Genomic DNA, 70905 nt, shown 5'->3' on the forward strand with positions numbered 1-70905 from the left:
ATTATAACGAAAAAAAGCAAGGAATACACGACCTGTTAATAACAACGTAATATCTACACAGCGCTTCTCTTGAAAACGGAATAAAATGTACAAGGGACTATGAATTCCAAGTCTATTTCAATCCCGCCTTTACTTTACAGAATATCATCAAAAATGAGCCAGGATTATAAACAAATTAAGCATACTAAAGAGTAAAGATGACATGGCCAGTGATATAAGAGGAATATGAATTTTATAATATCAGACCAGAATCCAGACAAGAAACTGCATCGTAATAATTATGTGAAAACAAATTCAAATAAATGGGAGTAAAAATTATTTCAATTTGAACTCAAATCAAGAAAGGTGATCATTTGATGCTGAGTTTAATAACGAAAAAGCAAGTTATGAAATATTTCATTCTAAAACTAGTAATGAATCAAAACGTTTCTAGAAGAAAAATTTGGAATTTTGGGCTTGACATAAGGTTAATCTCTCTCAAAAGTTTCTGTCTCTGGAATCCCCAGTTTAAACCTAAGAATTGTCTTTCTTAGGCAAAATTACTTACATATATGCAATGGAATCCGTCAATAGCTTCATAGAATACAGGAAGTACGATTTTCAATTTAGTTCCTAAAACGATTTCATTGTAAAACCTTACCTTGAACGATCGCCTGCGCCGCTTCCATATAAACTTTTTCTTGAGTTGAGGTTGGCTTGAAAACTCGATCAAACGTAAATGTACGACCCTGAACAAAAAATACGAGATGTAAACTGTCTTGAGACAGCTAAGGACCGAGAATTTTCCACAATCATTAAAAGAATTAGTTGTATTTTAGACGTATTCTTTACCGAATGTATCACTGTGTCGGTTGTCGGGAACTTGACGATCATTTCTCCTCCAACCCTTGTTTCAGCTTCGGATTGGGGTCGAAAACGACTGAATACCTTTATGGTACATTCTGATGGCTCTGGTTGCTGTTGCTGCGTTTTATCGCCCATTATATACCACGTAGAAATTACCAACCGAAGAAGAATAAAAGGCCTTTATCGAGTACAGTTCAAGTCTTATATCGGAATTATTCACTACATCGCCTTCCAAATTTTAAGCCGGTTCGGATTCCATTCGCCCAAAATTCTTAATGAAAAGTCTAACTTGGTGTTGCTAAAGGGCCTTCCTTTCCTTTGTGAGTCTATTTTGTTGTGATGACTTGAAAAAGTGCTATTTTTTGGCCATTTTTCTTTCAACGGAGGCAAGATCTTCACATCACGTTGAACTCCCAGTCGGCCATTATCACACCGCCTTGCCGCAATGCATCTTGGTTCGGAATGTTGGCAACGTTGCACTCGTCAGAAAAAAATGATTGTTTCTTTTACCGAAACCTGTCAATCAAAACACACCAAAACTAAATATCAACAAGTAAACATTCGGGACTAAAGCACCATTTTTGGACATCTCTTTGATCCGGATAATGTTTCATTTATGTGAGAGGTTTTCTTTTCTGTGAATTATTTTAGCATAAATTGCGTATTGGATAAGTGCTATTTCTGCTTTATTGTAATATATCGAAAAATATTGATTCGCCAGTTGATCATGAATGCTTTAGTGACGTACGGTAAATCAAATCCAGGTTTTCTCGGCTGGCTAAAAATAACGTAGATTTATATTTTGCCTGCTCAGCTCATCTGGGAATATAAGCACGGGGTGTTCCAAATACTACGGATCTTAGTTTTGCCCATTGAGAAATGAACTTACACCCTTCAGTGTTCAAATGATCAATATTGGGTGCTGCAATTGTCTTCAAAATAGCTTTGTTCAAAAAAGAAAACGGAATTTCGTGACAATAGCTTGTTGAGACTGCAGTTATAATTACTTACTACTTCTGCCAATAATCTCATCAAGCCACACAAAAAAAGTTATTTGCATATGTAGATGAGTGAAGTATGATATTCAAATTATAGATGTATATATTCTAGAAGATTCATTTATTGCAGGGTCATAACCCTGTATAAACTATCAAAACAAGAAAAGGAAAGGAAATGGTGCTGGATAAAAAGGGAATGCATAAGTTAAGTATTGCTTTTTTTCCCAGTGGGAGATCACGTTCCCAGGGGTACGAAACGCGAAGTCAAGAATCTTGTCTTAGTCATGGAAACCACTTGAGTTGGGAAATCATCGGCGTATATTAACTACTTTCGATATAATGATTTTTATCAACTGACTAGCTATACTTTTTATCCCACTTTTTAAGTTGGATTCGAGACGATCGAGTTTCCGTTAAAAAAAGATTAACATTCGGTTATTCGCGGATGACAGGTGATATGTACATATTTAGCGCAGCGACCAAGCATTCATCTTTGGATGGTTACGTTTTATCCAAATATCATGCTGCTTAGATGAGGCTTTAATTATAACCTATTTTGTTTTCACATTTCGATTGTCCTTCTCGCCTGATCATATGACCTCTGTAGGACTCTTGCAATCATTGTTAATGGTGAACAGTTTATAATTGTTGTTTGTGATCAACTGGTACCAGTAGATTTATAGTGTTTTATATAAAGAAGGACATCCCAAATTAATTTTTAATTGTGCGACAATGAAAAGTACTTAACTAAGGTTGCAAACCGGCGTCATTGGACTTGCTGTGCTGGTGGGCAATGAACTGACCGGGTACGAAGTCACCGGGTACAAGTTTCCCGGCATTATTTGTGAACAACAAGTGTCAAATATCATATGCTGTTGCGATATTTAGAAAAAATAATAAGTTAGTATATGTTAGTCCACTATACGCACCTTACGAGGAAAAAATAATAATCGGATAAACACGCGGCACGCACAACAATAAATAAAAGACTTAAGAAAAAAGAAAAAGAAAGAAAGAAAAGAAATGTAAAAAGAGAAAGTATATTTTATTGCATTTTGATCGTTTTCCCCTCTCTCGTTTGCGTTATGGATACCACTATATATCTTGACCTTTTAAAATTTTCACCAGTTTCCCTTTGTGATCTAAATTAAATTGGGCTCCCTGTGATGGCTCAAGGTATTAGGGGCTAGGTTTTTTCAAAGGGGCTTGTCATTGACACCAGTTTTAGTGAAAGGCAGTTTAAATCATTTTGGATACAACTGCGCAAATATCAGTAAATTAAACATAATCAACCAGTTTAATAAAGAATATGAAATCTGACCAAACGAAACGAAATTCTAAATTTTTGTATCAGTCAATTTGAATTGAATATTAGTCTGCGCTTACATATTAATTAATGTTCTTGGGTTCACAAGGGAAGGAAGCATGTACACTTCTATATCGATCCGCTTCTGCGTAGCATTCAACGACTCTGGCTCCTGTTACAAAACTTTTGTAATCACAGTTAAGTCTAATCAGGGTACGATGGATTGTCACATTGGCTAGGAATCATCGGCACCTTAGTCAAGTTGCAGGTCGCGTGCAGTTCACGCTAAAACTTCTTGTGTACAGGAATGCAGGAGTTGCCTCTCGGGTCTACTTTTACAATATGTACTACTGGCAACACAGTTACATTGCAGGGGCGGATCCAGGGGGGGAGGGGGATTTGGTGAATTTTCACCCTCCTTTTCTGAGCAGTTATGTCTTCAAATTTCATAATTAAGTTGTTATCTGTTATGTTTGGGGGTGGGGTGTGTGCAAAAGGGAAATGATTGATGAGAAATAATAATTTTCAAAATTGCATTTCTGTGGGCGTCAACTGATAATTATCATAAACAGCCCTAACCAAATGCAATGTTATACACGCTGATTTGTCATGCGCATGTTTACGCGGTGAAAAAGTATACGATCTAGTGGGAATCAAGTGTTGTGAAGGATTAAGCTGGATGTATACGAACTTGAATATCAAAAAATAAATAAATAAAAATAGAACAAGAAAAAAACCCAGCAAAAATTATTTTAAAAAAGCCCCGAAAACAACAAAAAGACAAGTGCTTGAGGAAATAAATCCATGAAATCAATTACAGCATTTTACAACACCTGCTGGTGCTCACTTTTAATCACGTGAGCATGCACCCAGAGCAGTAGCGTGGAACTCGTACATATTTTCCCATTTTAGTTCACGTTTCAATTCCTTCAGGATTAACACTTGTTTTAAAATGGTAAAGTTGCGCATTTATAACGGGCGGTACGTAAAACCACGACCATTTGTCTCACTCCACTTTTAAGGTACAAAGCTCCTTTAACTTGAACAGTATGAAAGAGAGACATTATTTTATCTGTTTTCTTGGAATAACTGTACTGCCTGTCCAGGGTGGAAGTTGAGTAGTCAACCACTACACTCAACCATTTGTAAAATTAATAGACCTTTCTCAAATTCTCTTGATTAGACAAAAGTAGTGGTGATTAACTTGAAAGATAAACACAATAAAATTTAAGTCTAAGACTAGAAAACAGAGGCTCCAAGCCGAGGTTAAAGTTGGACTTGGTGTGTTCACAAAGGTGGGTCCAGGGGGTTCCTGCAGTGCTCCAGACACCCCCCTAATACCGTAACACTTTCATGCTTTATTGAAGCGTGACTCGTGAAAGGTCTATTAAAAGAAACATTATTTTACAATGCATTTTATCTCTAAGTACATTTATTTTATTTGGGACACCACCCTCTGCCCCTGGTTCATACATGGATTTTATCAAGGTCAACTTAAGTTGACTTGGTGCAATTGTTTCATGTGAATTCAGGTCTGTATGAGCAACATTTACAAGGTGTAGGTACCCAACTCTGCCATTCTTATTTGGACCTTTAGCTTTTGCATCCAAAATAACAGTACTAAAATTCAAATGAATTATTAAAACAAGTTTAATGCAATGTCTTAAAAATGAAATAAAGTTAGGTTGAAGTTCATGGTTTTGTTATTTCATTCCATGGGCTTTCTTTAACTCCTCAACTTTTTCTATATACAGTTTTTCAGCTTCTTCCTTGGCCAATCCTTAAAGTAAATAAATTAAAATAAATTCAACAATTTTAAATACAAATAAATTATTGGAATGATGTACTTGGTGCACTACAAAAACAAATGACACTTGTATTACACTGTATTCCAATTACTAGAATTTAAAAAAGTTCAATCATTTTTCCATGTTTGGAAAGAGCACCTCCATATTAGAAATGCAGAACAGTGAATTTCTCCATTTAGCAAGGACTGCAGAATGGAGCACCTTAAAATGTTTGTGTGCATCTGTGTTAGGGGGGGTGCGGTGGGGGAAGAGGGGGTAAAATAGGACATTTGCATGATGGCATCCCACTACCACAATGCTTTGCAAATTTCTTTCTCATTTAAATTTGTATTCCCTTATGTAAATTTGTATTCCCTCAATAGTAAGGCAATTGGTGCTAATATTTATTGCAATTGAACAAAAGAAAGTGTGCAAGGGAGTCTGGTAGTAGAGGTTAATGATGCCATCATGCAAACGTCCTAAGGCTCATAAATTGAAAAAATAGAGTAGAATACATAAGATTAAAATTTGAGGGGGAGGGGGATGAACTCTACTAGTATACATTATTATGTATTAGATCAGGGCCTAATAACAGCTGATAAGTCACTGGTCATAATCATAGGCCAAATTAGTTTTAGCTTAGTCATACCTCATTTCTGGCTAAACAATACTGGTCAAAATAGGCGGCAAGCCAATATTTGACCAAACAAGTCCAAGTTCTGGCCGGACATTGTCCGATGTCCAGCTATTAATTTAAGCTCTGTTACTAAGATTGAGAACATGATTCCTGGAAGAGCCTTAGGCATTCTACCTTATTTCTATATCATTTTACAATTATACCGTGAAGTGATGAAAGTGTAAAAGTAAAAAGGGCACAACATAGTGACCATAGAATTCAATGTTTTTTAGTACCTTTCTTGGCATTCCATGCATCCCATTTGGCTTTGCCAGTAAAGTCTATCATTCCAGGACGTTCTAAAACAAACAGCAAACAATAAAAACAATTTCATTCTAATATATAGTATATCTATCATTAAAACAATAGCATTTGTTGGGGTTAAATGTCTGTAACAAACATGGAATAACCTATAGAGCTTTTGAGTTTTCTGCTGCTTAGGGATGACCTCAACTTTGACTCAATATTTATGAAAGTTGATGAAATTTCAAAGTGTTTGTATTGCTAAAGTTGTGGATACTCTAGTTTACTGTTGGTATTTGTGAATATTCTAGATCTGAAATTTAAATGTGGCTATGCCTGAATAAATGAGTCTATAATAAAGGCACACAGAGGTATTGTACAAATTTGAAAACTGTCTATATTCAAGAAAGATTTTTTATGATCAAACAGTAATTGACTCATTGATCAATTGTTGTGTCAGAAATTCTGACTTGGACTTTAGGTCTCGGGCTTATTCAGGTCAGATCAAATTGTCATATAGCATGATGGATTTTGTAGAGGAAAGGAAAAGCAGATAATGCAAGCCAGAGAAAACCCTTTTGACTCAAAGGAGAAGCTTACACTCCTCATATGTCACAGTCCAGGAATTGAACCAAATATAAGGCTAGCTTCCAGTGTTACATGCAATGAATGAACATGCATTACTGCAGCTATATCCTTGCAAGCATTAGCCAGAACAATCTTGAACTGGAATGATGGCTTGATTTACAGCTATATGTATTTGTGTGTGTGTGTTATGGGAGGGGTGGGGGGTATGATTTTCTACTATCTAAATAATCATGGACTGTAAGGTGACTGCCTAATTTTGAATGTGATATCTATTTGAGCCCACGATGTGTAGGCACACAAAAACTGCCCAATAACTTTCAAAATTTTATTGAGGAACCATGCATGTTTTGAACTTCAAGGGGCCAAAACTCTCAAATTTTTGAGAGAAAAAATCTTTAAAAAAGGTTATTTTTAGTAGCCTGTCTTCCTGAAAAAACTATAGAAATATCAAAGCATAGTTAATATTAACTATTATTTTTGCTGATGCATTTATGTTCCAGTTTAATATACACAGCCGTGATTTCATAACTCCATACCCAAGCGCGTAAAAACTTGATTGTGTAAGAACAAAAGAGTACAAGGTACATGCATTTTTTATAGACTATAAAATCACATGCACAACAGCTGAATTAATCCTATACACCCACCAAATTAGAATATTATCCTTAGCATAGTAAAAAAGGTATTTTTTACTGAATTAACACTTAACTATATATATAAGCTTACCTGTATTACAGTCCCCTACAGTTACTTGCTTATAAAGAGCATAGATTTCTAGCATATCGGCATCGCTGGGTTTGGTAGCCAAGTTTTTGACTTCAGTCGCAGCTTTTTGGAATAACTGTTCAAATCAAAACAGAAATGCTTTCAGCATTAAAGTAAGAACTCATGTAGCTCGATCTTAAGTCAAACTTACCTCAGACATCTTTGAATGGGATGGAAATATCGCAATAAACTCACTAAACGGTGTTCTGCAATGGTTGAGGGCGTTTAGGTGTCAAGAACTTTGAATCCAGCTGACAGTGTGTACCAGTCTCCTCGATAAAAGTCTCATTTGACGGCAAAAGACGACAACCTTCGACAACCTTCCTATCAAGGACCTCAGGCTAAGATTGGAAAAATAAGAGACTAGTATAGGAAAAAATGGGGGTTTAGCATTGAAAAACATAAATGAATTATGAAAATGAATTTTCCTATATAATTTCTCTAAAATTTATGTGTATTTCTCTGCTCGCACACTGTCTATATCTTTGGTGGGTTCCCTGTGGGAATTTAGCCACTACCCGCAGCGCAGGGCAACGCGATGTCCCGCAGCGCATGGATCGTGGATCGGTTATTATGCTTAATCAACGACTCATTTGAAGTATACTTTGTAGGAGGAAGATTTAGATCTTTCAAATATACCTCCCCCCCTTCCTCCTTATTCCCATCGGTGCGCCAAGGTCCTGTCCCGCAGCTAGATCCCGCGCGCATCTTCCTTGCGATAGAAGACCGAAATGCTTTGCAGGCATCCCTGTAGGCTTTGCGTGCTTGTAGCAGGCAAGGTCGCCTAGCTGAAGGAAGGTTCGTAGAATATCATTTAGCGATGATGAAGAAGTAAAGCATAGGAATCTGTGTTTACTTTGAAGTTTCTTCTATTCCCACGCGTGCTGCTATGATGAAAGATGTCACTGAAGCCTCGAGTGGTGGATTTCAACTCGACTTGGAACAAGATATTGGAGACGCTTAAGGCTGTTCTGACGTTGGACAAGATACCTCGGCCTGTTTGGAATGACAGATTTTCGTATCCTTTCTGTACACTCTCATCAATTAATTTACACTTCTTTATCTAATTTTATCAGCTTGTGATATCCAAATAGTCCATATATATCCTTCCATTAAGATATATAGTTTATTATTTACATATGGTAAACTATTTTAATATCCAATTGAATTTTTAGTGTCAGTCTGTTCAATTTCATTCAGAACTGAACATTACGTCACCGCCACCAGTTATAAAACATCATTTAGGAAGTTGAAATTGTTTTATCACCTTTATCTTTATTTAACGGTAGCTTTATTGAACTGGGGATTTAATTCCTAAGGTCGCTCATTAAGTTCTTTTGTGGATGCACCATATAATGACAAGCTTCTAAAGTCATACTTTATATGAGACATGAAATTTTTAAAAGCTGTCATTTCTAACCTTGGACTACCATTATTCCTCAGTAGTTTTCTTTGAGAAGAGTTTTGGATATCCCAAACACTCCATCTCTCCACCCTTTAACTGTGGTTTTGTTACTGTTTTACATAATGTATTATATCGACTAGTTAATGTTATTGCTCTATAATGTAAGAAGACTTTCATAGTCTTATGAAGTTTCTCAGCTTAATAAATTTTCATGAATGCAAGCTTAAAGTTCAAAGCTTTGATTATAATTGATTATAATTTGATTATAATTGTACTTTCTGTACTTTTAAGAAAATTTCCAGAAATCTTTCCCTTTCGAGTACCTGTTAGAGCTAAACTTGGAAAAACCAAGACAAACCAGACAGTATATACCTTATTGTGTTAGAAATAGTACGATATGTAGCAAAATACACTAATTACAAGTCTTTTGTTAAATTCAAACGAGATGGCAGCTATGAAAAACCAGCCATACTACTGTGAGAATGAAATATAGTCTTCTTAGTTTTCTATTTTTTAACAGTGGTTGGATACTAAAAAATAAATAAACTTATTGTCTTTTTCATTGGTTTTTTTATTTATACTGAATAAACCAGCTGTTTAGTATAAATGCTGCATAATACAATAATGGAGTAAATTCGGGCACCATAGTTTCCACTTTGTGTTGATAACCTGGAATCTAAAAATCTAAATTTATTTTACATGATATTTATTATTATGATAAAGAGTAATTTTCCTTCACCAGTGAAAGAATAGTCATCATATTGTAACAGAGTAGTAGAAACTAATTCCATTGTTTTCTTTTGTTCTGCTTTGACTGTTAATCACTAGTTATACAACTTTGTTTCATGGGCCAAGTAAAATCACTCTAACTTATTATTATAATGAGTGGTCCCAGAAAATTTCCATACCCCCACCATGGAGCAGGAATTTGTAAAAGAACCCTACTACCCCTAGGAACTTACAATTTTCTTCCATACAAACTCTGCAATTTTGTTCTTTCTCTGACCCCCCTCCCCTCCCCTCCAGAATTTCCAATTTCCTCCTTGGGTTGGGTATGTAGATATTTTCTGGAACTATACAATAGGCATTTTCCAATTTTTCTTGAGTGACCAGGAAACAATGACTCAAAGCCTACGTGTAGGTTGGACTTGATGTGTTTATTGCATTCACTGTATTTTATCAATTCCAATCTCAAATTGGTGCTATATTTATTTTTCAACAATATTTACACAAGAGGACACCTCTTTTCATAAGCACTATATCTATATTTGAAAAAAATTGAAATATTAAATAAGCACTGATTGGCCTGCCACTGTGTTTGTATTGGCTGCACCTCGTGTTCCAACAATGTATGTGAATTCCTTAACAGCTAAAAAGTGATGTGTATGCATTATGTGTAGCATTTCCAGAACCTCTAGGTGAAAGACTATATGGTGAAGTAAAAACATTCTTAGAAGAACATGTTAAAAATCTTTATGAGGTATGATGTATATCAATGTCTCATGGCTGTCAATGTATATTATTAACTTTTTGTTGCTATGTTTATATCAGTAGTACATGAAAAGCAACCATTGAATTTAACAAAAACTAACATTTGTACTGTATATCATTTATTAGGAAGTCAGCAGCCCTAATGTGGACCTATTGCGAGAATATCACCATCACTGGATGCAGTATAGTCAAGGGTCAGCCTACATGAATCTTTTGTTTGGGTAAGGAAGACAGAGACAAGTTATCTTTGTATTGTAAACATATCTCTAATTAAATCTCTGTATGTCTTCACCTGGGTTGCACTTTATCGATAATGGTAGTGAATGTTTAGTTAATACTATAAATATATTTTAAATGGCACAATATAGTTAGAGAGTTTGACATACAGTACATGTACAGCTGTAGATCAATGGATGATTGTTACAAAAGGCTAAAAAAATTGAATTTTTTTTGCATTTTAGTGAATAAGATATGATAATGTGTTCATTATATATTGATTTTTCTTCAATGTGTTATCCTAGGTATTTGAACCAGCATCTGAAGAAGCAAAAACAGGACTATGTGGAGATTTCTCCCTACACTGTCCCACCTTATAATCATGAAGCTATCAATATTGGGCCTGTAAGTACCATGTTAAGACATACTTCATATGGGGAAAAGAATGTACCATGATGATGGTTGCTGACTTACTTGGTTGTGATATAATTAGAAAATTAATTTATATCTTATTCATCATCTCAGTTCTAATTGTATGGCTGAAGACAAAATGTTACACTGTTATTTTCAGTTGCAAGTTTTTAAACTTGATATATATTAAGAGTAAATGGTTTGAACCCAGGTGTTGAAGTTTGTTGTGAAATGTGATCATCTGGGTGAGTGTAGTCTTCAGAAAGACTGTCGTCACCACCAACAACGGTCTTTCTCAAGACTACACTCACCCAGATCACGTTTCACGACAAAAACTTGACATATATCAGTACACAGTGTGTCATTTTCAAAATTTTAGATATAAAAAACATGTAACTATGGTGAACCCATGAACAATAAACACCTTGAATGTCTGCTTGTAGTTTCAGTAATTTTTAATGCTCTGGTCTTGATCTTTTTAGCTTGCTCTGAACATATGGAAATCAACTATGATTGAACCACTAAAAGTTACTATTGTACACCATTTACTGATTGAGATGAAGAAGTGAGTGGATACACAAAATCATGGTCTTTTATTTGTTTGTATGACTTTGTTCAGTATATTTATTGCTCATGTTTTTTTTATTTTTCAGAGACAGAGATGGGGAAGGGACAAACCAGAACATTGTCCATGACACTATCAAGTCATTCGGTAAGCACTTCAAATTCAGAAATTCTACTTTAAACTTTTGATTTCACTCAGAAATGTTAGGACCAGCTTAATTAGGGACATCTTATGTTTCAAAATTTTAGACTATTTATTAGTTTAGTTTGACTAAATTTCTGTAATTCCCCCATTGAAACTTAAATCATAAGGCTTGATGTGATGTTAGTTGTTCTCTAAAAGTAGGCATAGGTAGCCCAGTGAATGGCTATAGGCTTTTCTGTTTTTCTTTTTAAATGTTTCTGCCGTCACAGTTTAACTAATATTTTTATTCCTATAGTATAAAGATATGGATTTTTATGTGGATATGAGTGCAACAAGTTAATTGTCTTTCATCTTATAGTTGGGGTGCAAGAGTATCAAACAAAAGGAGCACTTGGTGTAAGTAAATGATGTAATACCATACTTCTAGCATTCCAGTTAAGTGGATAAAAATCCAGGATAGTCATCTAATATTTGTCATAAAAATTATTTCATTTTTTTAATAGCTTTATGAAAAGGTGTTTGAAAGAGAGATGCTCAAAGAGACCGGAGAATACTACAGAAGAGAAGCAGCTGAACTCATGGCTGAGAATGTTTGCTCTGTATATATTCAAAAGGTGAGTGCTAAACTAATAGTCAATCAATTGCGAGAGCAGCTTTATCATATTGTAAATTCTTTGTAAAATTTTACATTAGAAATATATAAACAAAGGACTTACATATACCGAGAACTGGGAATAGCAATAAATGATAAGATTTGGTAGAAATAAGGCGGGCATCTGAGATCTCGACCGAAGTCAAATGATGATGATGAAACCATGATGATGATGATGGATAAGAATGGCACGTATGTGTATGTTGGGAGCTGTAGAGTAATAGAGAAGTCATGGTACATGTAGATCTTATTTTTCATGAGGGTAAAGATCACTCATTCATTGCATGAACAGATAACTAGATACAATTTGAGATGTCTAGTTTTTTTCTTCAGCATTCAGAGTTAGTAATTTTCAAGTAGTAGAAGCTAAAACTCCAGACCTTTTGGGGTGTATTGGCCACGTAATTTTCTAAATTCACACAGTTTTGAGATCCCTTAAATATTCACACACTTAAGGTTCATTGTTTTCCTTCTTTTAACAGGTTGATCTAAGAATACAGGAAGAAGACTTGCGAGCTAGAAAATTCCTTCATCCTGTGTCCTACAGTAGGGTAATCAGAGAGTGTGAAGCTAAAATGGTGGAAGATTACATACCTTATTTACAAGCTGAGTGCCGGCAAATGGTCAGAGAAGAGAAAACCACAGGTTAGGAAAAGTTTTATATTTTCAAGGATCCCACTGCTTAAGTACTTCCTTCACTTGCCCCTAAACTTTTTCATAAACTTTAATATCCATTTTTGTATCAAAACTTATAGTGTACATGCTGTTTAGGCTTGTTATAGCTTGGGCACAATGTTTTGCCATTTCAGACCACTTTCATTCTCTTCAGAATTTGATTCTGTTTAGGTTGTGTATGCATACCTATTCATGTAATGCCTTCTCATGTAAACCATTAAACAAAGAATTATACTCAAGGGAATGTGATATTCTGAAATGGGGAAACATGGCAAGCTAAAAGGGTCAATACTGTACATGTACATGCCTCATAATAATGATGTCATGTGTTAAGTAAAATGCAATAACAGCACCCCAGATCATCTTGTCGACCATTTGTTGGTCTATATCTAATGGTTGCTCCATCAAAAGTTTACCATCACCCTGCCATTGTCTGGGTACTATGTATAAAATGTTCAGTACACATCTACATGTACACATAAGAACTATGCTTACAGCTATTACCAGTATTCAAGGTGTGTACATTATTTTTTCAGATTTGTCTAGGATGTACAAACTATTAAAACATATCCCAAGAGGTCTCATGGTCATGGTAACAGAACTAGAACAGCATGTTACAGAGACAGGTAAGTGTATATGTTATATATCACATCATATTATTTCTGCAAGTACAGTAGTTACTTCACCTCACAATGGTTCTCAATAGTATGCATTTTACTGTGATTCCCAGTCACACATGACTAATCACAAAAGAAAAATTGAATTTTGGAGGACAACAATCAAAAGGGTTTCTTAAACATGTCTAAGGATTCCAACTCCAAATTTCAAACGCTTAACTGCAAAGCTATCAGTACTGACTAACTTTTCTGATCTCCATGGCAATAGCTTTGCAGTCAAGCGTTTGAGATTCTGAGCCAGAATCCTGTGACTTTTTTGAGAAAATATATCCAGAGCGAGAAATTCACAGCGACAAGAAGCATGAGATAAAGGCAACAGGTTTTGCAAAGTCATGTTCATGTGAGTATTCATGCCAGTCCTGGTGTAGGAACCAATAGAAATGATAGAAACCCTTTTGGTTGACGTCCACCCAAACTCAATTTTTCGTTTGTGATGGTCTAGTTGGTCTCGTGTGACTGGGAATTGCAGTAAACACTTTCAGTAGTGGTTGATGTCTTTCATGACCCTTTCTTGTCCTGGTGACAAATTGTATGATTCAATGTTTGCCATTGAAAAAAACTGTAAGTCTCTAAAAACACAATCCCAAACTTCTTGTAACCTATCAGATTCTTTCTCTTCACAGGTCTTGGGAAAATCAAATCTGTCAACTTTGAAAGTGTAAGAATTGGTGCTTTGATTTCCTTCCAAAATCCATGTGTACTAAATCACTAAATCAATAAAAGTTTTTAGTGCATACTATCTAATATAATATACACTGTAGAGGTTATTAACCAGCCAGGAGGTCTGCATAGGGAAAACTGTTCCCAAGGTCTTGAACATAGGGAGCAAGGCAGTTAGGCCGAGGTTGGTTTTCAAGGCAAAGGTTAAAGTTTTCCCTCACTGGACCGACTTAAGGCCAGTAGTAACTTTTTCCCCTATTTACTTTTCCTGTTGTTTTGCAATCTTTTTTGTTGTTTAGAAATCTGTTACCCCAGGATAATGGACTGCAGTCAGAGATAGAAAATACCGCATGTTGGACAGCACATCAGAACACATGACTTTTAGGATACCTGAGCAGAAAAAAAATAATTGAATTTGATATTAACCTTGAACTTTTTGTTATTTTTAGGGGCCTTTTCAGTATGTTGACATAATGCTCGATGTTCATAATAAATTTACAAAATTGATAAATACAACTTTCCAAGGGGATTCAGCTTTCCATGCAGCCCTGGATAAGGTTGGTGTTATGATGGTTATCAACTGAGTCAATGTACTGCAACATGTGAAATTGAATGAAATTATTCAGTATTACAGGATTCTCAATTCAATGCTATTTAAACATCAAACATCACTTTATTTTTTCAGGCTTGCACTACAGTAGTTAACTACAGACATGACCCTAGAAGGTCATCAAAGTCTCCAGAGCTTGTAAGTCAAGAGATATATTAGCCATTCTGAGATAATTAAAGAGCTGGTTCAAGCTGGCACTGCAGTGCATTGAGGGACTGTTTCAGGGGACAAAATGGACGGCATCTTGGGATTATGTCCAGATTTTTCCTCAACCTCGGAATGGAACAATAGTGAGGCCATTTCAGGTTCATGGACTTCCAGAACACTTGAGAAGTGTCAAGAAGCACTCTGCTGCATGTTCTTATGTTCTGCCAACCTCCGCGTGCTTTGCGACTGCACACAGCGACAATTCTTACCTTTTTTTAATCTGCAAAGATTGTCAAACTATTCTCATAAGATAACAAAAATATTACTAAAAGAGAAGATAATACCCTCATGCATTATTCTTATTAATAAGAGATGGAAAGTTCAGCTGTGACATTTCTTTATCAGTAATTCTCATGCAATTTTCTCTTTCATTTTGTTTTAGTTGGCAAAATACTGTGACATAGTTCTCAAGAAAAGCACCAAGAACTTAACAGATGTTGAGTTAGATGAGAAACTAAGTGAAGTAGTAAGTCCAATTAGAGGCAACATTTACTGATATTAACACTACATTTATTGCTACTTGCTAATCGAGACAACTGTTGCAATAGACTTCTTTCAATCAGAACATGTAAAGGTATAGAACGATGTATTTGATTGACAGTCATCTATTTCCTGATTTCCGTGTTACGGCTGCTGTCTCAATCAGCATGAAGCAAATAAAAAATAAGCATGTCATGTACAATTTTAACACTATTATTTGAACTTGATTCATTTCACCAGATAATTATATTCAAGTACATTGATGATAAAGATATTTTTCAGAAGGTACATATGAACAGGTTGCTCATTTCAGTAGACATGGACGTCATTGCCCCTTCTTGCCTTTTAGTTTTGAACACTTAAACTTTGGGATTTTTGGGGGGGGGGGGGGGGTCGGGTCACTGGTTCGAGCCCTGCAGTTGTCACATGTGCATTGAGTTTGTTTGATGTATTGTTCTCTCCTGTGCTACGAGGGTTTTCTCCAGGTCCCCGGTTTTCTCCCTCCATAAAAATCAACATCTGAGTTGAGCGTTGTGTGCATAGAATATTGAATGTAGTGGTTAGTGTGTGTGAGCGAAGTGTCCCCAATCAGTGTGAAAGCCCTAGAACGAACAGACACTGATATTGCATGATGAACCTAAGAACATTAGCATAGGAGGTTATAATTTAGTACCCATAGTGTGCATTAGTTAGAGCTAGTAATTGTCAGTCCACGTACATACAATTAATTTTTATAGTCTTATATATCGCAGTTAATGGTATGGGTGACAGATATTTTTGTTGTGTTTGCAGTTTTATTCTAAAATGTTGGCCAAGAGACTTATTCATAACTTATCTGTGTCTATGGATGCTGAAGAGGCCATGATAAGTAGATTGAAGGTAAATAATGGGCAATTTCAGGAAATCTTACAAGCATGGTGGTGTGTGCCGCCTTTCATCAATGCAACCCATGCAACCCATGAATCCTGGCTCAGTGTCATATGTCAGTAGGTTTGTTTGTGCTTCTGTCAAAACGTATCCAGCGAATACGGGCACCAAAAACGGAACTTTTTAAAAACACTCTGTGTGGAATTTTTTAAAAACGCTGTTTATCCTTGTTCATGTGAACGGGGGAAAACGCAACTTTTCGAAAACGCTGATGTCACAGATTGGAGCTAGTCTCAGAATATTTATGATAAGCGCATGCTCTATGAAGGCTAATGTTTCACTAGTATTTTGTGGATACGTGATGATGAGTGCATGCTCTATGAAGGCTAATGTTTCTCTAGTCATAATTTGTGGATACGTTATGATGAGCGCATGCTCTATGAAGGCTAATGTTTCTCTAGTCATAATTTGTGGATACGTGCTGATGAGCGCATGCTCTATGAAGACTAATGTTTCCCTAGTCGTATTTTGTGGATACGTGCTGATGAGCGCATGCTAAAAATGATCTAAAAAAGTTAATGTGGACGAGGAAAATTTTAAAAATGGTTTAAAAAGTTTGCGTTTAAATGCAAAATCGGATACGTGTGGACAAGGTCTAAAGTAACTAATTAACAGGGCCCTGGCCAAATAAGGAAATTTGGCTAGACAAATGCCAATTTCAGCCTGAGTTGTCTGTTGATATGGCCTTTTTTTAGCTGGGTTCAAATGAAAAAAAGTCTCAAAATGTTCTTGATTATTTGCTTAGCCTTGCTTGTGTAGTTGTCACTCTGCATGACGGAAGTCAAAGGAGAAATTAAAATTTAAACTGAAAAGAGTTGACAGAGACTGAGGAAATAGTGAAGAATGGGTATGTGTACCCCTTCAGTAGTTATTGGTAGGTTGTAGGATGTTGCAGCCTGGTTGACTCTGATATCATACTAATACCATACTAATATTATACTATATTGTACTGATATTCCTGTTTTCTTCGTATATTTCAGCATGCATGTGGGTATGAGTACACCAACAAACTGCACAGAATGTTTACTGATATGAGCATCAGTTTAGACTTGAACTCAAGTTTTAGTGATTTTTTATCTAATTCCTCGGTAGATCTTGGAATAAGCTTCTCTTTACTTGTATTACAGGTAAGATCTAAAAACAATGTTAATAGTTATCTGTAATGTATATCAATATATGTCACAATACCGTAGTCCATGGTATTTTTTTTAAACGCCTTGAAATCTACTGTAAGTCGTAATCCACTTGAAATGCCTTTGGAAAGGTAAAGAAATAGTTCCTAACGTTGAAAATGTCCTTCATTACTCCTTAAAATGGCAAATGTGGGTGTGACATGGTAGTGATAAAGTAATCAATTACATAATCCATGAGTATGAGAAAGTAACAATATTCAAGCATAATGTAGAATGCCATTGATTACCCTTGTTGCCAAGGTTGTGAAAGAATGAGAGAAGGAAAAAGGGTGTCAGGGGGAGAAAGGGTAGGGAATCCTTGGAAATTAACCCATGGTAGTCATTGATCCAATATTTTGTAATAGTTGTTTTACCGCTTAAAAAGTAGGTGATGGTTGTCTTTTCTATTGTAGTCAGGTGCATGGCCACTTGGACAAACCTCTATCTCTCCCATCAACATACCACAAGAATTAATAAAGCCTGTTCAGATGGTAAGATAATCAAGAAGATTTGACTTTTAATTTGACATTAAAATGCAAATAGAGTTGTAATGGCATTAAATTAAGGGTCGTATAGTGGTCGTTCTCTCAATCAATCAATTTTTATTCACACACAATATTTACAATTTACATTACTAGTTTAGAAAATTTATTGGACAAAGTTAAAAAACGTAATGACATATATATTATGGAAAATAATAAATAAATAATAATGTGTGTGTGTGTGGTTGTTGAAGTAGTTAAGAACTTTCGAGTCAACAACCACACAACCACAGTCTCCACTCACCTCTGGAGTGTCTCCCTTGATTCTTGAGTTTTTTCTCTGGGTTGTCCAGTTTTTCCTCTCTTTACAAAACCTAACATGCTAAATTTTAATTCAATCTGTGAATTACCTGTGTTCTGACTTTGATCAGCCTAGAAGTTGTTTTTTTGTTTTTGTTTTTTGTTTTGGTAAGGGAGGTGAAACCAGAGAAAGCCTCTCAAATAAATCAAGACAGAGATTGACTAAAAAATGTTTACCCACATTTGATGGTGAATCCAGGAATCCAACACCCCAGGGGAGTGGTGAGTGCACTATCTCTAACTCATCCATAATTGATTTTTTATTTGGCCACTTGTTTATGCTTATTTATAGTTTGAACAGTTCTACAATGGGAAGTTCAATGGCCGTAAGCTCAATTGGCTACAACACTTGTCGAATGGTAAGGCAACAAACACTATATCATGGGCCACTTTGCATGGATTAAAAAAAATATTTTATACATATCTCTCATGGATCAATTCCCAAACAAAGTGCAGGCAGTTTGAAAAAGAAGCCTTGTGAGAACACTAGCCTGGAAATCGAATTATACATTACTGTAGATGTGATTTAAGTCACTGTTGTTTTTCTAGGTGAAGTCAAAGTGAACTACTTCAAACGTCCTTTGATACTGACTGTATCAACATATCAAATGGTAGTACTGTTATTGTTCAATGAAAGAACTCGACTCACATATAGGTAAGTATCTCTAGTCGTGCCTTGATATCCCTTGCTTATCAAGACACTGAATTGTGTACTGTGGCATCTGTGTTCTCCCTTCTTAGGGAGAATAAATAGGGTCAATAATGACCCCTCCAAGGAAGGAAAAGAGGAAGAGTGAATACCAAATACTGCAAGAGTAAAGATATTATTCTACAGAGCTTGCTTGCTCAGTGTAACGACTTTGAAGAAAACTAAACCGCGTAATATAATTAAATAGGGAAAAATTGGAGAGCTGAATTTTATTTCTTTCTGTATGTTTGTTTCGTTTTAGTGAGATCGAAGTCCAAACACAGCTGATTGATAAAGAGCTTGTCAGAATAATACAATCACTTATTGATGTCAAGCTTCTAGAAAAGTCTGAAGTGAGTAAATGATATATACTGTAACAATGTGTATAATACACGTGCAAATAGAATGAAGAACGGACAACATTGGATAGAGAGAAAGAGGATGCTAGAAAATAAAGATAATAAATTAATATAAATAATAAATTAATATAAATAATAAATTAATATAAATAATAAATTAATATAATTAATTAAGTAATAAATGAATATAACAGATCTATCTCAACAGTTTTGTCCACGATTGTAACAAATGTTGTAAGTATTTCAATAGTATAATGCTTTGGATGTATTGATTTATGCGTCGACTTTCACGTGCAGGACGAAGAGATGGCCAATTCTACATTCTGGATTAATGCGAACTTTACAAGTAAAAGAACGAAACTAAAGATCACTTCTGCAGTGCAGAGGGAAGCACCACAAGTTAGTGTCTGTCTGTCTGTCTTCTGTCCTCTCCGTCAATCTAACTGCCTGTCTGTATGTCTGGCTGCCTATTTTTATGTCTTTCTGTATGGCTGCTTGTCTGCTGTCTTTCTGGTCTGAGTGTCTGCCTGTCTTTCTGGTCTGTCTGCTGTGTTTGCCTGCATTCCTCCTTGTCCGTCCGTCCTTCTAACTGCTTGTCTGTATATCTAAATGGCCATCTTTATGTCTGACTGTCTTTCTGCTGTCTGTCTGTCTTAGTGGTTTGTCTATCTATTTGCTGTCAGTTTGCATGTCTATCAGTCCTTTCGTCACTTATTGTCATGTTATTGCCATACTTTAATGATCTCATGCTGCTCTTGTGTTGGTATATTGTCTTCTTTTTGTTACCATGTGTGTTGTTGTTGCTTTTAAACCCTTTTCCTCCTTTATTTCACATGATAGTTGCCTCCTCTGCAATGTTATCATTGTCGTTACTTTTGTCATTATTGATCTCAAAGCCCTTACTTTTTTAACAGGAATCTGAACAAACTCTTGTGTCAGTTGATGAAGACAGAAAAATGTATCTTCAGGTAAACTATTAGTACAAACATTGAGAGGCACTTCAGTAACTCCTTTTACTCGACCCATAATCGTGCTTTGGTTCCTTTTTCTTCTTCCTGGTATTGGTGTTTATGTTTGTTTAATATTTTTCTTAAAGGCTGCAATTGTTAGGATAATGAAATCAAGAAAAGTTTTAAAACACAATTCTTTAATACAAGAGGTAATGTCAAAGTCTTTTTGAAATCCTTGGAAATTTAACTGTAAGTTTTCGTTTCCCTGTCGATTATTTTAAGGCAATTGCGTCTTTTTTGCACTATTCTCTTTTTAGGTTATCAGCCAGTCTCGTGCTCGATTTACACCCAATATACCAATGATTAAGGTAGGAAAAATGAATGAACCAGTATGAAAATGTGAAAACCAACAAACAAGTGGACAGATGAATGGTTATATAAATAAATAAACAGAGGGAGGGAGGGAGGGAGGGAAAGAAAGAAAGAGGGATGGATGGATGAATGGATAGATGAATGAATGAATAAAAAATATTAATGCGTCTTCATCTAAATAAATATTGTTGCTATTTCTCGTTTCCAAGAAATGTATAGAAGCACTGATCGAGAAGCAGTACCTTGAGAGAAAAGAAGGAACAAAGGAAGAATACACATACGTTGCTTGACCTGTCCAACACATCGAGTAACAACTAACTAAAACGACTCTAAAAGCCACAGCAGACAGCACTCACAGTTAACTTTTGAAGAGTCTCTTAACCACTCTTCATAAAAAATTCCCGGAAAAACCGAAACACCATGGACAGCTATAGTATGTTGGCATATCAAGTGAACTGGACCGCAAGAAGAACGTTTGCATCGCTTGATGCCAAAGTAGGAAAAGCCACAGCATTATTTGATGACTACGCCAAGTATTGAATTACTGACACCATTTTCATAATAGCACGACAAAGTAGTTTTGAAACGAAAAACAGCGCAGTTTAACCCATCACCTCCCTCCCTGCTACGCAGCTTAAAATTGAGACTTTCAATGCGTGACTTGAAAAAGGGTACAAAATTGCACCATTGTAGGCTAGCCTCCGTACCCTCAAATCTTCCCCTCCTTTTTCCCTTTTTCCCATTCTACCTCATCCAGAATGCCCCTATGCAGGCTAAACTCTAGCCACAGCTTCCTGCGGTTTTTGTTTCCATTGATCAAAATGTCAAAGATATAAGTGATTCGAATTTTTGAGTCGCGCAATTTTACACCTCAACTCGTCTGGGTCAGATGATTATGGCAATGGATATAACTTGAAAGGGTTGTATCGTAAGGACAAAAGAATTTTTAAACGACTGAACTTGTAAACTTAGGCTTATTTACTATCATGTATATTAAATACCTTGCATTTTGCGTGTACTTTCTAGATGCTTCGGTTCATATGGTATCACCTGGGGCTGGTTGTACGAAAGCTGGATAGCGCTATCCATCGTATAACTCCTTGTACAGTGGATTTAAGTCGATGCTGTTATCGAATAAATTTATCCACTGGATAAGATTTATCACGCTTCGTACAACTGGGTCCAGAATCGGTAGAGTAAATAACGGTTACTACCTTTTATCCTGTTTTCTTGTTTCCATGGTTATCATGAACATGATTAACACTCTTAAAAAGTTCGCAGTTTCCAAAGTTTGAACTTAGCATAGTCAAATGAACATATGAATATATTAATGGGGCCTTTTCTAGTACTACTGGAAAAAGAGCGCCTAAAATATCAGGTTTAGTATAGAATCCGAATCAGTATCGACAAATGACATTACTGTATTTGAAATATCAAAGCTGCGCTTTTGGCAAGGGGCAGCAAAACTAACCTTCTCAATAATTGGCTTTTACCCATACCCCAAGTATGTTTATTCGAAACTTCCCATCAGTGTTACGGTCCACCTGGGTGAGTATTTTAACTGGATTCTCTAACTTCACCTACAAAACCCCCATTTTGCCTGGCAGAGAAAATGGCGTTTTTCTTAGAATTTCATTGCCTCCGGCGTGCAGTGCATTATAGTTGACTAGGATTCTTTAACCAAGAAACTTGTGCAAGATATCGATAATCAGGATTGTCTTTTTTTCCTTTTGGTAGTCATTTCCATTTGAGAAGCAGACCAATCTCATTCCCGCCCCCTTAAAAAAGAAAAAGCAGAGATGCCTTTTTTTCTCTGTTTGTAAGAGGAATAATAATAGCCTCGTGATTGCGAAAAGAAACTTGAGTGACAACAGCTAGACCATTAGTTTCGTAGGACAGGTAACGCGATATTTTGTTAATTTGTCTGAAGATCTGTTAGTGATATTAGCAGTGTTTTTATCAGATTTTTAGTTTCCTGATCAAAAAAGACATTTAGAATACAATCTATTTTACAAAGTGAACATCGCAGAACCAGAATTTAAGGGAAAAAACTATTAAATAGGTGACAGAAGTAGTTCCGAAATCACTCGCTTCACTAAATTATCCAGTCAAAACAAACGTGACAACAAACTCGTCTTCCTTATTTGAATCAGTTGAATGTGGTATGAAAGGGATTCAAAAATGTATCCCTATATATGATAAGGACATTTTAGAGAAAAAAAATTTTTCAACGATATCTGGGAGATCGCAGGAGATCTATAGAGGGAGACTAGTACTTGTAGGTCAACTATACACCTCTATTTTGGTGCCGTTTACTATTTAGGACTGTTTTCATAACTAATGCAGAATTCAAAACTGTCAAAAGTGATCCAGTTCATCACCATTCATTATTACTCCCAATTTCAGATCGCTTTTGTTATTATCAGGCTTTAAATTTGTTGGCTTCTGACTCACAGGCATTGAGAAAACCTGGTCGCGTGCGACGATTGAATACTAATGTGTCTATAATGTCACCATTCAGTTACATGTTCTGTCTTCGTAATCACTACGCCCCGCCTACAGTGATTTAGAAGTTCCATTAGCTTTACATACATTTTATTAGTGTAAGCATCTGATACTGGAGTAGAACCGCGCTTTTCATGTGAAAGCAACTGACTCTTTTTGCAACAAGCTGCAGCGAAGTCCACCATCTAGACGTCCAGGCCAGCCAATCTAGGTAAGACTATTGCTTAAAAAAGACACCCATCTATGCATGGGAATATAGCTTAACATGTTTAAACAGTAATTTATTCGCATCAGTGAGTGTGAAAGTATAAGGGTAAAGAACATGCCTTTCTCCTTTTACCTATTCGTTTCCACCGTCTTCATACTTTTTCCTATCAAACTTGACAATGACTAAATCAAAATACAGTCGAGCAAGCGACTGACTGCACCATTCGGGTGCGCCGGCTACAGCGATCATTTTTCTATGGATCTTTCGACTTTTGACAAATATCGTTTCATAATATATCGTTTGTCCGGCCCGGCTTCATATCTAAAACTAGCCAGTAAAGTAAGAAAAGCGCTAAATATTACTATATGTATAAACTCATTTTGTGTATTCATTAAAACCTCGATCAGAACGTAGTTAATATTAACTATGATCAGAAATCCTGAAGAAGGCACCACTGACACGTCGAACCGTCCTACATAGCTAAACCTATCCATGTTTCTTTGCTATATACAAATGTAGGATGAGAATTCTTAGCGGAAAATGGTACTTAGGTCGACAGTGCGACCTATTAAGGTAATGGTAATGGTTCTATTAAGGTAATTATTAGCTACAACCAAAGGACAAAATGGAACCTCACGCGCCTATGGTATTGTAGACATAACAAACCACATTAAAACGAATATCAATTAGTTTTTAATATGACTGCAAATTCTTTAGAATTTGAGCTAAGAAGTGGGGAAAAGCTAGAACGTCAATCAAGACTGTGCAAGTGCTACGCAATGTTATTAACGAGGGTCGATGACACCATACGTGTCAACATTTTATGAAGTCGGCAGGATAAAGTTAGGAAAAGGAGTGGAATGTATGAGTATTTTGTCACGAAGTTCAAGATAAAGAACCTTAGAGCTGACGAAAAATGGTCTGGGGGCCTGGATTGGCCAATGATCGGCTGACAACACAACTTGCGTGACTTATCGTTGAGTTTAAATTTTGATCAGTCGATATCCCCTTCCACTGAGTTATCTGGAGTAAGCGTGACAAACCATATCATCACGCGATATCTCGCGCGTTCTTTGGCCATACAATGATCCCAGTAAAATCTGAGCTGCATAATTCTAAATACTCTTTTACTTATCTACTTGATCGTTATGGATTTCACTTAAGCTTGTTGCCTGTGGAAGCCCAGTCTAAAAATGCATGCGTTGCGTGTCTTCAAAATTGCGCAATAGTAACCAGGGGTCTTCACGGCACTACCCAAGAGTCCTTTGCAGACATATGATACAGAGATCCCGTGTAAAGTCTGATTTATATTCAGGTGACAGTTTCAAATCAATTTATCAGTCTAATTTATCAAAGTGATTGATTGGGTGTGGGGCTGCAAATCACGTGTCGCAAAGTAATGTCTACGCATATTCGTTTTTCGCTAGTTACTGAAATTCAAGGCTCAGTGCAGGTTTAGAAATTTAATAGGGTTTATAAACTGACCAAAAAAGTTAAAGATGCTGTGAAAATATCTTTTTTTATTTATTTGTCTACTCAAATTTTTAATTTAGCTTCTGACAGCAGTATTCTATACAGAAAGAGCCTAAGGTTAATAGCTCAGTTTGGCCGGCAGTTTCTTTTATTTCCCCAAGAATCTTGGATTTTCCTCTGCTAGCTATACTAGATTTCAATTTGACGGATTTGGGTAGACAGGAATAGGTTACTCAAAAATCTATTATTTTGAGAATCAAAAAAGAAAAACGGAAAAAAGGAGCAAAACCATGAGCAGGTCAGTATAACGTCACCCATCCAAGTGCTAACCCTCCCCAGACGAGCTTGACTTAGCATTTCGAACGATCACGACGATTTATCCACTGGACCACGGTTCCAGGTGAATCAGCATAACAATAGCCGTGAAAACAATGCCCCGAATAGACTAGACTTTTTAACATGATTTTTTCAACCGATTCCGTGCGTGGCAGAGATGCAAGGGATTAGCCGATATGGTCTGGGGGCCGGCTGGTCTCTCCCCTGATGCTTTGGCTAGAACATTTTCTTGCATAATTCGTACACCCAAGGGCAGAAGGATTTAATCGCCGTCAGGTCCGAAGTCCATACGCCGCCTCAGCTCTGCGGATGTCTCGGGGGTATGGCACAGTGGAATCGTTTTTTGTTTTTTTTTTAATTTCTTTTGGTGGGTTCGAATCGCGTCTTATCCACATAATTTTTTTCTTCACTTAAATCCATAGTTTTAAATATTCAATTATAAGGAAATCTTTTAAGTGAAAAATATTTATTCCTATTCGGTTGCCGTATAAGCCTGTATAAGTTGGATCAGTCGTTATCAGTCATATAAGCAATATCGATCCGCGATAAGTAGACCTATACTTTCCTATCTTTACTGGCAAAGTTTACGGACAAGAACAAACATTTAATGCACTTGAATCATCATATGCCCGCAAAGGACTATTGGGTGGTACCGTGAAGACCTCTGGGTACTATTGCGAAATTTCTACATAATATTATAACAAAGGATGGTAAAAAGATAAGAAAATTAATTGGTGATTCTGACTGAGAACATTGGGATATTTGATCTAGCTTTTTGCGTTATGGCGCAAGACCAAATTCACAAGTAGTAAGACATGCATAACGCAAAACTGTTTATTTTGTGGCCTAAAAACGGGGCAAAACCTGCGATTATTTTAAATGTAGAGAACACTACCTTAAAGGAGAAGATCGTCTTAGACGAGTTAAACGAAATCTGATTCTTTTATGTGAAACATTCCGTTATCTTTTTGCTAAATTTGCAAACTTCTTCAACTGTACATGGCTTGCATGATACAGGCAACCCAGTGAACGCCTATAAGGCATCTTGTTTTTAATGCAAATAGAAGAAAGGAAATTAAGTTTTGTCTATATGCACATAACCAGGGAAAGAAACCTTACCGCAGGTGTGCGCTTGACGTTTTCCCCCGTTTTCAATCGACTTGTCACTTTATTCCTTTTCGTTGATTTTTTTTTTTTTTTTTTTTTTTGAACTTCTTGTGAGAATGACACTATTTTAAAATAATGACGTTACTGTAGGGCAGGTTATTTCTTTTTAATGCTTTAACTAAGTAAATATGTGCTGACCAGGAGAAACTCAGGCTCTGGGGACGAGATTGAATCAAGGCTCCTAGTTATTTCGTCGAGCTTGCGCAGTAAGAAATGAGTGCTCCTGGGTCCTGGGACGAAAACAGTTAAACTTCCTTTCTATCTAGTGGCCAATCTCTAGTCTGATTTCAGGCCTTTCTTCTGATACCTCGGCTGCGTTTGTTTCCAGTAGCATTTTTACTGCATTCCCACTAACTCGATCAAAGATTGTGGTGACCTTGATCGTTTCAACGAAAATGTGAAGCATTTAAAGCATTCAGATTAAGCTTTCCGCGCATTCATTCAGTAGAGGAAGTTGTGGTTTACCGGTTATATTTTTTCAATTAAACCACAGCACAATAATTGCTTTATATGATCGGTATATGAAAAGATTTCAAAAAAGCTATAACCTTAACTATAACTATATCTGACAGGTTAATTGTGGTCTTACAGAACCTGAAGCTTTGACAATAAATTGGGACAAAAAATGGGATATATACACTAATTTAGGCTAACATCATAGTTAAAGGGGAAAGGGTCCTGTCTACGTTGGTCAATTTTCTACAGAAATGGAAATGTCTGCTGTATGTTTGTTTTGAAAAAGACTTTCATATAGTAATCAGTCTGTAAACATAAATAAATATATACATATATATAAATAGATGATAGATAAAGTTCACCGGATGCATTTCGCTGGTTGTTAGTGTTAACTCCCCAAAATATGTGACCTTCTCAAAAGCCGGATTTAAGTCCCGCAACGAGGAATTTGTGTTTCATTTTACTCGACTACTTCTGCGCGGATATTATCTGGTGGTCTGTCGACTGATTGTAAAGTTCTGTTGATCTTACGTTCGTGGGCTGTGAATAAACAAGGCACTTTTATTTCACAAGGTATGTGGTTCTACCTGTGATATTTAGTAGAATTATCACTGGGGTCTTTTTACATCGTTTTCTCACCATTGACCATTTATGAACATGATCAGACCAAGATAAAAAGCCATAACTACAGCCATATTTTAAAAGGTTGTTTTTCATATGAATCACTTACTTTGTTGATTAATACATTATACTATACATTATATTACCGTATATATTGAAACGCTCCGAACGGAAAATACGAGGAAAGTGTCACGGTTCTGTATGTTTACACTAAAAGAGAGACATTCTGCATGATGATATTCTGTAGTTATCAGCTTCAAAAATGATTTAAAAGATATTAACTTGAGTTTAATAAATTTAACACTTGTTTTAGATAAGAAGACTCAAGATATGTAATTCCTTTCTTACTATCGTGCCCTTCACAAAACGTTTGGGCATACCGTACAGATCACAGTGTTCGGCTGTATAGTAGTAGTGATGATTGTTTTTGAAATGGCTTTTTATATCAGTAATTTTTGTATAGATTACCAGGCATCATTCAGAAAAGCATCGAGTGTCTGCAGTTGATCTTTCATTAAAGTTATGCCTCAAAATGAAAACTATTATAGAGCTTTTTTCAATGCAAGTACCTTGAAGGATTTAATAGGAGTATTTTACAAAATCCCTGTACCACATTCTGGCGACCTTAACATTGAAAGAGGAAAGTCTAGATATGAACGAGAAAGGATGTCTTTGATTCGATTTTTCAAGGTTTTTGCATCTAATACGTGCCGATTCGTCACATGGTAATCAGTTCTTCTATTTAACTTGGCCTACAAGCATCTTGCCTACTTAACCTTCAATTGAGATTCTAAAAATAGAACGGCCATGGTTATTATTAGACAGCAAATGCGTGCATCAGAGAGCACCGTGCTTTGTATCATTTGATTTGTCTGGACTGTCACAAAGATATTTGATGTCATGTGCAAGACGTAAGGTCACATAGATATCTTCTTTTCATTAAGTCAGTAGTGTACAGGTTCTTTCTACAGGGACGTAACTACGTACTGGTGCGCAGTTTAGTAATTACCCTGGGGGGAGGGGGGGGGGGGGTAAAATGGTAAAAAAAAAGAGCGGGGATTTTTTTCTTCAAAAAAAAAATGGTACACGCGTTTACAGGAAGAGCCAAAAAAAATAGGCAAAATGGACCCGGAAAGTGGATTACTTCGATGGAAAGACCGAGTTTTCCGAAACATTTCGATGGGAATGACACGTACCATTTGAATTTGCAGGGTAAATGGTAAGCGCCCCTGGTTTCAACCACTACTATTAGGAGCGGCTTTCCCGAATAGGGATAACTTCAGTTAAAAAATATCGTGTGAGTTAATTCATCTTTTGAAGATTTCACAATATTTTAATCCGATGTAATCCTCGTAAACTTTTCATTCCAATCTTTCAATTGGGTTTTGTTTTTTTATGAGACAGGCCTGATTTAATTGTAATCTATGCCAGGGAATAGTAATAGTATATTAGAGAACAATATAGCACTGTAATATCTGTGGAATATATGATCATGTTAAAATCGCTCCATCCTCTCCGATCCATTCCTTCCCTACCGCCCCAGCGGTAAAATATCAACTTCCATTCTCTCTCCCTCCCTCCATCATCCATTCCTCCATCCCTCCACGATCTCTCCATCAATCCCTCCCATTCATCCATTCCATCATTCATTCGTTCATTGACTCGATGATTCATATTATTAGCTCATTCATCTTTCCTTCCCGCATCCTTCCATTCGTGCGCTCATTCATTTGTTCTATTATTCGTTCAGTGTTTTTCTCGCATTTATTCATTCGTTAGCTCTGAAAACTTTGCTATTTTGATTTCATGTGTAGTTGAATTGATATTTTACTGAGCAGACATAAATATTTCATCATGCAGGGCATTCTTGCTGATAACATCTTTCTTTTAGTCCTCCTCATCGCTCTTCTGTATAACAATTCCAACGTATTTCCGTCACTAACTTATTATTGTTTTCTTTTTTACCTAGCCTAGAGCGTCTTTCTTTTACCTTTGCTACGCCGAAGTTATTTCGGCCCTTGTTTGATTGAGCATTGTGTATTTAAAAGTACGTGTGACCTTTGCGTTTAATAGATTGATTAAGAACAAAATCCTCGTAATGCCTTTGAACTCCTATTGAATAATTATCCAAGGTGACTATGGAGAAAAACCACAAAACAAATCTGATTTGACCTCAAAAAAAAAAAAAAGAAAAGAAAAAGAAAAAGAAAAAAAAAAAAAAGAAAAAGAAAAAGAAAAAGGAAAAAGAAAAAAAAAGGGAAGGAAAGGAGAGAAACGAAAAGGCCAAAATTAGAAGAAAAGAAAGAAAAAAACAAGAACTTTGGGTTTTTTTATTATTCATAAAAATATTTTGATGAAAATCTCTCGATTTATTCAATAGCTAATTCTATTTCAAATCCTACTAATTATATATTTTTTCTTCAATTTATTTCAGAGATTTCTAAGTCAAGTAAGGAACATTTGTCAAATCAATCAGCAGAGAAACCAAAGTGCTTGGTTACCAAGCTTTGAGGAAACGTTGGCACATACACTTGATTGGTTGCCGACAAACAGCCATTCACAATGCAGAACTTTCAAGTCTCATTAAAAGAAGAGCACAGGAAGCCCAAAGGACAAAGTGGTGAGAGAAAACACAGTGGTCCTCGTATACCAGTAATCAGAAGAAACGTTTGCGAGTTATTGCCTACTTTGATGGAGAATGGTGAAACACAGGCAGTCAGCGTCGAGTAAGTAACACTTTTAGCTAAAAAGCAATAATGGACAAATCGGTTGATAATGGTCAGCGTTTTTATGATTTGAATGGACTTTCTATGGACTTCGTGTATGGCTATGGCTACGCAAACATTATATATAAGTTATATTTAATAAGTATTCAAATCTAGCACTAGAAAGCTGGTAAAGTATTCGAGGCATGCACAGGAAACAAAAGATAAATGTCCAACTTCATTGGCCACCATTTTAAAAACTGTTTTTGGATGATTGAAAACCAGCGGTACGTCAATTGTCTATATTTAAATAATAACATTATTTGTTGCCTGTGGTACAGACCACGTGATAAGCCAATTGCGAAATCGATTTGCATTGCCGTGCATTATGGGACCGTTTAGGGGGCGAAAATAGGCGTTGGAAACTTTAAGCCAGTTTTTTTTCTTAACCTCCTGAACAACAACAAGAATTGAACAAGAATGTTCAAGGGCCAACAAACACAAAGCCGACAAACTGATGACGTCACAGCGTTTAACCTTTGGTTGAAAATATGGCCAAATTTTTAAAATGAGCCACACTACCTTGTGTTCCTTAAAAGGTATTTTACTGGTCATCAATGCAGTCTTAGTTAAGTTTTCTTATCTACTTGTAAACACTAGAGCTATGTATACAATTACATTCAAATAGGATTTATTAAAAGTGACCCCTAGCCTTGGTTTCAAAAACCCATTGGTTATTGATGTTGGTACGTTAGTATATACAACGTATGAATTAACGTCAAAATGACGTCTATATTATGCGGAATCGTGATCACTGGCACGACGAACATCAAGAAAAGAACCTGCATTGTGTCGATAACATATTCTTTCTACGCAAAACTGACCAGTTGAATTGGACACTGACGAATTCCTTGAAAATGGTGAAGTCTTTATGTCAATCGATGATAAATGTGTGAGATAATGTCTGTCATTTCATGAGCTTTTGGGACATAGAAACGGTAACTAATGGATGTCGGAGAAATAAGCTGAAGCATCATTAGCCTGCGTAGCGACGCTTTAAATGGGCCTGGGGAAGGGTAAAGGGGAGGGGGAAAGAGAGAGAGAGAGAGAGGGAGCTCTCTCCTCCCCCTTCCCCAATCCCCTAGAGAGCCGCTACGCAGGCTAAAGTATTAACAATAATCAAAGTCGTGGTCGATATCCGGCCATGCATATTATTGCATTATCTGTCTATTCGATACATCCAAATTAGAAGATTCTTAGGTCATCTTATTTGGACAAGCACGATTTTAGAATTTTCTGGGCGATGGCCTAGCGAGCATTTGAATAGTGTGCCAAACTGGTAGCAACGACGGCAGGGGTCTGGCACCGTTATGGAAATGTAGCAACGGCCCTGATTGGCTGAATCTTAGCTGTGTAAGCATTCGCCTGGTTTTATTTCACTCATAAAAACATTTAGTTTTTTGTTCTAGAAATGCTGTTTTTGTAAAACAAGGAAATTTAATTTCCGTGTTCTGTCAATCAAAACTTTTTCATCAGCTTGTGTGGGCCAAAACTCCACTAGCATCCAGTACCAAAAAAAGTTTGGAATTTGTCAATTTGATCTGAACGATGTATGTAGAATAAATACTATGTATGGCATTCATTGACTAAGCACAAACACTTGTAAATATACGTTTAACATAGTCTGTTAGGTCTATAAGTACCTGCGGAATGGATGGCGTTTTTGAGATGTTTCAAATATTGTCGCTTTTTAGCCGCACGTGCCTCCTCTGCTATTCATTAGGTTGTCTTTACACGCAATTAAATTTCGTTAATACGTCAATCAATCTTGTTCAATTCAAAATACCAATTTTTGGCTAAGTAATTACATTATTCGGAAAAGACTTCGACTCACAACTGGAGTTCACTTCTTCGCTCCTTTGTTTTTTCCTACGCTTTAAGGTTATCATCAACTCAAAATTGGAGCACATTTTTTGATTCCTTCAGGAGGAACAGGAGTTTTTCGGACGTCCGTTAATGCACGTGTTGAAAACATCATTTTGCTTCGGAAAGATCAACCACAGACGATCGTCGCCGGAACTCCCTAAACAAGAAAAAATAGAAACACGTCCTTGATTCTGATTGCAAACGCCAACTAACACGGATAAGAACAGTATTGAGTTAAACTGGTTGAGTACCTTAACCACAGTGTAAGGTTTCATTGAACCTTATTGGCGACAACTGTCAGACTTCTCTAGAGGATCTGTCTCATTCATTCGAAAAGTCTGTTTAGTATACGTATTACTTTCGCTTGGTTTGACTGACATCGTCGCGCAAGTTGAAGAAGTATTTTCCTTAACCATGATGGCCGTTTCAAATCCCCATCATTTGGTGCTGCAATCAAATTTGCCTGTTTTAAAGGAACATATTATAAGGTACGAGTTTTCATGGATCTTTTTATGGATCTTTTAGGTGGCGCAGATCATGCGAGGCTAACCTTTAATTAGTTTGGGTAATTGCCCCTGCTTAGCGTTATATGTATGTAGCTGGTTATTCTGTGCCATCCTTATCTGCGCCGCTTCTTATGATCTCGTATGTTTGGAAACCGGCGACAACAGACCTTCTATATAATTGAATTTGGAACTCATTTTTCATGAATCAGTCTAAAGCATATGTAATCAATTTAGTGGGTTGTATATATATACAGACTGTTGAATTCTTTGGAATCCTTCTACTGGAAGTTCATCGTTGATCTACCATCTATATTCAAGTTTTTGTATATATATATAGATAGATAGATAGATATGTATATATATGTAATACACAAAAGTGCCTTATTGGCACACCGATATATCTTTTCTTTTTTTTTTTTTTGCTTATGAAATTGGGCTAATACCACTATTAATTTCATTTAGATTAGTAGTATATGTAACAAATCCTGTGAATAAATCAATCCCTGATCCACACTGTGATCAGGGCTGTGATAATCCAAACTGCTGCTTGGAAGAGTAATATAATAACATAGAGAACCGACTGACTAAAATAATCATCCATAGGAAGTTAATTCCCTAAACAAGTCCGGCACGTCTCTTTGCGTGAAAGAACACTAGAGCACCATGACGGCTTCTATTTTCGTCATATCTTACATTAGTTTTCTCATCTACGTAAGTAAACAGAATGTTTTCCTACATCCTCTACGAGTGAAGGAGTGATTAGCTTAAGATAGTATCTCTCCGGGATATTTCAGTAAAGCTCACAATAGTAGCTTATCTCTGCAAGGCACGTACTATAAAATCACTTGATTCGCTGCTGTTAGGTTACTTCGCTAAAAATAATTCCTCTTTCGTCGTTTTTTCTCCGATTACTCTGTCTCTATTTTTTATCTCATTCTAGTTCGTGTAATTTTGACCAAGAGACCTTCCTCATAAGGTGTTACAATATTTACGTGAGTAACAGAGCCAATGCAAGGTCTGTTTATCACCTTATACACTCATCAACAATCACTTCCCGTTTGACACAAAAGGACTTACGCACACAGAGCTCCGTTGTACTGTCAACAAATACACAACACATGTTTATGTGTATGTGTATTATGATCGTGCTACAGAGAACCTGCTACGTGTAAACATGCGCTGATCCAAAGCCAATTAGCGATTGATAGCTTAACAAATCTATTTTTGCACTGAATGAAGGGAAGCCCTATTTAGGTACCGTTGTGCCGGCTCCTGTGACTGCATCATTCCTGTATAGGGGTACTACATTATTCCAGCTGTCGTTTAGATCGACAAAAAGGCTTAATCGTAGTCCTCGGATTTGCTTTAAATCGAGTACACATGAGTACAGCTACACAGATAAACAACGAGAACGCACAAGCAAAATATGTTGACTTATTACAAAATCTCTTTTAACGCGGATATATATATATGTATATATCTGCAGATTACCTTCCTTCGACGTGCTTCCTATAGTGACAATGTACTTATAATCAAATCTAATTAGTATTAGGATAAATGTACAAATAGTTTAAACAGCGCGTATTATCAATTCTAAAACAAATCGCTTGCTTAGCACAAGTCAAGAAAAAGCTCTCCCTTACTATACGAACTCGATTGCGTACGTGCGCCGGTCTTGGTGCTAGTCCTTGTAATGTAACTCAATCCATCGCTGATTCTGCTCAAGATTTCTGGCTATATTTACCTTCTGCCGGGTTATCGTGAAGCTATTTTAAAACACAGAGGGCGGCTGATCTGTTTTTAAATCAAATTCTGGAGGTGTCTTTCGAAAGACTTCCTCTATAGTCTAAGAGCTGTTAAATGTTTTCCGTTTTCTGCTTCAATGAAAGTGTTTATATGCTGCGCATTATAAAGTATGTTGGATTTTCTAAAATAAATGGTATACGAAGCTATCAGAAATTTAAAAATGCACTCACGTGCCATGCTGCCTTGCCGTGACTGTGACCGTGAACGAGACAGCACCGTACCTGATTGGATGACTAATGAATTTGCGCATCGTGATTGGTGCAACAAGAATCGCTAAGGTAGACGTTCTGATGTCATGTAATTCAGAAAACCAACAATAAAAGGGGAAAAAAACTATTAAAAAAAAGGTAAAGGCAAGGAAACAATTGATGCATGTGTGCATGTATATAATAGGTCTCGTGGGCTTGTTTCATTTTCAGTTTTGTAGTAGCCAGCAAAAATTGAAAGAAAAAAAAAAAGGAAATTTTTTGTGATAATTCATAAAACATAAATATCAAATATTTTCAATTAACTCGTTTCAATTGTTGCGAAAAGTCAGCTAGGTTTTTGCGGCTTTCTAGCGAACTTTAAATCAAGCTAAGGCCAAACCAATCTAAAACTGATGCCTAGTCTAATCCTCTAATAGTCCAATGAGTCAACAAATCTCCGTATCCTCTATCCCTAGCTTTCTTATTTTGGGCTATTTATGATTACGTTTACCTTTCTCTTTGTTTTGTTAAGCTAATTTTGGTTTTGACTTTCTGGCCGTCAAAGACACATCGATAACACGACGACAGGTCTCACTATCTGTTTAATTAAGGTCGGCGCTGGGACCAATTCTAGTTCCTTAGCTCTGGCGTTCGTCCTTGGCTCATACGTGTGATTTTAGCGTACAAAAGTCGTATGACTCTTCACTTGTAGATATTTACAATGCGTGGGATAAGTAACAGAAGTGAAAAACCTTTTAAGACATCTTTATAGTCTAAAAATAGAAGGCATCGAAGGTGCGTAAAAAATACACTGACGAAAACCCGAGAGTCATAACATCAAAGAGAAAATAATCATGATTGGAAAATCGATTGATAGTTGCTAGGCTTACATGGGATGGTTATCATCCGACCGAGAGAGATACTAGCCCTCACGACAAGATTAAACAGTTAGCTGTCACCAGACCAGTCAGCTTGCTTTTGTGTCCCCAGGCGTAATCACGAAGGCTGCTGGTCCCGTGTTTACAATGGTAATGCGTTTGCGAATAAAGTGTTGTTAAATACAATTCAACGTTGACGTCAACTGCACTTCTAATTACTATTCATCAATTGAGTTTGGCAATTAATTCTGTACGGATTATTCAACGAACACGAAAGACGAGATCCTTGCGTGTGTGACCTGTTCGAAAAGGTAGAAACGAGCCTTGCTGCATAAAGAAACAGTGGATTTATAACATAAGGTTTTGTTGGATGGTACGGATGTTTCAACCATTCTAGCTAGGTTAGTACGCAAACCTCTTATTTGATGAGTTCTTCTTGGAAAATGTTTAGCAGAACGTTTGCTGTTTACCCTATTGAGCATTCCTAGGGAACCAAAAGGTTGCACCATAAAATGTAATATACTGAATGACAAACTTTCTACACTGGTGCCAAAAATCTGGCAAAAGATTTTGAGGTTCATCGCAGGATTGAGTTCGTAGTTTTTGGCACCATGCAAGGCTTTGTTCATAACTGAAAGAAACAGCACGCGGGTCCATCAAAATTTTGGCTGATTTTGTTTGTTTTTGCCAATTGCTTGTTCCGTTGTAGCCAATATTGTATTACTCTTTTGTACATTTTTCATGAGCACCAAGATGTTATTTTAGAGTCGTTGAGAAATGTGTTGGAATACTTTGGCCTTAGGAAATCTTACTTGGGATCATAAACTCTAGTTTGACCAACAACCGTAAAGTAATCAGCATAAAGGTAAATTAAATGTGATGCAAAAGGTATCAGATGTCGCGGCCTAATTACATAATCCAAAAGAGTTCAGCTCATAGCCAAAGCTTAGTCTATTTAGATGTAAGTCATTAATGCTTGTTTCGCTACGAGTCAAAATCATGATGGAGAAAGTGGTTCGAAGGTATAAGAGCAAGTGATTTGTCATGACAACTTGTTTGAAGGTATTGATGGTAAAACTCGTCAAACTTCAAACTGATCCTCAAACATGTCACGGTTAGTGTCACATTTACTGTTTAAAGCAGTAATAGCCGATAAAGAGCCTCAAGCAATGCCTTCATTTCATTTAGACGATCTAAAACGGAGATTACCAAAGTTGCTGTGTGTAACAACCTGCAGGCCAAATCGTTATTAATAATCAGTTCCCCGCTGATAAAGTAATTTCTTTTAAGTCTTCTTTTGTTTTTTTTGCTACATCGATAGATCTTTCATCAGTAGGGAATCTAGTAAACTATCACAGTGATACTTTATTAAATTTCAATTTGCTAATTACCTTGCTCTGTAATTTTTCTTTTCTGCAGAGATCCTTTGCTTTAATTTTTTTATTTCTTTATTTGCACTTTGCGACTTACTTTTAAGCATATCATACTGGTCCTTTGTAATCATATTAATCCATTTTAAATCTCTTGCCAGAAAGTAATAAAGCCTTCTTTTTTACGTCAATGTTTTTCATTTATATTGACAGTTCATTCAATTTTCTTTTATGTGCTTAAGCGTTTAGTTCGACTTTAGACTGACTTTGAATACTTGAAACCTCGTATAATCAAATCTAACTCGAAATCCAGAGAAGCAAATGACCAAGAATAGGAACAAAATTGCCATTCCAGTATCTGTTGGTTCCTTTAACACATGAAAATTAATTAACTAAAGCGAATTTCCTTTCCTTTCCTTTCATTTCCTTTCTCGAACTCTCTTTTTCTCTTTATCAGCCGAGCCAAGGTGCTTCCAGTTTACAATCTTTAATCTGTTAGAAATTCTTAGCTTTAAAAAGAGAGTCGCAACGACGAAAGACGTGACTGCCATGATGGGGGACTGAACATGAAAGACAGGTCTTACGACTCATTTAATAATTCATCCAACATGGAGACTATGACTTCACTTGCATGCCTAGATTGTTTTGGCGTTTCTATTAAAATATTTTCCTCTACATAATAATTTAATTGATAATTGCTTTTTATTTGCTTATCGTTGATTTTCAGACCTAAATGATATCGTGAGAAATTATTTAAGAAGTTTAAAAGACTTCACGAAGAATGTATATCGAATTACACTCGAGAAAACACGAAGCACTTCAAGGCGATGACGTGAATTGGTTGAACACGAAAGAGGTTAACGTTGTAGTTTCTACATCAGCTTTGTTTAGTTGCCTTTTAATGACCTACATAGAGAAATAAAGTATGTATGTAAGTAGTATTAACGGATTAAAGATAAATTTCTGCAACAAAATATGGTTTGATCGATTAAAGTAGCCCTGGCCCGTTTTACCTCCTTCCATAAAATCAACATGTGAGCAGCGTGTATGGAGCGAATTACCTCACAGACGAGCCTAGCCTGCCTAGAGGTGAAGGCTAAGACGAGCCCTATGCCTGGAGTGATGCTCGTAAAACATAAGACGGGCCATGCTAACAGATTCACTAGTTTGAATACACTTGTAAGAAATAAAAGAGTAGTAACACAAGCACAGTAACAGTACAATGAAAGGAAACAACTATAAAAACAAAACTGTCTTTTTTCTATTTTTTCCTCTAGCTCTTTGCTTTCCTTGGTGTTATAAATTGTTTGCTGCGCTAAATATCATAACATATTGCAATGCTCATAGTATTAGTACTAACACTACTCAAATTGCCCTGTGTCATTTGGTGACCCCTTTTTTCATCGGACAACGTCTTCTTTTCGTGACGTCAAGACCTGAGAAGCACCGGTATATACCTGACTCCATCTTTCCAAATTGTCATGGGTTCGCGTGTTTGGTGTTTACATAGCGGGATTTTATCAACGCCCAAACGTTTAGATACTTGCTAAGATACCAGCAAGCTAAGGATATCATCCAATAAGACAAAGTGTCTTAAATCAGACCTTCGTGGAATAGCTGTGGAGATCTGTCTATGAGATAGGGGATCACTGCATCTGTGCATCATGTACAACGTTGCAGAGTCTTTGATTCATCACGTTAAAATCCGACAGGCTGACCACCACATCGTGATCAGGCTAAAGTAATGATCCTGTGCATGAGAGCTGTGATCCTTTCAATTCAGCCAGACCTATCACTGACTGTCTTTGCTCTGTTGCAGGATTCGTTTCGATGCAATGGAACGACCAAGAAGAAACAACAACGGTAAGTATCATCAAGGGCTTAACCCTCAGTACGTTTTTACTATCGATGCACACTTTGTAAGCCACAAACATACAGATTTTGTCATGAATCAGAGCCTAGGAATAGGCTAACAGATTTAAGTCTGTAGGAAAGATGTTCCACTTGCGAAGGAATTTGATTGGAATGTATGTTTGATCAGAGATCAGTCACTGCTTTTTGTTTTTCTTGGCTTGATTTAGACGTCGGCTTCATTTCTCATCCCTCTAAAATTAGTTCCTGCACAAACAAAACAAAGTTATCTTCAAAATTATATGACAAAGCTCGCTATCTTTATCTTTCCGAACAGTTAGACAATTGGGTCGAATTGACGGGGTACCTTTCGAGTGTGCACTATCAAATTGCTGAAATGAAACGCTCACCTTGACTACTTTCCTACCGACCTCTTGTACCAAAGGCTTAGCTTTGCAATTAAATAAGCTTATTCGTTTTGACTACAGATTACTAGGCGCAAGGAGATGGACACATTAACCTAAGCTTGTGTCTGAAAATGAAACCATAAGAATTCTGTATGAAATATGTTGTTTTAAAATTGGCTCTTTATTCAAGTTGTGGATATATAACATGCTTATTGTCGAGCTGTAATATTTCAAAAGCCTTGAATGCATCTAAAAACAGAGGATTATTTTCTTGAAAAGAAAGATCAGTGAATGCGACGATGACATCGGACGAGAACTTAAGAACATTTGCCAAGCGCGGTGCATTCTTTTCTTTGTCACAGTTTGATAAGAGTGTATTGAATTCCGACTGCGGATCCCCAGATGCTGGATTTTTCTTATACATTGGGGAAAATGTCCTTATTACTACATGAGTAACACAATCTCGCATTATTGACCTTAAGTGTGTAAGGAAACTCTTAGTCTCGTGAAGCATTGTACGATACTTAAATGCTGAGCACATATGTCTTTGGATAATAAAGAATGAAGCTTAAAATACCCAAATCGAAGCGCTTTTACTTTAGGATTTCGTTTCTATCATATACAAAAAAAATATTTCCTTTAAAAAAACGAACCGACAAACCATTTCCACATGTTTTGCACAACAAACCTTCATAAATCCAGGTTAGAAATCATAAATTGTATATAGACAAGAAGGCTAAACTCACTGAACAGATACTTCGATTCCCTTTATGGCTCAATTAACACACGGGGATTGATTAGCTAAGACAACAGGTGTATAGAAAACAGGGAATAAGTTTAATTACCAAATGCATTTTTACAATACAGTTAAATCCAAAACGAGGCATCCTGGGCCAAATTTACAAATTTACAATATTTTCTTATAATTTGATGCTGCAAAATTGTCGCGTTCTCGAATGTAAGAAGAAAAGAAAGACAGAACAAGTGAAAAAGTGTATCTTTGCATTGACACAATATTATTTCTTTGCATTTGGCCCTGGATGCCTCGTTTTCATGTAAGACACTTGGACGTGCGCCATTTTGGACTATGGTGTATGATTCACAAAGAAATAAGGATTCATTTAATGCCTAGTCAAATTTGTAGCACCAAAATTAAACAAGAATAACTTAGATGAGATGTTGAAATTTTTTCTGGAGGTTCATTTTACTTACTGACGATAAATGTCGTCAATAATGACGTATATATGTCGCAGAGAGCATGGAAGTGATATTAGAAAGTATGAATGTTATTTGCCCTTCAAATACCTTCCTAACAGTTGTGTTATGAATGGTACAGGTCTAGACGTGTCAGATATTAATGAGCTGCTATTACGGCAAAAAGATGTTACTGAAGAAAGTGAAGAAAAACAAGACGAACCATTGCCCAAATATGGATCTGCTGATGAGTTTTATGATCTAGAAGAAGAGATAGGAAAGTAAGTCATTTATTTTAAATTTAAAGAATCACTCCTTAGCTGAGTAGTTTGGGGAATGTTTGAATACAGAATTTATGGCTTTACGTGGCAGCCTATAAATCAATCGTCCAACTGATTTTAATTAAAATATATACAAACTTGTATATATTTTAATTATATATTTTATATTTATATAATATATTTTAATTGTCATCTTTTTAAATCTTGAATAAGATTAATAAGAACTAAACACTATTTAATGAGTTTTTTTATTTAATAAGTTTTGGAAGGACCATATTGAAATGACTTTTTCATTTCAGCTTACGCTTTTGAGATTTCGAAATTCTTAGGAATAAGATAGTTTGTTTGAGTAACAACCGATGATTATATAATCTTCCTTTACGTTACCGGCAAAACCACTACTTGAATAAATATGAATGATCATCCAAATGCCGTTGTCTAAACTACTATAGGATAGTACGTACTGCGTTCATATGGTAAAGAGTCCTTAACTGTAGTCATTATCATCACCAGCATCATCGCCACCATCACTACCACAATCCTTTTCATACACCGCCGCCGCCGCCACCCCCACCCCCACCACCCCCACCACCACCTTCATCCAAAAGGATCGATGTGTTTATTTGTTGACTCTGAAGTGCTCTATCATATGAGTTTATTAAAGCTGGCAAGACGAAATGAACACCTGGAAATTTTAAACTTGATTAAAAACATCCAATAAAGGTGAACGTGACGTGAATCACCCATACATTGAAAGGCTAACAAACACACTTTAAACTTCAATTGAAGGCCTGCTCAATAACCGTTACAAAGAAGGAAGACTACTGATAAAAACGGATCAGGAGAATTAGAATTTTGATGGTATATTGACTGGAGGATTCTGGTCAAGTATAACGGATGTGAAAAGACAGAAAAATTGTATAAGGTCCTTAAGTCAGAGTTTGATTGGAAGCAGAACAATGTCAGAATGGAAGTTAAGGAAAAAGTGACTGTAACCGCTGAAATTGTGATTTAAAGATCAAGGATAACGTTGAATTGGTTAAGAATTTGAATAGAAGCAGAATGACTCCAGAAAAAGATGATCTGAGCAAAACCCGCGACTTCGTAATCCCTCTGATTGTATTTTATTTAATTACAGCATTTACTGCCACCATTCTCAACGGTCTTGTCATCTTCACAATCTGGAAGACCCCTTTATTACAAACACCCTCAAGGCTTCTTCTCTGTAGTGTTGCACTGACTGATCTTCTAGTTGGAGCTGTTTTACAGCCCGCAGCTATCACTTATCATTTGTTGGCCTTAGTGAAACTATTTGAAGTGCGTGCCAGAGTATCTCTGGTAACCTCACGACTTGGTTATGGCCTTGCTATCGTTTCCTTGACTAATCTACTTGTGATTGCGGTTGACCGTTATCTCGCTATCAAAACCAAGCACAATTACAAGTCAATCATGACCAAGAAAAGAACTATAATCTTTATCATCGTGTTGTGGACAGTTCCTGGAACTTTCATGGTAATACTTCGAAATTTCGACAAAGGCAATGAATCCGATGATAACACCAAAATAGTCATGGCAGTTTTGGCCATTTTTCTGCTGACCATAACAGCATTGTATGTCTCTTGCTTTTACCTTTTGAAGAAATTGTATTCACAAGTAGAAAATGTCGCAGCACAGCCTCCAACAAACCAATCAACATCTGATTTCAACGTTTGGAAGTACAAGCGTTCTCTTATTACCATGGTGATGGTCCTGGGACTTCTTCTACTGTCATTTTTACCTTTTACTATATATTTCTCTGTCAGTACAAGAAGTGAGGTTTTCGCTAATCCCTGGATAATGCATGTGTGTGAGAGTTTTGTGATTTTAAACTCGACTTTGAACCCGATTTTGTACTTGTTTCGGATGAGAGACCTTCGGCAGAGTATGAAAAACATCATTTGCACCTCTTCAATGTAGATGTTCTTTGATAGATAGATATAGCAATTTCACGGAGCCCATCTTAGTTAGTTACCAAGTTTCAACTATCCCTTACATTTTGGACAAATAAAACGCGAAAAGAAAAAAGAAAAAATGAATGGACCCTTGAATAATCGAGGAACAAATTCAAAGCGTGGAAAGATATTGTGCAAAGATGATTTTAACTCAGAACTGGATAAAATAGGAAGAGTTGCTCGCGAAGGTCCACTAATATCGGGCATTGGCCGGTCACAGTCAAAATTTCGATTTTGCTCATTTTTGGTTTGACGGAAGGTATTACCGAGTAAACAAACGTGGTGTAGTTAGTTTTTCAAAAAACCGCTAAAAATCTGAGAAATCCGAGAAAAACTGTTGGCCTAGCGGCGACTTCAAAAGTACGCAAATTTTCAGTTGAATCAAACAGGCCCAAAAACAGCTAAAGCATACAGAATAGGAAAAAGATATGAAAACTATATATGTTTATACATTGATAGAAGAGATGTTCGAGACTTGGGTATAAAATAATGGATATCATCTGACCGCTTTCAATAAATAGCTAAAACCATTATTTTACACTCGATTTTGCTTGATATTAGTGAACATCTGCTCTTAATTGATGTACCAAGCCAATTACTGCGGGATGCAACTACTTTGATAATGTAGACTTCAGGCGCTGTGAAGTAGACTGAAAATCAAAAAATATTGATGAGGTTTTAAACATATAAACATTGTTCTAAAAGATTCATGATCGACTACATGGCCCAATATCGCACACCAAGGTTTTGAAATACAATACAACTTCTACACATTCTGTATTACGCTGCTACTCTAGGGGGATTGGCGAGTGGTCGGTAGAGCTTCGTGGAGCTATAAATTAGGACTTTTACAGGACAGCTGCCTACCAAAATAAGGTTGGCCGCTTTTTAAATATAAATTTACTTAATTAGATTTTTAATTTAGTGCAAAACATGGCCCTCCTTTGGACAGCATGTATGCTAATAAATTCCCGAATTCCCGTAGAGGTTTTCATTGGGACGGCCTTCGTAATCACTGTTTCTGCGATATAAACTTTGCACCTTCTTTTTTTAAACATAATAGACAGCTCATCTTTATGTGAGTCAAAACATCACACAAAAGTCACTCTCCGGCTCTTTTTTCGATCCTTTGTCCGTCAAAACCATCATCATCATCATCATCATCTTCATCATCACCGCCATCGATCATCATTATCACCACCACCAGCATCAATCACCCTCACCATTACAAGGGCGGATCCAGGGGGAAGGTCGGGGGGGTCGCGACCCCCCTGTCATTCCTGAGGTCAAATGGGCTTCCTGTGGTAAAAATGCGACTGGGATTCCTTTGCCTACAAAATTTACCCCCGAGACCCCCCCTTCAAAAAACCCTGGATCCGCCCTTGCATTATGTTAAAATCATAAAAGCATTCAATTTAAGAGACCATCACAAGTAGACGCTACTTCTTATCATTAACCAATCCTCTTATTCTCGTCCTTGCCAATGATTCTTGTGTAATTCCCGTTTTTGCAATTCTTATTCCTAGAGGAGCATATGGAATCGTTAAAAAGTGTATCGACAAGCGTACGAAGCAAGAATGTGCTGCAAAGATCGTAAAGACGTCGAATTCTAAAGTGCGGAAAGAAACAATGCGAGAAATTGAACTGATGATTAAACTTGAATCTCACGAAAAGTTAGTGGCTTTACTGGACGCCTATCACACGCCGTTTGAAATCGTTATGATTCTAGAACTGTAAGTAATAATCTTATGGAAAATCTTTGTAAGGGGACCCTTCGTTTTTCAAACTTCAGTTCGATCATTTATGTTAACCTATGCAATCGAGCAGCTGGATAAAGCTATTTCAAGAAAGGATGGTGTGAAGATTTTGTTGCATGTTGCATTTTAAAATACCAAGTACGAAATGAATTATGGGAATGTAAACTCCTGAAGCTGTAGGACATGCAAAAAGTTACGCCTACGACTCGTGATTTATATAACTTTTGTCGTGTCCTACAGCTCCAGTCATGTTTTATCAGAGAACAAAACATAGCTAAGCCTGATCTATTTTTTAAATGAATATAATACATTCCAAACTTGGTAAACAGCATGTAACATGCAACAAAACATTCAATAACCATTTTTGAAACACGTTCACTCCGGCCACCCTGTTTCGTATACTATCTTCCGACTTCATCATAAACCTTACTCCCCCGCATCTCTGCAGGCGAAACATCAATCAATCAAACAATTAAACAAAAAGATAACATATCTGACAATATTGTAAAAAATGGAGGGTAGATACAAGGAACTTCCCTATAAAAATGTTCTTTATTTGCGAGAAGATAAAATTCTCTATCGCGTCATTTCAATTGGTGTTATCTTTTGAAAATATTAAGTGAATCTTATAAGTAACTTTAACGTTCTTCTCTGGCAGTGTATCTGGAGGTGAGTTATTTGAGAGAATCGTAGAGGAAGACTACCTGATGGAGGAAGATGCTATAGATTATGTTCATCAAGTACTGCAAGGATTAAAGTACATGCACAGCAAAAATATAGTACACTTGGACCTTAAGGTGAGATATATTTTTGTTAAAAATAGGTCATTTGCACAATTGGGTCACGTGACCCAAGGCCATCAAACAATTTAATTTATGATCGCGGAAAGAGGGCGTGCGCAAATTGATGACGCACGGGAGTTGGGTAAGGCGAAACTGTAAACTGTATCCGGTTACCAAAAATAGCCCAACCAGGGCCCAGTTGTACGAAGCCTAGATAGCGCTATCCGACGGATAAATCTTATCCAGTGGATAAATTTATTGGATAACAGCATCGACTTATCCATTGGATAAGGATTTATCCACCGGATAGCGATATCCAGGTTTCGTACAACCTGGCCCAGGTATCCATACCCAGGAATTTACATGGCGCGCGCGTTATTAAGAAGTTTCCCTCTCTTATTTATGCTCTCTTGCTTTAGTCCATCTTTATGGTACAAAACAACTGTTTTCAACTGTTTTTCCGATTTGCCAAATTGATGCCGTATCGATACACTTCTTGATGCTCATTCACATATTTTTTGGTTTGAATTGACAGCCAGAAAACATTCTTTGTGTCAGCAAAGACTCTATGAACATCAAGCTGGTCGACTTTGGTTTGGCACAACAACTGAAAGAGGATGAAGATGTCAAATCTTCGTACGGAACCCCCGATTTTGTTGGTACGTAAAACGTTATTTTTTAAGCAATATTTTTAGCATTTTTGTTATGCTTCAGGAACTGTAATTATATTTCTTAAGTCATTTTGAAATTGAATTAGATTCAGATTAGTTTTGTTCTTATACTATCACAGCGTTTTTTTTGTTTTTTTGTTTTGTTTTTGGTAGCTCATGAATCCATTTTCTTGATCGAAATGCCTTTTATGGCAACCCTTCTTTTTGTTAAACTTTACCAGTTGGATTCGAGTTTTTTCTGTTATGTGCTTCATAATACGTAACTGAACGATCAGCAAATACTCCACGATATCTCAAGCGATATCAACTGAAGCGGAAGAGGCGGAAGCGTTTCCAACTTGACGAAATTAATTCCCACTGAAATTGGAATAACTAATAAGGGTCATGTTGCTAGGAACGTTGTAGTAACATAGCGAAAGTGATTTGCTTATATTTGATTTCGTTTCAGCTCCTGAAGTGATTCGGATGAAACCCATTACAAAAGCAAGTGATCTTTGGTGAGTTTCCGAAAATGCTTAGAAACATTAACATGAAACTTTAACTTAGCATGATTGATAACATAAAACCTGGTTCACATATGTGGTACTTTCACTTAAGGGACCGGGCATTAATGTGATCCCCCAGGCTATAGATAATGAACACTCCCCAAATGTAACTAAATTGCAATCCTACTGAAAAAGTATCCAAATACAAATGCAGATGCCCATGAAGCTATATAAGTAAAGCTTTAATGTGATCCACCAGGCTATAGATAATGACCAGTCCCCAAAAGTAACTCAATTGCAATCCTACTGAAAAAGTATCCAAATACAAATGCAGATGTCCACAAAGCTATATAAGGAAAGCAATTTAAAAAAATAATGTATAAAGCAAATGTGTATGGAAAATAGGTTTAGATAACGCTCAAACCGTGACAATCATTTTTAATACTGGAATGTTGGTTGCCGTTGCTGCCTTTTATATGGGATGCATACCAATGAGGTTCTTATCAAACACATTGGAACCAGAATTAATAGAGGGGAAGATAAAGGTCCTCTCCATTAATTAACCCTGTTGAAATCAAGTTTTGGTGGACGTACTTGTCAAGATAAGTTAAAATGAATAACCCTATTTGAATGACATTCACACTAGAATACTTGGTTTAAATTAGATACCTTGCTGGTACTGTTTGTGTGTTGTGTGTGTTCAAGAATATGGTTGTGAAGCAGATTCCACACGTGCAAAACATTATCGTGATATAACCACATCATAATAATTATCAGAGTTACTCGAGAGAGTATAAATTTGATTGGTGATGGCTGTGCCCTGCAACTATCCAGACAGTGATGACCATTCGCGATCGTCCTCTTCGTATACATGCATGATGCCAACATGATAACCCTTCGTTCTAAATAAGGGACTGGTCATAAAGTATAGGGCTGGAAAAAAAGGGGGGGGGGGGGCATCATTTTCAAGCAGAAAAAAGAGGGTGAGTCATGAAACTTTATGCAGAACATTAGGAGTGGGCCATGGGTTATTATGCAAAAAGATAATTCCATCTTGTAGGGTTCAGATAACTTACTGACACACAAAAGAATGTTAAACATGATGATATAAAAACCTTTTTTAATAAAAAAACCCACATTGCAACAATTGAAAAAAAAAAGTATTAACAATAATACTTTGATAGTACTTTTCGAAATTTGTCCAAAAGATTGTAGTGTGAAACTTGTAGTGTTTGTACTCTATTTTGGAACATTTAGCTAAAAATATTGGAGATGGAAATATAGGGGTGGGCCATCATTTTTTATGCGTTCTACAGAGGGTGGGCCGCTAGTAATAATGTGTAGCATGAAGGGTGGGTCACTTTTTTCATTTATGATGATTTCAGAAATCCCCCCCCCCCCCCCCCCCACATACTTTATGACCAGTCCCTAACTATTATGCCTGATTACTAAATCTTCAACATGGTTAGAAGTTATTTAGCAAATGTTTGACTTTTGTTTTTATATTTCTGATAGTTTTCTTGTTTCCTCTTTAGGAGTCTTGGGGTAGTTACTTACGTATTGTAAGTATACCGAAACAAATATACTGAAAAGTATTGCACTTTTGTTAAACAAATACATGATAGGACATTTACATTATGGCGTCATTAACTGTTGAAAACTACCAAAGTTTAAATCCCTTGAGTTGTATACTTTTTTTTGTTTAGTTAATTTGAGAAGCATTTTGGTGGTGGTAGTAAAGACACACATTGTGCAAACGGCCTATTTCCAACTTCCAACAGCCTATTAGTGGCATGGCCTTCTTTTTGTTGCCAGTTGTTTCGTTTCGTTTTCACTCACTTTTCATGTTGTCATGTTTGTGGCGTCCATTTTCCTTTATACATTTCTCTTCTTTTCTCATTTTTTCGTCCTCTATCATGTCCGCGCCCCGTTCTTTGATGGACATACTCTATTAGGCTTTCCCCCCTGTTGCCTCTTACTTCCCTTCGAGGTCTGCCACATGCAAGCGCTCACCTAAATTGAAATAGAGAGTACCTCCCCGTGAATCAGTGAGTGCCACCTAGCGCAAGTATAGTGACTACGTTTACTACTTCATTCTGTAAAATTAATCGGAGTATTTTTTTCTTTTGATAGATTAAGTGGTCTCATGCCATTTTCTGGAGACAACGATAAAGACACTCTTATCAAAGTGGCAAAGGCGGATTGGGACTTTGATGATGATTGTTTTGATGAGTTGTCGGAAGAAGCCAAGGATTTCATTGAAGATTTGCTGCAAAAAGAACCCAGGTACGATAAAAGTTTTTTAGTTGACAGCGGTAGCATTTGTCATAACGTCCCCCTTGTTGACATATACAACCAAATAACTTTCGAACGCAATTCACTTTTTTATTAACAGTGAACGCCTAACTATAGAGGAGTGTCTAGTACATCCATGGATTGTGGTACGTAAATGTTAGGTTTCCTGCCTCGTTGCTATTGAGATTATTTGAATAACAGTTTTCTTTTTGATCGTTGCAGAATCAAAAAAAAGTAGCGAACAAAATCGATACCGTAAAACATAAATCGTTCCTGGCTAAAAGAAGATGGAAAGTGAGTGGATTTTTGTTTGTTATTGTTCCTTTTTCGCAGTCCTGCGAACAGGAGCTTCTGCTCCGGCATTATTCCTCGCATGATGCTCTAACAGTCTCCTCTGGTGAATTTAAGCTTCACCCTATTATCTCTGCTATGTCAAGATACTTTGGAACACATCATTTTCGTAATGAGCTTCACAATTAAACGAAATATAGAACCAAAATCATTTTTTGTGTGTTTTTCCTTAGAAATCCATCAACGCCCTTGTGGCTGTACGGCGTATCTCTTCCTTGTTACCTGGCCTAACTAACCGTAGGCCTTCCATGGATTCTGCCATCGAAGCTGCCAGAAAGGCAGGAGCTCTTCATGATTCTGAAGAAAGAAAAAATTCTGTACCAACTACGTTCCCTATAAGAAAAGGAGACGAGAAGAAAAATGGACTTTGCGTTGATGGCGAGAAACTTCTTGATGTTAGGCGACCGAGATCTAGCACAGTGGGTGGCGAAAAACATCTCACCGTAGATGGAAGTCAGGGCACTTTTAGCTTGGCGAAAGAGGATAAGATCAAAAAAGAAATAAATAATAATGATTCAAGAACTCGTAGCGGTTCGTTGCAGCAAAATTTATTGAGTGGCAAATCAAAAAAGGAGTCCCCATTTCCAGTGCCTCATGAAGAAATTGTCTTAAAGATCAACTCTAAGGATCTGCATTCAAGCACAAATTACGAAAGGAGTACGAAAGGTCTTGATCTTGCGATCACTGAGGCCAAAACTGCGAATATGAGTCACTTACCCAATGAGGTGACTGTACGATTAAATAGTAATTTGAATCCCGATGATAATGATACAATTCCATCGATTGTATTAAATGACGAGGATTGTCCTCTCTCACCAGATATCGCATCTCCAAGAAAAAATTCCTCAGAAAATTTCTTCATGTCCCACGAAACAATCGTGGATAGCTCATCGTATATTGTAGACTCGTGGTCTATTCGTGAATCACGGCAGCATACGAACGCTGAACATCGAAATAATCCAGATTCTTCCAAGGTGTGTACTATACGCACGGTAGATCAGAAAGGACAAACAATTACGGTAAAGCTTGATGGCTTCAGTTCAGTTGAACTACCAGCGAACAAATCAACATGTAGCCAAATGAGAAGGGCATCCACTGGATCAGAGGCAATTGAATTTTTTCAGCCTAAGATAAGTTCAGGCTAAAATCAGAAATTACTGGGAAATTTTTTTTTGCACAGTCAAATACCGGTACGTACACCTGCTTGACCAGAGGTTTGAAAACTAAAAGGCCTTGGAATGTAGCTGCAAATGATTGCCAGGAAAAGTGATCTAAAACTTGGAGTCTCCAGTTGATGTTGATATCACTTTATATCTGACAGAAGGGTTCTACTGTAAGACTATACTATAATTTAGTGTTGCTCTCTTATCAGGGGCACCCAAACACTAAACACTATATTAGTGATATATTGTAAAATATATATTATTTGGATATTATCAGAATTATTGAACATACAAGTATATTATATGCGCCAAATTATCTATAATTATTTTGTTTTGCGTGCTACAAACTTAAGAACGTTATATGCCTTGGCCTTGATTTAGTCAAGTCTATGAAAATCCTAGCGCAGATTGTCTCGAATGAGAAATAGCTATTATTGTACTGACAGGTGAGACTGCAATAGAGAGTAAATTGAGGTACAATTTATAACAATCTGAAACCAGTTGACTAGTTAACATTAGTGGAAGGAAGTGGTTTATAGTAGTAGTAACACTTTATTTCAAGAGGGGACCGTAATTACAGAAAACTGTACTCTCCCTTCGTATTAGTTGTCCTCCAAATTGAGCTGCGTTGGGAGCTGCTGCAAGGAGTCTGTAGGCAATTAACGTTCTTGAATATCGAAATTACCCATCACTGTTTAAGTGACTCTAGCTTCTATTAATACTTACCGACTTTAAATTAGCTCGCCCTAGCTCAAAATAGTTGAATTGAACCCACGCGCGCTAGATTGCAAAAAAATTGCTGTTAAGAAATAGAAATAAACTGACGATATGTTTAAAAGAATGTTTGTGATTTTACCTTTTTTTTACAACTGTTGTCGTGCTAAGCGCTGATCGAGATAACAGTCGCGACCGACTTCCGTCAATCAAATACTAACTAACCGTTAGAGTACAATCCCGTGTACCTTCTATTGACAGTAGACTATTGCCCATTTGTAATTTGCACATTTGCTCCAGACAGCTTATACATTGGATTCGCTTCTTCTTCAAGGTTTGACTCATTTGGCGTTACGCATACAAAGGGTGGTTAATATGAAGAAAATGCGTAAAGACATTTACCTCGCAAGTTAAAACTACACTGACAGCTTTATCAGCGTAAGGATATACGAACTAACAAACATAAAGCGAGCCGGGAGATTCCACCTCCATTGCAAAAGGGATGTGCAAGTGTGGTTAACTGTTTGATTTTTAGTTTTTATTTTCAAATTTTTTTGACCAAGTATGTCCTTTAGCTAGTTAAGTATCACTTCAAAAGCAGGATTTCCACGCGGTACATACAAGCTACGAAATTTTCTCTACATACCTATCTCTGAATCTTTAGTAGTGATTAGGCAAAAACCCTGTAAGAAGCAGAAGGTATTATTAAAGTACATCATCCATAATCATGCAGTGAGTTGGTGAGACGGTGGTTTTCAGTGCTTCTAATTCGCAATCTTGATTTATTGACGTTCGTTTTCCTCGAATGCAGCATAAAGATCGAGAATTGCTTGCTTTGTTAGTCACTTTGATTTCAGTGAAGATTAATAAGAAAGCACTCTAATTTCTAGAAATTTTAGAGCAAGGAAATCTTTTACGAAATTATTTCAAATATTACACCTTACTAAGTATCTTGAGTCTTCAGACATAACCAATTCTTCTATCAATTAAAGTTGCGTCTCTTTTGAAGTCACCATATGGGTTCAAGGAATTTTTCTACGAAATCATTTCAAACCCTAAACCTTACTACGTATCTTGTATCTTCAGTCTATCTTCAGTCATAACCCGTTCTTCTATCAATTAAAGTTGTCTCTTTTGAAGTCGCCATGGCCAGGGATAATTTCTCGATCCTCAGCCTTTTCCTCAAGAGTACTATCGTAACGAGACTCACGATGCAAATTGCACCCATTGCGATAGACAGCAATATATATACCGAAGAGTATACAGTGTCTTCTGAAAAAGAAAATAAGGTACACTCAATTATCTGTATTATATATATAGGCGTGCATGATTATCAGAGAAATGCTGGGGTATAACTATATCGCCTATAACTTGCAATAGCCTTTACCAGAATGATGTTGAGAACTGTGTGAAGCGTGTATATGCAAAAGCTTATCAAATATTTGCGTTTAATCCGAAATCCTTATATCCAATACCCGTTCCAATATCAGGTCAAAACCGTAAGAGCCTCAAAAATACTACAAAATAGACCCTTTCAGCTTGGTCACTTCACAAATATGACGACGTTTTCTTATTTTAAACCATGTGCTATTCAATTCCCTTGAATAATGTTTCTTTGTTTAATGACATCGATTAGAACTAGAAAATAATCTAATAAGGAATCTTATAATGTGACTGAAATGGGATAACCTCTGAAGTTTTATTCATTTATGGTCTTACCAATTTCGTTTTGCTGACTCTCAGACTTCATTTCTTTGGTTAAGATGATCGGGCCTTGTGTGAATTCGTAGTCTTCCTGCAAGTCTCGTTTTTGTCTTTTACCAAGCGATGCAGGCGCCGAGATGCAGCCATGGGCACAGCGTGAGGATGGGTTAGTCGCGTTACAGACAACGAGTTTGCAGTGAACAAAAATATATCTTTGTGAAGTGTCAACAAATTTGAAAGAGTTGAAGCTGAATCTGTTCTTGGAAGGTTCTGAGGGGTAGAACCTTATCGTCGGATCCACACTACAACTTAAAGAACAACAACAAAGAAGCCCATTAATACACAAATGTTTAATGTATTTCTTGGTAGACTAGTTTAATGTCTTCTTTTCCCCTCCTTTTCTATTGGGAAGGATTTGATCAGTACGATCCCTTTTAGCAGCCTTTAATAATGTGTTTTGTTGCCTTGCATTGTTCTTGTTTACTCACCCTTTTCTTATCACATCATACATAGTTTTATCATATGGGTTCTGGGAAGGTGTTGCGTAACATCTCTCAGCCAAAACAGCAAGGCGCATATCTGGTGAATCGACTCGAACTTCAATAAACAAAGGTTTATTGAGGCCAATACTGAGTGGAAAGTCACTCTCTTGGAAACCATGAGTGAAGGTCTCGTCTCTGTATAGCTTCATAGACAAGTCAAATTTTGATGAAGAATTAGATCCAGGAAGCAATTTTGATACCTGAAAAATTAGCACAGTTTTTCAATAATAGGATAACATAAAAACTGTTACAAGCCAGACAGGCAAGATTCTAACCTGTTGGCTGTTGGGGACACTAGGAAACATTTCTGGGGGACAAATTCATGATGTACATTGTGGTAGTTGACGTTGTAATCCGTTGGCGTTTTATAGCCTTGATCAACAAAGGCAAAGACATTGTGTAGGTCAGCTAGAACTGAAGCACATTTGAAAGAAATTTTAGCTAAGGACTTACCACGACAGGAAGAAGTCCAAGCGTCGATGAAACACCTTCCTTAGAATAGAAACAACTGAATGGCACACTGATATCACTCAGTCTAGTTATCATTTCTTCAGATTCTCTTTCTAGGACAGCGTTACTATAAACCACAGCCTTAGATGTGTGCCTAACGGTCGTGCCACATTTCATCAAAGGAGCAACTAATAAGAAATGAGTTCCATTTGATGTTGCTTGACAGCTGGGGTCACGCAGTCGTAGAGAGTTTGCTTCCATGTCTTCCAGAAGCTTCATTTTAATGAGAATGCGCATTTCTCTCTTTAAGCACTTAACTGTGGTCCCTCTTTTGACAACATCTTTTGACACAGCTTAAAAATAAAATAATAGTAAAATACACTTGTCAACCGTGGCCATAAGGGTTTTACAGCTGTACACATAAGAGTATCGATCAGGGCACCCTTGTTGGACAGAGAGAAGGGGAAGAGGCCTGATGCAATCTGTTAGTTTAAAATATATATACATGCACTCATTTACAATATGCATGGATCTGAAAGTTCCAAAAACTAAATACCTTCGTCACTCTGTACTTCCACAGTGATATCTGGGTCATAGACATTGCCTTCCTGTTCAATCTTCAAGTTATATCTCCCTGGTATAGCTGCTTGGTTTTTACCAATACCAAGTGATCCACTTGGGCTTATAGTGTATTTCTTGCTGTTCATGTCAATAGCTTTCCCGTTTCGATACCAGATGTATTTTGGTAAAGGGTGACCGCGAATGAAGGTCTTGATGAGAATCGGGTGCTTCCTGGCTCGTACTCTCATAAGGATATGCGGCATTTCAAGAATGGTAACTGAAATGTCAGAATTGATAAGCACTTAAAAGAATTGAATATATTCTACTTACGATTGTACTCTTTCAGTTAATTTATTATTCGTTATGGAAAAGCATTAGATTACCGAGAAACAATATATTGATTCCACGTCCAAGATGATAAACAGAGAGGTTCAATGGCTCAATGGTATTCCTGGCATTTGGCGGGAACTTTCGTCATCTCTACTCAGTGCATTAATCTCAATTTATCTTTACAAAGAGTGGCACTTTCTTCGTTCACATACTTAAAGAGACGCAGCGTCAAACTTAACATTGAAAGTCATGTAATGTACTTGAATATATAAGATACAAATTTTATACTTACAGTTGATCTTAATATTTGTCAATTTGCTATCAATAGCTCCCCGGCAGGTATATTTCCCGCCATCCTCTGCTGTCACATTTTTTATCACAAGTACGTGGTATGGACCATTAGATCTGACATGTATACGGTCACTTCGGGACTCTATCTTGAATCCATTTGGGTTATACCAGCCTTCAAATGGCTGATTAAAAATTCTGCATGTTCTCTTGACATTGCTACCAGGGTTGATGTAATCTTCTGGTTCGTATATTGTCACCCCAGTATCTTAAAAAGTGGAGAGAGTTAATTTTGTAAGAGTAACTCTCATGGCTGAAAATAGCCCTGTTTTTAGCTAGAACATAATTTCCTAAGGAGGGCGTTACCAATAATAACAGATTAACCAATACATACTTGTGGAACTTGAAGATGTAAGATGGGTGCATGTTTTGTAGCAAGAGTTTGAGCAACATTTTTGTTTTTCCAGACAGTCTAAATCCTCCTGGCATAAATCCACTGAACTGGAAGCACAAGTAGGTGGGATTGGCAAGAACGGACACTGGCCTGGTTTGTCTAATGAAAAACAATTCCGTCATTAATCAAATCACTAATAGCACACGTGACATCCCACTAGATGCTTTATTTAGCCTATTTTTTTCAAACTGGACTTATAGTACTGCATTTTCAAAGGAATTCAATTGTGCTCAGTGTTTAAAAACGAAATCAATTTGAGCGCGCGTTCACGGAGTGTCAACTTCGAATTCCTTGTTCAAAACGTTTGAATCATCCTTTGAAGGCAACGTTATGTATAGTGCTGCCTGAAACGTCACGTCGGCCGGCATTGCTGTGGAAAATGCATTCGATTCTAGGAAGATATGTATCATACAAACTATAGCCCACTGGAATGATTGTGTTCTTTTTACTATTACTACTACTACTACTACTACTACTACTACTACTACTACTACTACTACTACTACTACTACTACTACTACTACTACTACTACTACTACTACTACTACTACTACTACTAATAATAATAATAATGATGTTCTTATATATCGCATTTCAAATATCACAATGCGCTTCACATTTATAACCAGTGAAGGACTTTACTGGCTGTACCAGCCTGCTTTAAATATTGTTTATATCCAAATGTTTAGTGCCTCATATAGGCTGCATTGAAGTCTTGATGGAGGTAGGGAAGGAGTGGATAGTCCCTGCCATTCGACGTTACGTCGTAAGAATAGCGAAAGTAACCGAGGAAAGAATGTGCAAGGGTTTAATAGTAGTATGTAACGTAGTAAATGACGCTATCATGTAAATGGGTCTCAAAGGCAAAGATCTAGATCGCATGTTTTTAAACCTACCGAACAGTTGTCCTTTACATCTTCTTCTACAATTGTCAAAGCAACAGTACTTGTACCCACAGCCTTCATCGTTCACACAATTATCAAATATGCTAGAACTACAACTTCTTTGAGTAATTAGGTTTTCTGCTTGCAGCGGGCAATCCTCTAAAAAAATAGAAATATACACAAATATACATACGAAAAGAGAAGTGAGAGAAGTAACAGCTTGAGGATACAGTGTTGAGTGTACTGGATAAAGGAACGTAGAGTTGCTGCGTTAAATGCAAATGGAAACCTAGATTGAACATAATTCGTTAAATAAACAGGTGGGTTGATTCCATCCTGCAAGGCAAGTCGTAGCTCTTTTTGATAAAAAGGTTCGGAGAAAATTAAATCTCCACATTCTTCGAGTGAAAGGAAGAACTAGCGTTTATTTCTGGTACCCCTTGCGTGCATTTTTAAAACTGCAGTTATAACGAGATGTGCACGACAAGAAGACAGTTACCTGAAATAACAAACACTTGAATATATTCCAGCTGAGCCTGTTTGGTTGAGTCAGATCTCACTGTAAGCTCATATGTTCCTAAATCTATCGTAGTTACATCTTTGATGCTCAGTGATCCACTTGGGCTTATGCTGAACCGTCCAATTGTTGGGTCTATTTCACGACCATTTTTTTTCCAAATGTACTGTGGTGTCGGATAGCCCTTCACAGATACTTCAATGATACCTATTTTTGATTCCTCGATGAATTGCTTTCGTACCAGATTTTCAAGTGTAACTGGTATTAAAGAAAGGAGAAAAGATAAGCTAGTTACGTGCGTACTTAGAAGTGGTATATTCAAACGTTTTTGGTGTGCATGGGACCATTTGCAGGAAATAATCACACGACTGTAACTGAATTGATGGTTTTCAACCATTCCCAAGAGAATTAAATAACAAAAGACACGGCGGCCATGTTGGAGGATACAACAAAATACTAGAATTCATTGACAATTTTTTTGTTAAGTTCCTCCAACATGGCCGCCGTGAAAATCGTCAATTGCAAAACAAATCGGACTTCCTTTATATTTAAATCAATTATGCTGGATTACTAATGTCATATCCAAACCTTGCCATCCAGTAGAGCCTTCCCCAAAGGACCTTTGGCTTAATTGATTTGTTATCAAAGTGATATATCAGCACGACGTCGTGGTTGTTTATTGCAAATGAACTATTAAATTAAGCTCTCTTCTTCTGATCTCACAACCTCAGTCAGTTTTAAGTAAACTAAAATGGGGGCTGAAAAACCCCGAGGTTAATTAAAACGCCAGAAAGCCATTTTAACATCTTGCGCGGTACATGACGTCAGTGACCTACTAGTAATCTGATTGCATGCCTACCAGGTTTTAGGCGTTCTCGCATTGCTAGTCTACGAGTGAGATATAAATCATAGACCTAGAGAAACGAAGCCATTCAGGACTCACAACCAATTTAAAGTCTACTAGTTTATACGTGCTAAAATTGCCAGCACTGGTGGATAATGAAACTGCAAAAAGAAAAAGGTTCAAACTTACATCGAATATGAATCTTGTGTACATCCATAGTCATGGTTCCACGACAAGTGTACGTCCCACCATCCTTGACATGGACTTTCCTAATAGAAAGGAACCATTGAGGACTGTTGGCGTCTTTATGGTAGTAGATGTTATCAGTTTCTGATTGAGACATGATTTTCTGCCCACTTGGTCCATACCAACCCTCAAACTGTTGATACTCAAGGTGACAGCCTATTATGATGGATTGACCTTCATTGACAAGGGAGGTTCGTGGAGATATTTTTTGATAGGGTTCTGAAATGTTGAAGGAATATATGTTCTCATATTTGAATGGATTTACTTTAAACTCTTAAAAAAAATATTGCATTATGCTCAATAAGTGAATAGCTGCGTGAAACGCATGCAGGTATATGCTTTTCAAGGTAATTTTCTTCCTTTCTCTCCCTTTTCTCCTCTTATTTTCTACTTTCGCAGCAAAGACCTTCCCTTAACTGTCACTAGTGCGTCGTCTGATACACTCTAATTATCGATGGGATTGATAAAATGCCCACTTACTTGGTATAGGAGCAACACATCTTTTAACGCAGTTCGTAACACAACACTTTTTCAAGCCAGCGCAGTCTTTATCGGTTACGCATTCAGCCTCTCCATCTTGACATATTTTCTCTCTTCTTTTGCTTGGACATTTCCCAGGTTTCCTTGCTGATAAGAAGAAGAGTACGAGACTGATCAGCTCTATGGATGTGTCTACTTGACCCGTCATGCGTGGGTTACTAAGAGATGTACCCTATCAGAGTGTTTGCTTTTTAAAAAAATCAATTACATAGAGTATTATCAAAGCCGTTTCAAACTGTAAATTCACCTTTAGATTTCTTGTCGCAATTTCCAAGCAAAATGTCATGTGTAAAGGGTGGAATAGTCTTAGTGCCTATCAACAGACAGTTCCAGTGGATTCTCTAGATATAAAGATTTCTGCTAATGAGATTATTATCAAAATTGCAAAATATCTTGAAATTCAAAAGGTTTCCAAACGATGACTTTCTCATCCTTTTATGGTGAAAACCAGTTATCGATAAAGCTGTGAAAACGTTCTAATTATGGTGTTTCAAAAAAAAAATATAAACATTACATTGGCTGGGGCGAGGTAAGGCGAGATGGAATCACAGATAAGGTCAAGACATCGACTCAGTATAATGGAAGACTTAAAAAAGCTAATGAAAATTCTATACTTCTTTTAACTCTATATTTTGGGGTTTCTATAATAAGTGATGGCGCATTCATTCGATGGCATCATTTCGACATGGAAAATGCACCCTATAAGTAGTATTAAATAATAATAATAATAATGATAATAATAATAATGATAATAATAATGATAATAATAATAAAAGTATTATTATTATTAAGTAAATTGCCTTAAACTACTTTGTTATAGTAGTAAATTAATATCAATTGCATTATCCTATTTTTAGCTTTGACACCCTTACCAACTAGAACCCCCCTCCCTCACTTACCTACTTAAATATCACTATTAAAATCAGTATGTGAAGTTTAAATCTAAAGCAGATAACATCATATATGTATCATATAAAGTCAAAAGGCTTTAACAATACATGGATGCAATCAACAACTAAATGTAGTTGGTGGGCAAAGACATTCATGTTAGCAGACATTCTCATATGCTTTTTATGTTTTATATGTATTTTGATTATACTTTAATGACAAATATAGACGCAACATAATATGAAATTATACTTTCGGATATCATCGGGTCTGCAGGGTTATTTGTCTTTGAAGTATTAGACTCGATAGTCGCACAAACAGTGTCATAAATACACTTAAGGTTTTGAAACAACGAAGGCTTTGTGTGATAAGTATCTGCTTCCACTTGCTTGCTTGTTGAAAAAATATACATTTATCCGTAGGCACGGTCATTTGATTGTTACCATTTTACGGCTTGGACAACTCTATATTTTAGTAGACCCTCATTTACGCGCAACGCAAGCTCCGATCTGTTTGATAAAGCACTAAGTCGCGCATGTATACTGAGGCGTCCACTTCATTCAGTTCATTAAGCATTCATATAAAGGAACATTTGTTCCATCCTTTAGATTACACACTGTCTCTATGTATTAACAAGCAGTATATCAATACACACAGAGAGGAAAATTTAGACCCATCAAAGTAACGAGACTTAATATGATCATACAAGTAAATTACTGGCTGTGAAACCAGTTTACAGTAACTCACCAAATACCATGTCACAACATCCAATCAACACCAGAAAGACAAGGAGTATCTTCATTTGCCATTCATTAGCCATTCTTTGCTTGTGCCGTTCTATAGTTCGAAGGCTTGGATGTGTTGATATAAAATCCACCAGTTAAACCAGCAATCAAGGAAACTTTGGCAGCCAGTTTATAGTCGGGAAAACGTACTTCATCCAGGCATTATTCTCGAGGAGAAAGTTTAGACGTTGTGAAATATTACACCGATGCATCTCTAGTGCCCCAGTGCCCTCTTAGACGTTAGTCATATTATTATCAAAAAACACTTTAAAATAAAACAGATACTGGACGATTGATCGTACTCTTGTTAAATAACAGCTTCTCTGGAATTTGTCCGCTATTTTTTCAAGAAACTGATGAAATACGTGGCATTTGAAACTTTTTCTTTTCTTTTCCTTTTCAGCCTTAGTCTTCTCTCTGTTTCTTCTGTAATTCGATAAGAAAGAAGAAGAAAACGTTTGGAACAAGAAAATTGGTTTAATATACAAGATTCATAGGCCTGTTAGATTTTTAGAGTAAATGCAAAAGGAAGAATTCGTCAACCCAATAAAATAGCAGACACTTCCTGAGTCGTATGGGGCTGGGTTGATGACGTTGGCTTCCGGGGCACCAGTAGTGTTGGATGTCTATCCGTCCAAGTTGACGGTCTTATGATGGGACCCACCTCAATCGCCCATGCCTGGTCAACCGGCTTAGAATTCTGCTTGTCCCATGCAAAGAAGACAGAGATACTTTTTATTTGTATTCATTAATTCAAAACAATCAGGACCATACTTCCAGACATCGAATGCTGAACCGTCGTATGGCAGCGCGAGGCATTTACGGCTACGCCGGAGATTTCGGCCCCGACACCGCTATCCTTGGAATTACAGACTGATCAGGAAGCTTGGCCGAAGCCTAAGGGAGTGGTTAGTCGGCCCCTAGACCGTAGATAATTAACCCCTTGCTATGACCAGCATACCCGAAATGTGGGCTGTGTCGCTTGAGCCTACGAACCCATGTCACTTTCTTTTTGATGTGGGACGAGTTTTCTGAAACTTGGGGCCTAAAAACACTTTGCAAGGATGTAATTTAGTAAATGTGTCTACTATTGGAGGGTGAGAAAAATTGGAAGAAAGAAAACAAAAACTGGGATCAACAAAACTGTACTGAGTACAAGAAGGGCAAAGCCATGAGCATGCGCTATGAGCTAATTTTTGGAACCCTTGCACAATAAACATACCAAATTACCGCTGTTTCATTCTAGTGAAGACTGGCTATATACTGATTCTTTTATTGGTTTGCTTCATAGCAATCGTAGATGCATACCCAGGGTTCCAAAGGATCCTATCTCCAGTCTTTCTCGGTCGTATAGGTTTCGCATCGCGATAGACGATCGACGGTTGTTTAAGAAATTTTAGTTGGTAATTTCAAACTTCAAACTGCAGTACCGCAATGCACATGTCTTACGAACCTGTTAACATGTTAAGTCTAGAGTAAAGTTTTTTAAGCTCTGCTGGGTCCCGGTTCCTCAAAGGGTTTGGCTGTTGGGAAATTCAGATTATGGACGATGAACCGGTCATACAAGTTTGCGGAGGAAAAGGGTATTCTGGCCGGTCACTTTAAGTGCTTAAAGTTGATTGACACTAACGGTCAGTTTGATTATCCCTTCAACTTGTGTGGCGAGCAATTAAAATGTTGTCTATAAGGCTAAGCGTTGCTACTTGTACTTCTTCCGCAAACTAATACTTCAGCAGATGGTGTCTCATATTAATAATCTCATATTAAGTTCCGTATATATATGTATATTTCATTTTATGTCACCTAGCGCACTGAGACGTCAGCTTAGTGCGCTATATAAGAATTTCTTCTTCTTATTATTATTATCATTATCATCATCATCATCATTATTATTAATATATATTGAGTTATTTATTTATTTTGGGTGTAAGGGTGCCTATACAATAGTTATTTTTATCTTGCAATGCATGCACCTAGAGGTGAACCAAGGATACTTTTGACAAGAGATTGTATGGATGTATAAGCCTAGAAGCGAATTTATTCAGTGAATTTGTCATTTCATATCTATAAAATGTTGGGAATAAGTAGTAAGGATTCTGATAGTGGGGCTGCAGCCTCTGAGGCCACCCCTTTCCCTCTCCTTACTTCCACCCCTGCTACGGTGATGCGGTTTATAGTACGTCTCATAATCCAAAGTGTATCACTCAACATACACTTGAGAGACACAGACATCCTTAATTTATGACCCAAAGAATAAGTTATATTTGACTCCAATCGATTACCCTGGTGAACCTACTTGACATCAACGATAGTATTTGAAAAAGAAACATTTTACCAAATAGATTCTGTCTTCAGTTCTTCAATATAGTCATCCAATGTTTTGCCAACAACGCCTCAAATTCCAATGTGATTGTTTTGAGAAAATGAATTGTTCAATGGAAGAGAGAAGAAGAGAAGTAGGAGTAGGAGAAGAAGAAATGAGAGAGAGAGAGAGTGTGTGTGTGTGTGTGTGAGAGAGAGAGAGAGAGAGAGAGAGAGAGAGAGAGAGGCTTTTCTTTACGTACATGAGAACATTCTTTTTTGGAATCCAAACGTGCAATATAGAGAAGAGTCCAAATTTGAAAAGTCCCAACGATGTCACCTGGAATTTAACCCACAAGTTCCTCCCTAATTTTCTCAAAAAATTAAATAACCTAATAATAGGATTAAACCAGTTAGCCCTTGGCTAGACTACCAGACAATAATTAATTTACTTAGCTTTGTCTAGCCAAGAATATACCTTGCTCTACCCTCGCGTGCAGTTATGTGCAGAAGTTGCGGCTGGTGTCATAAAAGTGCGTGCGACTCTGCCCTGAATCTTACTCCTTTTGAGTTGAAGGTACCTCGAACGTGGTAGCACGTCTAGCTTACAGGAAAATAGGAATAAAAGTAAAAGGGATAAGTTGTTCAGTTGCTGTTTTGTTGAAAATATCCTAATGGCTGGACATATATATGTATACACAACATAAACAGATAACATAAACAGATAACATAAACAGATATGCTGGTAAAAGCTACCAAGGTTTTGTGCTCTATCATTAATTGTTTCATATCATGACTATTGCGATCGACTTTACCCATTCCAAGCTATAGAAGTCAATCTTAAATGGATTAATTATATAACAGTAGAGACTATACTGAGAGAAAAGCCAAGAATATATGAATCAAATATGATTAAAATTAGAAGGAACTGTGGTAGACTAGTGCGACTTACAAGGAGTGGCTCTTCTACCACTCAGATAGAACCCCGAAAAATTCTAGAAGCACAGAAGACAGTGTTTCGATCCAACAACTCGACTCATGCCTTGCAGCTCTCACTCCTACACCACCCACAGTTTCTCATTCGCTTTTTACGATTTAAAATATTTCAATATTTAAACAAATTCTCTTTTAGAAGTTGCTCTAGTCATCATGCAATACTCAGTGTAATTCCACTGAATGAGTTCTTGTGGCATTTTTGTAGATGTTTTTCATGCACAAGGCATGCAGGGATATAGGGTATTTCAAATACTATCTATATCTAAACTTGTAGGGGGCTATTTCAACAAAAGGAAAGGGTGTCGAAGCAAACAGTAGGAGGGATATTCTATAAGGGATGTTTGATAAGGTATTCATATCATCCATACACTTATTCCCAAAGGGGGGTCTCTTCAGGATTGCTGGGATTGTTTTTATTTATTTGCTTTATTAGGAAAGTTTAAAACAATACCCAACATAGTACAGCAACATCCAAGAAAGGATTTTATAAAAGGTAATTGCAAAAAAGGCAATACTCTTTACAAATCATTATTAAAGGCCAGACATTGTAGGTGTTCACTGACAGGGTTTCTTAACTTCCTCAGTGTTTTTTTTTACATTTCTCCGTTGCAGGGTGAGCTAGTGTTAAGATATGATTAGATAACCAATGAAATAAAAAAAGCTCAGATAAGAGATCGATCACATTTATGCTTGCAGTCACTGCCGATCATACAAGCGACAATTCACATTTAGATATAGTGACATATATATCCCTTGGTGCTTGAGGGAAGGCAGATCAGTACTAATACTGTCTGACCCAGTATGTGCAAGACAATCGCTTGGGGAATACAGTTAATTAACGTTATAATTTTCAATAAAATAACTTGGATCAAATCGTCAACAGTGCCATTTTTGGCACATCTGCTGTGAAGAAGTCTTTGGTCTTGTGTACTCATCAAGGTATTTAAGTTGTCAATGAAAAGACATCTTAAACCTCGAATTCGCTTTGTTGGTGATTTGTTAAATACCCATAGCTTACTGGTGTTTAACATGTCATATATGTAGTGAGGGTCTTCTTCAAACAGTGGCCAAATTAATTGGAGGCACGCTCAAGAAGAGTACTACTTCTATTAGAACTGACAATCAAAAGTTTGGTGCAGATCAAGTACGTTAGGAAGGTTTACTCTAGACTAAATATATGGATATTGTTTATAAATATAGACAGCTTGAGACCAATTTGATCATTGGATTTCAGGACTGAATGAAGAGCCGCGCCGCAGGTCAAAAGTTTGTGTGAATCCACACCAAAGGAAAAGGAAGAAATACTGTAAGAAGTGCGACAAGGGTAAAGTAATGATTGATACCAAGATAAGAAACATGCAAACAAGGAAAAATATTAAAATGAATGGAAGTATAAAACATGTACACTCAAAAATAGTTTAAACTGAGGCTAACCAAGGGAAAAGAGAGAAGCACTGTACGAAGTGCGGCAAGGATAAAGTAATGATTGATACCGAGATAAGAAACATGTCAACAAGGAAAAATGATAACATGGATGGAAGTATAGAACACTCTCAAAAATAGTTTAAACTGAGGCTAACCAAGGGAAAAGAGAGAAGCACTGTACGAAGTGCGGCAAGGATAAAGTAATGATTGATACCGAGATAAGAAACATGCCAAAATCAACAAGAAAAACTAACAATAAAATGGAAGGAAGAGTAGACCACTCCGGCAAAAATATTTTTGATTTAAGTCTAACCTTTTTTAAACTATACCGTGGCTAACAAGAAAATACAAAAGAAATAACAGCTTTTTTTCTCTGAAATAAATTGATCCTGTTAGCCTTGCATCCACGAAAAATTTAAAGGGGTTCTAGGAAAACTATATCGTATATTCACATTTCTTGGAATGGTTACTCATTATAGGAAACAGGTACCAAACATGAAAAAAATGGCAAGTTGTCCTTGGCAAAACATTTTATATCGATATTTGATCTTAAATCGTTAATGAATATTCATTTTTATTGCAACTAACAGAAAAACTAGTAGACTTCTAGTTAGTTTTATTTATCACTTTACCAGCTGACCCATTAATATGGGACTACGAGCCTTCTTTTCGTTTTTAGCGAAACCAAACACCTCCTGTTTTAAAGTTATGGATCAGGCGCATACAAAACAGGAAAAATGGTCAACAGTTGAAGCTGATGACCTAAGACGATAAAGACGATATGGTAGGAAAACAGGCATAATAGGAGATGTACATGTCAACGATTTTTTACTTCGAAAAAAATAAATAATTAAATTAAATAATTAAATAAAACTTTTCTTAGCAAACATGCAATTGTTAAAGGCCTCCCCGCTAATCTCTGTATGAAACGTTGATTGATTTTCTTTTAACAATTTAACGCTATACTCTCCTCTCTTTATTCCAATGGTTTGACCGACATCGCGGAGCACCATGAAAAGACCATTGAAACCTCTTGGGTTCAAATTTCCGGTGTTTTTGAAAGGGCCTCTCCCTTTTTGCGTGTACTGGCTGAAGGTTTGGCCTTCAATACGACAGACATGTTGACTTTGGAATTACTCCGTTTACATTTCGATAATACCGCAGAATTAGGGTGAGCCCGTTTGATTATAACCGGCAATATTCAAGTTATCAGGGGCCCATCACTCTATAGTACTTTTCTACAGAAACCAATCGCGTAGCCTCTATTGTTACGGTATTGTTACCATTTCTCTTGTGCGTGATCAAGCAAGATAATTCATTCGTCCCCAAGGATGCAGTCACGGTCCATGACATAAGCCTGAATGTAAGCGCTGTTTAAGTCAACAGATAGGTTATCTGAGTTCTGCTTGTCGTGTGGTCCAGGAGAAATGACAGTGATTCTACTCGTGTTATTTGCTTGTAATGCTTTTTCTGGCTCGTTTGGCGAAGGTAAGTGTGTTTTATTGCTGCCCCAACGGCGAGTAAAGTTTTAAGAAGCAAAGTTTTATAAGGAGAAACCGGTTCTTTATTCATTGAGACGAGCGGTGTAAATTAATGACGATTTGTGACAGTCCATATACAAATACATGTACCCTTAAAGAACTGAGCCTTCAGCTAAAAAAAAAGGTCATGAACATGAAGCAAAGATAGCAATGTTAGTTCAGTTACATAAACGTTGTAAGCGAATCTATCCCTTTGTTTACAAACAACTGACTATAGCTTCCTAACTTATCGACAATTAACAACTGTTTGTAGTAAAGTTTTATCAAAAAATTCTCTTATTCTCGATATACATAACACTATTAAGCAAATTTGCTTTCTTTTTTAATGTTGTACTTTTTTTACTTCAGTTCCACGAGTTTTTAGCCACTACAAATACTAGTGTACGAAAGTAGATTCAATCGCCAACATTCACGAGGTTTTCATGTCAAAATTCACTAGCATATTCGTATCAATTGTGAATTTTTATGAAAAAGGTTTGAATAGATTAATCCTGTAAGAATGGTCTTAAAGTTCTTCAACGAGGTTTTGTTGGGCCACAAAAAGATTTGAACTCATGAGCGATTAACTTAATGGCCTGCAATGTTTACAGATACCATTCCATTCGATCCAAAAGAATCATTAGTAGTTATGTTCAACTAGAAAAATGATTATAACTGTCAAAGCTGTGCTATACATGTATATAAAATGAATTTTTAAAGTATGCAAATGGTCTGTCTAGCTATAAATTCAACTTGTCTCCAAAGGTCAATGAGTAACACTGGAAGATCAACGACGGGATGAATTTTACTTTTTATCTCAGTAGCAAAGTTCGAGCACCATGAACTAAATGTTTTAGACTGAAACGCCGGATATTTAATCCCAAATAGTTAACCTTACCGATTCAGATGAGTGGCAGCATTTCATAATTTTATCGCATCTGCTGTCTGTATAAAGAACTTGTAGATAATTTAAGAAATAACAGTACTTTGGTCATTCCTTTCAGTCTTGTTTAAAGTTTATTGGAGTTTTAATTTGAAAACAAAACACACACACACAAAACACACAGAAGTTTTCTACCCGGCGTTTTGATTATCAAAACGATCCAAAATATTGAATGGGCTTAACGTTATTATTTAAAGTCCACTGAAATAACAAAAATTCCTTTGGGTTTAGGAATATGATTGATACCATTTTCTGCATTCTTTTTTGTGCACGATTAATATAGCTCTCATTAGCGGACAATGAGGTATTCCCAAGTCTATATCGAGGAGAATGTGCCAATACTATTCAGTATAGATAGCAATAAATATTCTGGTAATCTGAGAGGGCAATCGTCGCTCTGGAGCCTTCATTACAACTGATAAAATTGGTGATATTAAAGCCTGGATGTTCAATATACATAATGATTTGAAGATAAGATGCGATCTTGCTGTCATTTAGTACTTTTAATTGATTCCACTTGACAGTGTCAAATCTAACCAACATGCAGCGGCTATTTTGCACCGAGTTCTTGCAACCTGTTGCCAATTTTCTTCATACCATTGATCCAAATGAGGAGTGCAGATCTGCAATGATAGAGCGCAGATTCATAGAGGGTTTTATTCATTGATGGTTCTTAAATTTTATGTTTTTAATAATAACTTTTTAATGTCTAAGGGCTTTGTATTTAGATTGCAGACGCATTTAGGTAGGATTAGCTAGTAAGGGTCATACACGCTACACAGATCTGCTGATCTGCTATACGGTTCTCCATATCAGTCCATATCCAGAATAGAGCAATAAGGCCAATTGGTTAGAGAATGCAAAGTTCAGTAATCTTAAAGATTCCTGGAGGAATGCTTGCGAAAAGTTGTTGCATTCTGGGTACTGGAAGTACAGTAGTACAGGTTAACTGCAAACACCCCGACACTCGAACATTACACAAACTGTCGAAAACGACAATATCGAGCCTAAATAAACATTGGTATTTGATGTAAATAGATGCCCTTCTGCAAAGAGCTCAGGGCTTCTATATACAGAAATACACACTAAATAGAAGGAACAGGAGTTGCATTTGAACAAAATGTCACCAATAATTAATGGTTGCGTGAGATGTTGGGCCAAAATATATATCTCGGACTGGGATCTACAAGACTGGTTATTGTCCTGCTCACACCGACCGTATCTTGGTCAGTAGACGTCTCTACTTATCGTTATTGGAAGCTAATTGTTTGAAAATAGAACCTTTTTAGGGATGGTAGGAAATTGATTAAGAATTTGTCAATACGGTCATGGAGTCTGCACTTTATTTTTGGGCTTTGTTTTGTATTCATGAAAGTTTTACACTCAGATGGTATTGTCTGTCGCCCTCTCGTCTGTCGTTCTGTGCGCATAGGCGAGTGGACAGACAGACAGACATTCTACATGTCAATGAATAAATATGACTAGTTAGCATGTGTGATCATATCTGTTGAGGGTATATATTGTTTCATCTTGCCTCGTCCTTTTTTTAGAATTTTTAACTCCTAGCTATTTCCAGATCAGGTTTTAGGCCAAATATTATGCTATTCAGTTTCGGATCGTTCATAGTACGCGTTACTATAGACAGATCGGCCATAAATACCGAAATTAAAAAATCAAATTCAAACAAGTAGACTGAGATGTCCGGTGGTTACAAGAATATTAGAATTCAAGTATTCGCCTAGTTGTGTCCCGGCGAAACAAAAGCTAGATACCGCAAAATTCCCGTACACATAGCGAAGTACAATCGCCTTTTTCTTCCATTCGAGGTCAAAACAGTATTCCAATACAAGCATATGCGTGTACGAGATAAAGCCAACGGTGTATGTGTTTCGAAGTCGGAAACATTTAATTTTACCGCTCCGAATATGGATGACCTAGATGTTCATTGTGCAATCAACCATATAAAGCTGGGACGTACCAAATACAAAAAGCGAATGATTCAGCGTGACGAATTCGCAAGGGCTTTTGCCACGGAGAAAACAAAAATGCTTCAATTTTATTCATTCGTTTGCGAGCAATGCTATTTCATTTCCTTTGTCTAGTTTTCCCATGTATTTATAATATTGCGCATTGCGCTTAACCGTTTATATGCTTTTCCCATAAAAGATTCTATAATCAATTAACGTCTCAATCGTAAGAAAAGATTAAACATCTTGTCCTCATTTCCTTATTACTGTTACAACAAGAGCGCATTCATGTTGGGTTAAGTAACGGGAAATGACCGGCTCAGACTGGCCTAGTTTGTCACCTTGTTTGACACTAGTACCCATTACCATCTGCACTCTATGTATTGTGATTGTTTGTAATCGAGATACATCTTGCTAAAAAACCTTAATCCAACTATAATAAACACATCAACGACAAGATGACCGATCGATCGGAAAATATACCCAGCCTAAAAGACCGACTGCTCGAATAACGCAGGCAGGCAGATTAACGTTCTAGTGCAGCCAGACAGGTAACCAGACAAACGGAAGGATAACCTTTATAATTCTTGACGAATATGACAAAGAAGAAAGAGCTAAAATCCAATCGAGTATAGACAGAGAGAGAAACAATCCGAATCTACCTTTACTCGTTGTCTAACCTTCGCTTATTGTAGTGCTATATCTATGAAGGGATTACCACGTGTTACCCCGCCCTTGTCTCAGTCTAGAGTTTTTCAATACATCTCAAAGTAGATACCTATCTCGTGAAAAAACATCAGCAAACTGTTCTCGAAAACTGAACTGTTTTGCATTGATTTAAATTTCCCGGTCCAGTAATTGTATTTGTCGCAAGCATCATCTTACTGAAGCGTCCACCTTCAATTCTGATATTTTGGTTTATTTGGTGCTTTTGCGGTCGATTATTGCATATCTAGACAAACTAAGATAAAATCACAAGTAATCATTCACTTTGAACGACACGTAGTCCCCATAATTCGCATAACAAACATGCCCTCGAGGACATAACATGTATTATCATTATGCTAAGATAGCTATCGCTCAATTTTTGATAAGATTACAGTGATAGGCGGACCCCTTATTAAACGGACACCCTTCATTAAACGGACAGCTATTATTATTCTAGTTGCATGTTCCAGAAATTTCCCTTCCCCTAAATCCCGAAAGGTGTCCGCTTGGAGCTTGTCAGCGCGGACAAAATAGTTGATAAAAAATATGCATTAGTTACACTAGAGGAACTAACCCGAGGATGTAATTATAACCTTTGAGAGCCATAATACTATTATTGACTTTTGTAGGTCGTCTTTGGTCTGGGTTTGCCAGTGATGTTGTTGTTTTTTTTTACTCTATTTAATCATATTCTGCTCTCATTGTTCTCTCCAAGAAAATGACTAGGGAGTTCAACTTATGGGGAGATTATAGTGATGTTTAGTTAATGTATATTAAGAATATACCAGGCCTAATAATAAGATAATGTCAGTGTTATTTTATCAATACCTCTACCACTATTCCATTGTGACACTTCACCAACCCAGATCTACCATCTATATATACTCACCTACCATCATCGTAACTAGCACCATTACCATTACTATTACTGCTACCACCATACCACTACCACCTACTACCTACCTTCACAATCACCACCTTTACTGATAACACAACCACTTCCACCACTAACAAACACTACCACTACAAGCAATTGAAGCCTCACATTTTTTTAATCGATTTTCACAGCAAGAGAACCACCAGCTTGTCCCACATTATCTGTTCACAAGAGATGTCCAGTTGGTCTAGCCAATCAGTGTGCAAAAGACTCGGACTGTCCAACCTTTACGCGGTGTTGCTGGGATGGATGTAACAAAAGATGTGTGGACACGAC

General features: G+C 36.8%; 6 protein-coding genes and 1 long non-coding RNA gene across 19 annotated transcripts in view; 3 read left to right on the forward strand and 4 right to left on the reverse strand.

Annotated features, from left to right (window-relative positions):
• Window positions 1–1294, reverse strand: part of LOC116298351 (kinesin heavy chain) — a 31650-nt gene extending 30356 nt beyond the window's left edge. For all 3 annotated transcript variants that reach the window (XM_089037270.1, XM_089037269.1, XM_089037271.1), the window contains exons 1-2: window positions 832–1294; window positions 641–728 (exon numbers count right to left, since the gene is read on the reverse strand). In XM_089037270.1, coding sequence (XP_088893396.1) covers window positions 641–728; window positions 832–981 — 238 coding nt within the window. In that variant the 5' untranslated portion in view covers window positions 982–1294. The remainder of the gene's footprint in view (window positions 1–640; window positions 729–831) is intronic.
• A 3488-nt stretch (window positions 1295–4782) lies between these two features.
• On the reverse strand, window positions 4783–7496 carry LOC116298362 (acyl-CoA-binding protein). The gene is made up of 4 exons (XM_031706781.2): window positions 7361–7496; window positions 7171–7285; window positions 5850–5912; window positions 4783–4930 (listed from the first exon to the last, which is right to left on the reverse strand). The coding sequence occupies exons 1-4, from the start codon at window positions 7367–7369 to the stop codon at window positions 4854–4856; spliced, it is 264 nt and encodes an 87-aa protein (XP_031562641.2). The 5' UTR covers window positions 7370–7496; the 3' UTR covers window positions 4783–4853.
• A 492-nt stretch (window positions 7497–7988) lies between these two features.
• Window positions 7989–21730, forward strand: LOC116298318 (cullin-2). Its single transcript, XM_031706720.2, has 26 exons — window positions 7989–8227; window positions 9992–10094; window positions 10232–10326; window positions 10627–10726; window positions 11215–11297; window positions 11386–11444; window positions 11800–11837; window positions 11945–12055; window positions 12576–12738; window positions 13305–13394; window positions 14069–14103; window positions 14555–14662; window positions 14791–14853; window positions 15305–15388; window positions 15643–15687; window positions 16195–16281; window positions 17310–17456; window positions 17915–17992; window positions 18636–18702; window positions 18893–18998; window positions 19294–19384; window positions 19688–19789; window positions 20305–20358; window positions 20487–20549; window positions 20658–20708; window positions 20922–21730. Exons 1-26 carry the CDS (start codon window positions 8109–8111, stop codon window positions 21000–21002), a joined length of 2223 nt encoding a protein of 740 aa, XP_031562580.2. The 5' UTR covers window positions 7989–8108; the 3' UTR covers window positions 21003–21730.
• A 5543-nt stretch (window positions 21731–27273) lies between these two features.
• LOC116298343 (myosin light chain kinase, smooth muscle) lies at window positions 27274–50926 on the forward strand. 7 transcript variants are annotated; one of them, XM_089037211.1, is made up of 14 exons: window positions 27274–27430; window positions 29448–29525; window positions 29913–30204; window positions 38677–38720; window positions 40452–40590; window positions 44108–44314; window positions 44997–45135; window positions 45656–45779; window positions 46240–46288; window positions 47812–47838; window positions 48410–48562; window positions 48672–48717; window positions 48794–48865; window positions 49096–50926. In XM_089037211.1, exons 3-14 carry the CDS (start codon window positions 30041–30043, stop codon window positions 50065–50067), a joined length of 2136 nt encoding a protein of 711 aa, XP_088893337.1. In that variant the 5' UTR covers window positions 27274–27430; window positions 29448–29525; window positions 29913–30040; the 3' UTR covers window positions 50068–50926. The 7 variants fall into 7 exon arrangements, with proteins under 7 accessions (XP_088893337.1, XP_031562616.2, XP_031562614.2 ...); XM_031706756.2 differs by lacking the exons at window positions 27274–27430; window positions 29448–29525; window positions 29913–30204 and adding an exon at window positions 30214–31181; XM_031706754.2 differs by lacking the exons at window positions 27274–27430; window positions 29448–29525; window positions 29913–30204 and adding an exon at window positions 32466–32597.
• LOC116298344 (uncharacterized) lies at window positions 30858–34491 on the reverse strand. Of its 2 annotated transcripts, none has more exons than XR_016121189.1 (3): window positions 34360–34491; window positions 32361–32572; window positions 30858–32266 (listed from the first exon to the last, which is right to left on the reverse strand). It is a non-coding gene; the product is annotated as an uncharacterized LOC116298344 (long non-coding RNA). The 2 variants fall into 2 exon arrangements; XR_004197327.2 differs by having other exon boundaries at window positions 32361–32556; window positions 34360–34422.
• Window positions 50927–51315: 389 nt separating the features above from the next.
• LOC116298342 (uncharacterized) lies at window positions 51316–60330 on the reverse strand. 4 transcript variants are annotated; one of them, XM_031706751.2, is made up of 12 exons: window positions 59795–60330; window positions 58100–58246; window positions 57563–57838; window positions 56512–56787; window positions 56025–56171; window positions 55069–55227; window positions 54679–54942; window positions 54052–54333; window positions 53499–53848; window positions 52992–53245; window positions 52519–52805; window positions 51316–52071 (listed from the first exon to the last, which is right to left on the reverse strand). In XM_031706751.2, exons 1-12 carry the CDS (start codon window positions 59865–59867, stop codon window positions 51893–51895), a joined length of 2694 nt encoding a protein of 897 aa, XP_031562611.2. In that variant the 5' UTR covers window positions 59868–60330; the 3' UTR covers window positions 51316–51892. The 4 variants fall into 4 exon arrangements, with proteins under 4 accessions (XP_031562611.2, XP_031562609.2, XP_031562608.2 ...); XM_031706749.2 differs by having other exon boundaries at window positions 51316–52068; window positions 52519–52811; XM_031706748.2 differs by having other exon boundaries at window positions 52519–52811; window positions 59795–60329.
• A 5434-nt stretch (window positions 60331–65764) lies between these two features.
• The window catches only part of LOC116298320 (uncharacterized), a 25236-nt gene continuing 20095 nt past the window's right edge, over window positions 65765–70905 (forward strand). Inside the window, exons 1-2 of the mRNA XM_089036664.1 lie at window positions 65765–66042; window positions 70761–70905. The exon at window positions 70761–70905 is cut by the window's right edge and continues 23 nt beyond it. Coding sequence (XP_088892790.1) covers window positions 65982–66042; window positions 70761–70905 — 206 coding nt within the window. The 5' untranslated portion in view covers window positions 65765–65981. The remainder of the gene's footprint in view (window positions 66043–70760) is intronic.

The sequence above is a fragment of the Actinia tenebrosa genome, unplaced genomic scaffold (genome assembly GCF_029948245.1).
Source record: "Actinia tenebrosa isolate PJP-AT-01 unplaced genomic scaffold, QUT_ActTen_1.0 PGA_scaffold4__44_contigs__length_22323623, whole genome shotgun sequence".
Classification (NCBI taxonomy): Eukaryota; Metazoa; Cnidaria; class Anthozoa; order Actiniaria; family Actiniidae; genus Actinia; species Actinia tenebrosa.

Excerpts from the sequence above, each read along its gene's own strand:
- LOC116298343 (XM_089037211.1), top strand. The coding sequence starts at position 30,041 with ATGCAGAACTTTCAAGTCTCATTAAAAGAAGAGCACAGGAAGCCCAAA. Across the intron at positions 38,721-40,451 it reads ACCAAGAAGAAACAACAACG|GTCTAGACGTGTCAGATATT; the intron begins GTAAGTATCATC and ends TGAATGGTACAG. Across the intron at positions 48,563-48,671 it reads TTGCTGCAAAAAGAACCCAG|TGAACGCCTAACTATAGAGG; the intron begins GTACGATAAAAG and ends TTTTATTAACAG.
- LOC116298342 (XM_031706748.2), bottom strand. The coding sequence starts at position 59,867 with ATGGCTAATGAATGGCAAATGAAGATACTCCTTGTCTTTCTGGTGTTG. Across the intron at positions 53,849-54,051 it reads GGAAGTACAGAGTGACGAAG|CTGTGTCAAAAGATGTTGTC; the intron begins GTATTTAGTTTT and ends TTTATTTTTAAG. Across the intron at positions 52,812-52,991 it reads TATGATGTGATAAGAAAAGG|TTGTAGTGTGGATCCGACGA; the intron begins GTGAGTAAACAA and ends TTGTTCTTTAAG.
- LOC116298318 (XM_031706720.2), top strand. The coding sequence starts at position 8,109 with ATGTCACTGAAGCCTCGAGTGGTGGATTTCAACTCGACTTGGAACAAG. Across the intron at positions 10,327-10,626 it reads TACATGAATCTTTTGTTTGG|GTATTTGAACCAGCATCTGA; the intron begins GTAAGGAAGACA and ends GTGTTATCCTAG. Across the intron at positions 19,385-19,687 it reads AGCTTCTAGAAAAGTCTGAA|GACGAAGAGATGGCCAATTC; the intron begins GTGAGTAAATGA and ends TTTCACGTGCAG.
- LOC116298362 (XM_031706781.2), bottom strand. Across the intron at positions 5,913-7,170 it reads TGTAGGGGACTGTAATACAG|AACGTCCTGGAATGATAGAC; the intron begins GTAAGCTTATAT and ends TGTTTGTTTTAG. Across the intron at positions 4,931-5,849 it reads TGCATGGAATGCCAAGAAAG|GATTGGCCAAGGAAGAAGCT; the intron begins GTACTAAAAAAC and ends ATTTACTTTAAG.